The sequence below is a fragment of the Capricornis sumatraensis genome, chromosome 3 (assembly GCF_032405125.1).
Source record: "Capricornis sumatraensis isolate serow.1 chromosome 3, serow.2, whole genome shotgun sequence".
NCBI lineage: Eukaryota > Metazoa > Chordata > Mammalia > Artiodactyla > Bovidae > Capricornis > Capricornis sumatraensis.
In genome coordinates, this window is record NC_091071.1 from 95,442,238 (window position 1) to 95,514,326 (window position 72,089).

Consider the following 72,089-nt stretch of genomic DNA (forward strand, 5'->3'; position numbering starts at 1 on the left):
AGACAGAAGGATTTCTAACTATAAATCAAGCTTCCATTTAAAATGAACATCACAAGAAGAGTTTTGTAAAAAATAGTGGATATATGTGTATGTATAGCTGATTCCTTTTGCTGTACACTTGAAACTAACACAACAGTATAAATCAACTCTACTCCAATAAAAGTTTTAAAAAGACTTTCTTTGCCCTAACTTTACATAATCAGAGGCAGTTTCTGTTTCTGGTCATCTGACTAGCTATAAAAGAAATAAGTAAATGGGCCAAATTTCTTAGAATGGGAAAAAATGTATTCAAATAATCTAAAGGGACTGTTTATGAAGAGTTTTTGAGAATATTCGGAGAAGGCAATGGCACCCCACTCCAGTACTCTTGCCTGGAAAATCCCATGGACGGAGGAGCCTGGTCGGCTGCAGTCTATGGGGTTGCACAGAGTCGGATAGGACTGAGCGACGTCACTTTCACTTTTCACTTTCATGCATTGGAGAAGGAAATGGCTACCCACTCCAGTGTTCTTGCCTGGAGAATCCCAGGGATGGGGTAGCCTGGTGGGCTGCGGTCTCCAGGGTCGCACAGAGTTGGACATGACTGAAGTGACTTAGCAGCAGCAGCAGCAGCAGCTTGAGAATATTGACAAATGTTTAAGACCAAAACAAGTTGAACCTATTGAAAATTGAGTCAGTAGATTATTTTCAGTGGTATTCTACAAATGTTTAACAATCAGTTCTTGGGGTATGGAGAAGCAGATTTGCAGTGTTTTCCATTTCTATGATATAAGGACATCCACTCACAGCTGATTTCAATCTGCCAAAGTGATGTCACTAATGGAGAATCAGGAAGAGATGCCCACAAAAGTCTGTCATGAGCTGGTCCACACCAGCTCTAGCACGGTACTAGTTATTTTGCTGATTTAACTCCTCAATCCCAGCTTTATGACTGAGAAAGTGGAAAGAGCGCTATGAAATGCTTTGTTGTTCAGTCATTATGTCTGACTCGTTGCAACCCCGTGGACTGCAGCACGCCAAACTTCCCTGTCCTTAACTATCTCCTGGCATATGCTCAAACTCCAGCTTCCCAGGTAGTTCAGAGGTTAAAGCATCTGCCCACAATGCAGGAGAGCTGGGTTCGATCCCTGGGTTGGGAAGATCCCATGGAGAAGGAAATGGCAACCCACTCCAGTATTCTTGCCTGAAAAGCCCACGGACAGAGGAGCTTGGTGGGCTATACTCCACGGGGTAGCAAAGAGTCGGACACAACTGAGCGACTTCACTTTCATGCTCAAACTCATATCCATTGAGTCAGTGCTGCCATCCAACCATCTCATCCTTTGTCAACCCCCTTCTCCTCTTCCGCTCAGTCTTTTCTAGAGTCAGGGTCTTTTCCAATGAGTTGGCTCATCTCATCAGGTGGCCAAAGTATTGGAGCTTCAGCTTCAGCATCAGCCCTTCCAATGAATATTCCAGCTTAATTTCTTTTAGGATTGACTAATTTGATCTCCTTGCTGTCTAAGGGAGTTTCAGGAGTCTTCTCCAGAATCACAGTTTGAGAGCATCAATTCTTTGGCGATCAGACTTCTTTATGGTTCAGCTCTCATGACCATACATGACTCCTGGAAAAACCATAGCTTTAACTATATGGGCCTTTGTTGGCAAAGTGATGTCTCTACTTTTGAATATGCTTTCAAGGCTTATCATAGCTTTTCTTCCAAGGAGCAAGTGTCTGCCTGGGAAGCCATTAACTAAAAATGTCATGAAGTGCTATCTTGCTTTCTCTTTAACCTATACTACCTAACGAAACAACAGCAAGAACATTTCATTTTTGCACAAACATTTCAAAATTTTTACATTTATTTAAATTGATTTTCTTTATGTTATAGGTTGGGGACCTTGGTTTCTCTTACTGAATCATGATCGAAAGCATTTGGCTAAACTTTAAGTGTAAGCATAACTTATACAATTGAATGTTTGCTGTAAATGAAGTATGTGTGTGTTATTATATATTATTATGTATATATTATTCCCCAGAAATCCACATAACTACCATCTTCCTCTCACTGACCTCTCTGTTCATATATTACTTTCTGGAATAGGCTTACCCTAACTACCTCATTTAAAATTGCCACTAAATCCTCTTATACTTCTACTATTTTTCTTTTTTGTCTTCTAATATTATTGACAATTTTACTTATTTTGCTAACTGAATATTATCTGTCTCTGAAAGTATGTTTTTTCTGTTTTGTTCACTTATACCTCTCCCGTTCTCAGAACAGTGCCTGGTATAAAGTAGATGCTCAATGAAAATTTGTAGAATGAATGAGATGATCCCAAAGTCTGATCAGAATTAAACTCTATAATGCATGGAAAGGACTTTCTGGCAGTGTTGGTTACTTAATTGAGTGACAAGAAACTATGATGTCTCACTCAGCAATAGGTTTATAAAATAGCCTAGATTCTCATTCTTCTGAAATTATTTAGATATGGTTCCATTTAAAGATGGAACATTACTCAGTCTAGTGATTTCTTGGGTTCTTTAGAGAACTCTCAAAGACTTCACAAAGAGGAGATATAAAGGGGCCAAATGGATGGAGTTTATGTCTCCACTCTGACTCTATTCAAGGACTGTGATTTTATCAGCTCAGGTTGAGATTGGGCAAGTGTGTGTTTGGGGCAGGGAAGCTGTGTCATAACATTTTATTTGAATAAAAAATACCTACTGCTAAAGTTTGGAACATCCCTGATGGCGCAGACGGTAAATAATCTGCCTGCAAAGCAGGAGACCTGGGTTCAATCCCTGGGTAAGGAAGATCCCTGGAGAAGGAAAAGGCTACCTATTCCATTCTTGCCCGGAGAATTCCGTGGACAGGGGCTACAGTCCCTGGGGCACACAAAGAGTCGGACATGCCTGAGCGACTAACACTTTCATTTTCACTTTAGGTTGCTTAAAGCTTAAAATTATATATTTTCTTCTATATTTCTAACTATTTAATAAACAGGAAAAAATACATCTTTCCCTTAAAGTAAATAACAAAACACCTTGTATAAAATATCATCTAACAGGCAGAGGCTATAATCTTTTAACTTTTCCCTGTTTTTCTAAAATGTTAAATGTGTCTATACTACACTTGTCTGTAGCATTTACAAAATAATTTTGAAGATCATAGGCAAGATTTAAGAAGGTAGATTTGAAAAGAAAGGCAGTTAAAAAAATGGAACAATCTATTAACAAACACATGTTAAAGAAAATTATTTTGAAATATGAATCAAGTAGAGTCAGATGCCTTCCCCTTGTAAGCCATTTGAATTCAATTTGTGACAGAACGTGCAGATTCTTCTGGATCAATAGGGTGCATTCAGCACAGCTGACATACTACACCTGATCCAGAGCCGACCTGACTGGGGACCTATTAGGCATACCTGAGGGACTTTCCCTAGCTTTTATCTCAAGGTACAACTCCTAGGATTACAGGTACTTGAGGCTAATTAGTCTGTTCTATTACCTGCCAGGGAAGGCCTCTGTTTCTACAACATCCTGTTTACCTTATAATCTCAAAGAGATAATCAGGATGCCATGGTGCACTAAAGGTAAAATGATAGCCTTGCATGCTCTCCTGACTGCCATGTGCCAGCTTGTGGGCACAGGCAAGGTCAGCACACACACACACACACACACACCAGAGCTAAAGAGATAATAGGCAGACTGACCTGTTACAGTTTTACCATCTTTGCTTTATTGCTTTTCCCCAGAAGTCTGCCCCCTTCCAATGTAATTATGTAATTAGAGCTAATGACTATAAACAGAGATTATCCCCTCCCCCAGCTCTGCCGTCAAGCCTTTGGGATACTGAGCCTTTGGTAGGGCAACCTGTACCTGGCAAACACAGGGAGGCAGACCTGAGACACTGAAAGACTGTCACAGTCCTGATTCATCTGTTCTTCCTCCTGGACTTGATGCACAAAGAGAGCACAAATAGAAGCAGAGTGCAGGCTTTCCTGTTGCATTTGTTCATTTTAGAATAGTAATCAGTGTTTTTTACCTTTAAATTTGCATTTTGTTTCACTTTATGGCATATTCATCAGTTCAGTTCAGTTCAGTCCAGTCCCTCAGTCGTGTCTGACTCTTTGAGACCCCATGGACTGCCACACGCCAGGCCTCCCTGTCCATCACCAACTCCCAGAGTTTACCCAAACTCATGTCCATTGAGTTGGTGATGCCATGCAACTACCTCATCCTCTGCTATTCCCTTCTCCTCGTGCCTTCAATCATTCCCAGCATCAGGGTCTTTGCAAATGAGTCACCTCTTCACATCAGGTGGCCAAAGTATTGGAGTTTCAGCTTCAACATCAGTCCTTCCAATAAACATTCAGGACTGATCTCCTTTAGGATGGACTTGTTGGATCTCCTTGCAATCCAAGGGACTCTCAAGTGTCTTCTCCAACACCACAGTTCAAAAGCATCAATTCTTCAGTGCTCAGCTTTCTTTATAGTCCAACTCTCACATTTATACATGACCACTGGAAAATCATAGCCTTGACTAGATGGATGGTTGTTGGCAAAGTAATGTCTCTACTTTTTAACATGCTGTCTAAGTTGGTTATAACTTTTTTTCCAAGGAGTAAACGTCTTTTTATTTCATGGCTGCAGTCACCATCTACAATGATTTTGGAGCATCTATTTGCCATAAAGTGATAGGACCCAACGCCATGATCTTCATTTTCTGAATGTTGAGCTTTAGGCCAACTTTTTCACTCTCCTCTTTTGCTTTCATTATAGGCTCTTTAGTTCTTCTTCAATTCACTGCCATAAAGATGGTATCATTTGCATATTTGAGGTTATTGATATTTCTCCCGGCAATCTTGATTCCAGCTTATGCTTCATCCAGCTCAGCATTTCTCATGATGTACTCTGCATATAAGTTAAATAAGCAGGGTGACAATATACAGCCTTGACACACTCCTTTTCCTATTCGAAACCAGTCTGTTGTTCCATGTCCAGGTCTAATTATTGCTTCCTGACCTGTATACAGGTTTCTCAAGAGGCAGGTCAGGTGGTCTGGTATTCCTATCTTTTTCAGAATTTTCCACAGTTTGTTGTGAGCCACACAGTCAATGGCTTTGGTATAGTCAATAAAGCAGAAATAGATGTTTTTCTGGAACTCTCTTGCTTTTTCCATGATCCAGCAGATGTTGGCAATTTGATCTCTGATTCCTCTGCCTTTTCTAAAACCAGCTGGAACACCTGGAAGTTCAAGGTTCACAGATTGTTGAAGCCTGGATTGAAGAATTTTGCACACCAGGACCCAGGAGAAAGGAATAGTGACCCTACAGGAGACTTGCCTGTGGATGTCTGGGAGCCTCTAGTGAAGGCGTGGGTCAGTGGTGGCCTGCTGCACGGTTGGGGCCATGGACTGTAGCAGTATATGCCTGGGATCTTTTGAGGGAGGTCACCGTTATCTTCATTACCTCCACCATAGTTTGGCCGCAGGTAAATAGCAGGGAGTGAACACAGCTACACTCATCAACAGAAAATTGGATTAAAGTTTTACTGGCTATGTGGATCACAAAAAACAGTGGAAAATTCTGAAAGAGATGGGAATACCAGACCACCTGACCTGCCTCTTGAGAAACCTGTATGCAGGTCAGGAAGCAATAGTTAGAACTGGACATGGAACAACAGACTGGTTCCAAATAGGAAAAGGAGTACGTCAAGGCTGTATATTGTCACCCTGCTTATTTAACTTATATGCAGAGTGCATCATGAGAAATGCTGGGCTGGAGGAAGTACAGGCTGGAATCAAGATTGCCAGAGGAAATATCAATAACCTCAGATATGCAGATGACACCACCCTTATGGCAGAAAGTGAAGAGGAACTAAAGAGCCTCTTGATGAAAGTGAAAGAGGAGAGTGAAAAAGTTGGCTTAAACCTCAACATTCAGAAAGCTAAGATCATGGTATCTTGTCCCATCACTTCATGGCAAATAGATGGGAAACAGTGGCTGACTTTATTTTGGGGGACGCTAAAATCACTGCAGATGGTGATTGCAGCAATGAAAGATGCTTGCTACTTGGAAGGAAGTTTATGACCAACCTAGACAGCATATTAAAAAGCAGAGACATTATTTTGTCAACAAAGGCCCATCTAGTCAAGGCTCTGGTTTTTCCAGTGGTCGTGTATGGATGTGAGAGATGGACTATAAAAAAAGCTGAGTGCAGAAGATTTGATGCCTTTAAACTGTGGTGTTGGAGAAGACTCTTGAGAGTCCCTTGGACTGCAAGGAGATCATATCAGTCCATCCAAAAGGAAATCAGTCCTGGGTGTTCATTGGAAGGACTGATGCTGAAGCTGAAACTCCAATATTTTGGCCACCTGATGCGAAGAGCTGACTCATTTGAAAAAACCTTGATGTTGGGAAAGATTGAAGGCAGGAGGAAAAGGGGACGACAGAGGATGAGATGGTTGGATGACATCACCGACCCAATGGACATGAGTTTGGATAAGCTCTGGGAGTCAATGATGGACAGAGAGACCTGGTGTACTGAGGTTCATGGGGTCACAAAGTCAGACATGACTGAGTGAATGAACCGAACTGAGCATGGCCTCTCCCATCAGAACAAGACCCAGTTTCCCCCTCAGTCAGTCTATCCCATCAGGAAGCTTTCATAAGCCTCTTATCCTTCTCCATCAAAGGACAGACAGACTGAAAAACATCATCACAGAAAACTAACAAATCTTTCACATGGACCACAGCCTGTCTAATTTAATGAAACTATGAGCCATGCCATGTAAGGCAACCCAAGACGGATGGGTCATGGTGGAGAGTTCTGACAAAATGTGGTCCACTGGAGAAGGGATTAGCAAAACACTTTAGTATTCCTGCCTTGAGAACCCCATGAACAGTATGAAAAGGCAAAAAGATAGGACACTGAAAGATGATCTCCCCAGGTCAGTAGGTGCCAAATATGCTTCTGGAGATCAGTGGAGAAATAACCTCAAAAAGAATGAAGAGATGGAGCCAAACCAAAAATAACACCCAGTTGTGGATGTGACTGGTGCTAGAAGCAAGGTCCAATGCTCTAAAGAGCAATATTGCATAGGAACCTGGAATGTTAGGTCCATGAATCAAGGCAAATGAGAAGTGATCAAACAGGAGATGGCAAGATTGAATGTAGACATTTTAGGAATCAGCGAACTAAGATGGACTGGAATGGGTGAATTTAACTCAGATGACTATTATATCTACTACTGTGGGCAAGAATCCCTTAGAAGAAATGGAGTAGCCATCATAGTCAACAAGAGTCCAAAATGCAGTACTTGGATGCAATCTCAAAAACAACAGAATGATCTCTATTCCTTTCCAAGACAAAGCATTCAATATCACAGTAATCCAAATCTATGCCCCAACCAGTAATGCTGAAGAAGCTGAAGTTGAACAGTTCTATGAAGCCCATAAGACCTTCTAGAATTAACACCCCAAAAAAGATGTCCTTTTCATTATAGGGGATTGGAAAGCAAAAATAGGAAGTCAAGAAACATCTGGAGTAACAGGCAAATTTGGCCTTGGATACAGAATGAAGCAGGGCAAAGGCTAATAGAGTTCTGCCAAGAGAATGCACTGGTCATAGCAAACACCCTCTTCCAACAACACAAGAGAAGACTCTACACATGGACATCACCAGATGGTCACACGGAAATCAGTTTGATTATATTCTTTACAGCCAAAATGGAGAAGTTCTATACAGTTAGCAAAATGTGACTGACTGTGGCTCAGATCATGAACTCCTTCTTGCCAAATTCAGACTCAAATTGAAGAAAGTGGGGAAAACCACTAGACCATTCAGGCTTATTCATAGTATCATAGAATATTAAGACGATGAATCAAAGCAGATTCTTTGACAATAGTTACCTCTTCTTCTATAACTATCCTTCATTGTTTGGAAATCTCCTGGCTTATTATATTTGTTCATTACAGAGGAATTAAATTTGAACCAGTGGTAGGATACCTAAGATGTATATTCTATCATGATGCACTTCAGTTCAGTTCAGTCGCTCAGTTGTGTCTGACTCTTTGCAACCCCATGAATCGCAGCACTCCAGGCCTCCCTGTCCATCACCGTCTCCCGGAGTTCACTCAAACTCACGTCCATCGAGTCGGTGATGCCATCCAGCCATCTCATCCTCTGTCGTCCCTCTTTCCTCCTGCCCCCAATCCCTCCCAGCATCAGAGTCTTTTCCAATGAGTCAACTCTTTGCATGAGGTGGCCAAAGTACTGGAGTTTCAGCTTCAGCATCATTCCTTCCAAAGAAATCCCAGGGCTGATCTCCTTCAGAATGGACTGGTTGTATCTCCTTCAGAATGGACTGGTTGTATCTCCTTGCAGTCCAAGGGACTCTCAAGAGTCTTCTCCAACACCACAGTTCAAAAGCATCAATTCTTTGGTGCTCAGCTTTCTTCACAGTCCAGCTCTCACATCCATACATGACCACTGGAAAAACCATAACCTTGACTAGATGGACCTTTGTTGGAAAGGTAATGTCTCTGCTTTTCAATATGATATTTAGGTTGGTCATAACTTTCCTTCCAAGGACTAAGTGTCTTTTAATTTCATGGCTGCAGTCACCATCTGCAGTGATTTTGGAGCCCCCAAAAATAAAGTCTGACACTGTTTCTGCTGTTTCCACATCTGTTTCCCATGAAGTGATGGGACCAGATGCCATGATCTTCGTTTTCTGAATGTTGAGCTTCAAGCCAACTTTTTCACTCTCCTCTTTCACTATCATCAAGAGGCTTTTTAGTTCCTCTTCACTTTCTGCCATAAGGGTGGTATCATCTGCATATCTGAGGTTTTGGTATTTCTCCCGGCAATCTTGATTCCAGCTTGTGTTTCTTCCAGTCCAGCGTTTCTCATGATGTACTCTGCATAGAAGTTAAATAAGCAAGGTGACAATATACAGCCTTGATGTACTCCTTTTCCTGTTTGGAACCAGTCTGTTGTTCCATGTCCAGTTCTAACTGTTGCTTCCTGATCCGTATGAAGAGTATGATGCACTTATGCGAGGTCAAGTGCGATTTTACCCTGAAAGTTATATTCTCAGCTCATACGGGAGACAAGAAATAGCAGAGAATGTGAGTGCACACTGTACTGTAGGGGCAGAAATGCACTTTCAATGATAACAAGAACAGTTAGCAATATTACTATGTGCTCTGGCTTACTAAACTTTTGTCACTAGAAATCATCAAAGATGTTTCTCTCTGGAGAAATTTCAAGGTTCTCTTTATCATGCTGATTTTGCCCACTGTTTTCTGCCTTTTTTGATTTTGTTCTGTCTCCAGCTTCAAACCCACAGCAAGTCCTTTGAAGGGATCCATTCTGGGCTTCAGGAGTAGCCATGTAAGTGGTCATGTCAGGCCATTTACTTTTGAGAAGCTGCTGCTGCTGCTGTTACTGCTGCTGCTGCTGCTGCTAAGTTGCTTCAGTCGTGTCTGACTCTGTGCAACTCCATAGACTTCAGCCCACCAGGTTCCCCTGTCCCTGGGATTCTCCAGGCAAGAATACTGGAGTGGGTTGTCATTTCCTTCTCCAATGCATGAAAGTGAAAATTGGAAGTGAAGTCACTCATTTGTGTCCAACTCTCAGCAACCCCATGGACTTCAGCCTACCATGCTCCTTCATCCATGGGAGTTTCTAAGCAAGTGTACTGGAGTGGGTTGCCATTTTCGGGAGCTACACCCTCAAAATCCTGCAAGGACCAGGCAGGTGACTTGGGTAGGTAAAGAGGGCTTATAATGGGCTAATTGTGTAACCCTCTACAGACTGTTTCTTTTTCCACTTTTTAAAAAATTATTTGAGATACTTGTTGATTTACATGCAGATACATGAAATAATTCTGAGATCATATATACATTATTCATTTTCTCCCAATGGTAATATCTTAAAACACTATAGTATAATATCATAGGAAACTGACATAAAAACAATCTGTTATTCTTATTCACATTTCCCCAGATTACCTGTATGTGTGTGTGTGTATGTGTGTGTGTGTGTGTGTGTTGGTGCATTTATTTCTATGAAGTTTTATCACTTGTGTTTGTGTATCACTGCTATAGCCAAATCAAGAACCAAAACTATCAAATCACCATAGAACCCTTAATTGCCTTTTTATACCCACCTCCACTTCAGTCTTGCACCCACCTTCCCATTCTCATCCCTAATTCCAAGCACCCATTAATCTGCTTCCTATCTCTGTAATTTTGTGATTTCAATACTGTTATACAAATGGAATTGTATAGTATACAAACTTGTGGTTATCTGCATTGACATTTTTTCACTTTGTATATATCCTTTGAAATTCATACAAATTGCATGTATCAAAAGTTCATTCTCTTTCATTGTTGAGAAGTATTCTACAGCATGGACATATGACAGTTTGACCCCTCATCCTTTGAAGGATATCTGAATGACTTCAGTTTAGGCTACTACAAATTAGGCTGCTATAAACATTTGTGTACAGGCTTTTGTATGAACCTGTTTTCACTTCTTGCTCACTTATGGCGGAGACATAGACACAGAGATTCCCCTACTATAAGAAAAATGACTACACACATACCACAAAAATTGGCAAGTGGCACTCTACTTCAGTATGTTGGAACAATAGGTAGTTGTAGGTACTGTTGGGTACTATGCTCAGCTGAAAAGATTGTCCCAGGGACTTCCCTGGTGGCCTGTAGCTAACACTCTGTGATCCCAGTGCAGGGGGCCTGGGTTCGATCCCTGTTTGGGGAACTAGATCCCACATGCCACAACAAAGATCAAAGATCCTGTGAACCATGACTAAGACTCAGTGCAACCAAATAAATAAATAATTTTTTAAAAAACAAAAAACATAAATCTTGTCCTGGGGAGAAGTCACTTCCTAGATCCAGTAAACAATGTCAAGTGGTAATGTGAGTCCCATAATGTCAAATCTGTATATTTTGAAGAAAATCTTGAAATATAGTAATGTATATATAACATTTTGGTTTACATATTTTATATATGGGGCTTCATGTTTGGAAATAGTGTGACAACCAAATGAAATATGACTGCAGACTGGATTTTTTAACCATAGGCCACTTTTATTTTATTTTTTTAAATCACAAAAGCACAGAACTCTCATTTAACCTCTTGGAGCTCATGACCTCACTGAATTTACAAATGTATTACTACTTTTTCCATCATGTCTGTTTTATTTTTGAATCCATGTTACTTGATGGAATGTACTTAACTGATTACTGAAACCATTCATTCAATAACTAGAATGGGCCTTCCATGGGTCATTTGATTTGCAGTATGGATACACAGTGAACTGGAGGTAAAGTCTCAGGTCCTCTACTCTCGTGGGCTTCTCTAGTGGCTTAGATGGTAAAGAATCTGCTTGTACTGTGGGAGACCTCGGTTCAATCCCTGAGTCAGAAAGATCCCCTGGAAAAGGGAATGGCTATCTACTTCAGTATTCTTTCCTGGAGAATTCATGGACAGAGGAGCCTGGTGGACTGCAGTCCATGGGGTCACAAAGAGTCTGCTTTCATAGAGTGTGAGATGTTTACAGACTGGTAACAGAGTGAGTCTGGCCCTGGTGGTATGATTTTTCTGATAATAAACTATTAGCAATTATTAACTTCTTACATTTATATATAGGATGATATCTGATTATAAATATATATATATATATATATATATATACACACACACACACACACACACACACACACATAGACTTCTGGATTTGTTGCGAAACCAGAAACTCAGATATGTATGAGCTCTCTTGCCAGCATGGGCAGGTCAGTTTAAGATGAAGAACAGCCACCTCACTAGGCAGGACAGGCATCCTTCTTTCTCCTAGAGTCCCCATAGCCAGCCTTTCTCATTTGTGTGAACTTTCTGGCCTCTATAAACATGTGAGTTTGCTACCTCAGGATTAGTGAGAGAGAAAATATTAAGCAAACTGTAAATGTGGTAAATCCTGACTTCTCCTAATAGTTACTTGTTCCTTCCAGGGAAATTACCACTGAACTTGAGTTGTTGTGGCCATCATGGACAGTTGCATAAAAACTAAGGCAGTTGAGCATGTTTTATATGATTGGGTCACTGTATATACCTCCTCTGATATTTAATTCGTCATTCCTCAGTAAAACATCAGTCTTAAGGTCCACAATCAGGAAGGTCAGAATATATGGAAAACCAACAGGAATGTGTAATTTTTACCTGTCTTACAATGTCAATGAAAAGCCCCAGACTGTGCTAGATTGGAACTTAGAGAAGGTTTCTTGAATAAAGATTGTAAGTCTAACATCTATATTGCAGATATGAACATGATCAAGAGACTTTGACAGTTCTCTCTTTAAATTTATCAGAAATACACCCATTTCTATAGGTTAATATCTGGAGTAAGGGGACAAAGTAGCTGTGATTATAGAAAAGAATTACATGACTCCTTCCAAAGAGAGAAAATATTAAGACATTGTTGACTCTGTAAAGTGATGCTTTTGAAAGAGATGTCATAGCCAATATTAGCAAACACTTTTATTTTTGAATTGGTGCACTGCCTTCGCAGACAATCACGAAAGAACAACAAATAATTAAATCCCAGGGCATCATCAATGAACTTATTCCAGATTCTGCGGTGAATTTCTCAAGTTTCATACCATTCTGAAGTTTATAAACCTCGAGAGAATATATTAAGGGTCTTGATTTTTCTTTAATATAAGATACCTAGGAACAAAAAAGAGGAGTTTTGTTTTTTTCCCCAAGAAAAAAGCTACTTGAAATACACTGCGTGGTTCATACATGAACTAACCTTAGAAGGAATATTTGTTCTTTTTTGTTCATAACCTGGTCTTAAGACAAGGGTGAGGAAGAAGAAATAATTGCCTAAGGCATTTACAAGCCCTACAAAGATTTTATTAAAAAGAAAAATACCCACAAATTTACTACCAATCCATCTAGACCTTTTGCCATGTTGTGTCAGCTCTCATGGGGGAACTGTAACTTGAGAGATTTAGCAGCATAAAGGCATAAAAGCAAACTTTACAATGCAAAGGGTAAACAATTCAAAGATATAAATTTTCCATATACCTACCTGAGAGAACAAATCAGAAGCTTCCGAGAAATTGAATTTGCATTTACCAAGGACAAAGAGTGCTCAATCCAGCTGGCCCATTAAATATTTACTAAAATCACAACTTGTGCTGCTATTATAATTATTATTTTATGCATTCTATTTATGACATCAGCAAAGCTTCCAAACAAAGGGAATGATTTGCCAATCCTGCTCTAAGTCATTTTTGGTGATCTTAGAGTTGACAAAGTTCAAGATTGTTAAGCTCATTGGATGGTAGGTCTTTTCACGCCCTCATTTAAAATTCTGCACTAAGTACATAACACCCATCAAATGCCTTAGAGATCCTAGGCATTTATTGTTTCTGTTTTTTTTTTTTTTTTTCCCCCAAATTTATAGCTCTTAAACTATTTAACCATTGATTTCTTCAGTCAGGCTAATCTGCTGTTTCAAGCATGTCATGTAAAACCACCTCATGCCATGTTGTTGCTATTACTGTGCTAAGTCACTTCAGTCATGTCTGACTCTTTGTGACCCCATGGACTTAAGCCCCCCAGGCTCCTCTGTCCATGGGATTCTCCAGGCAAGAATACTGGAGTGGGTTACCATCTCCTTCTCCATTCTATTACTGTGGTAGGTAGACTTTTAAGATGGTTAGGAGAGTTCTGCCCACTTGTCTATCTACCTTAGGCAATCTTATTCCAGTGCATGTGAGTAAGACTTGTGAATATGATCAGATTTCACTTCTCATACTAATCAGGTTAATTAATTTGCTAAATTTTAATTAATTTTAAAAGGGAGAATAACTTGGATGGGCCTGGTTTAGTTGTGTGAGCCTTTAAAGAGAGACTAGGCTCTTCCTGAAGAGGTCAATTTGAAGCAGTAAACATTCTCCTAATGGCCTTGGAAAGGGAAGCTGCCGTGTTGTGAGAAGGTTTCTGGAGGGGCCACATGGCAGAGACTTGAGACTGGTCTCCAGGAGATGAGCATGGTCCTTGGACAACAGCTGGCAAGACAGTGGGAATCTTAATCTTATCGCTGTAGGACAATGAATTCTGTCAACACCCACAGGAATTTGAAAGAGACCTTGAGGTACAAATATCAAAGCCTCCTGGATAATACCTTATTTGTAGTTGTAGAAGACAACCCTAGTCAAGCTTTGCTAGCCACTTGACCTACAGAACTCCTACAGGAGAAAATAAATAAGTAGATGCTGTTTTAAGTGATTAATTTTGTGGTGATTTGTTATAGAGAGAAGAAAACTAAAACAATCACTACACCCGATGCCCTTGACTGTTCTTTATTTTAATTAATTCCTATCCATCTTTTCAGTCCCATCTCCATCATGAAGCTTTACATGTAACCAATCTCTTTGCACAGTAATTTCTCATGTTTTACCAGCCTTAGTAAATATGTCTGTGCCAGGGACAGAGCATTTGATATAAACAGGTTTTCAATACTGTTATTATTATCCTCAGTTAAGAAGGAAGTGACTTAGGTACAGGGACCTTCTCCTACATGTCTTTATATCCCCTTGTCTGGACTGTAACACAGTCACTAGCTACTCAGTTCAATTCAGTTCAGTTCAGTCACTCAGTCATGTCTGACTCTTTGTGACCCCATGAATCGCAGCACACCAGGCCTCCCTGTTCATCACCAACTTCCGGAGTTCACTCAGACTCACATCCATCGAGTCTGTGACGCCATCCAGCCATCTCATCCTCTGTCGTCCCCTTCTACTCCTGCCCTCAATCCCTCCCAGCATCAGAGTCTTTTCCAATGAGTCAACTCTTCGCATGAGGTGGCCAAAGTACTGGAGTTTCAGCTTCAGCATCATTCCCTCCAAAGAAATCCCAAGGCTGATCTCCTTCAGAATGGACTGGTTGGATCTCCTTGCAGTCCAAGGGACTCTCAAGAGTCTTCTCCAACTCCACAGTTCAAAAGCATCACTTCTTCAGTGGTCAGCTTTCTTCACAGTCCAACTCTCACATCCATACATGACTACTGGCAAAGCCATAGCCTTGACTAGATGGACCTTTGTTGGCAAAGCAATGTCTCAGTTTTTCAATATGCTATTAGAGATACTTAATAAATATTTTGGTAAATTAATAATATTGTCACTTCTATTACATACCATTGCTTCTATAGCACTGTTCAAATTATTCCTATGGATTCTAAATTAAATAAGGAACAAATGAAGACTCTATAGACACAGAATCAACTGGTAGGATTGACTGGACTTCAAAATAGTGCATCAGAAAACCCAATCTATATCAATTCAGCAGGAAAAAAACACAGCAAAACTTCTGAACCCCAAACCCACACTATCTCCTGCAAAATTTCCTACATGCTATATTTTCAAACTGAAAAGATTTGTAGAGTGCAGCTTTCATGTGCGCAGATTTAGAAGACAGCACGGAATGGTGCTAGGGCAGAATACACATGTGCCACTGCTAGGCAGGCACACGCCACACCAACACTGCCCAGGTGGCCACGGCTCCTCTAAAGCTATAATGGTAAGCGAAGTAACCTGCTTAAAACACTACAATCTCCTAACCACAGCCACCTGGCTTATAATTATAGACTTTATTATAAATAGACGTAAGCTTTGAGTGATTAGTTATTGTGTACAAATATTCAACCATAGACCACCTGATTTTCACTCACTTCTGTACCTTCTCCTTCATTTGATACATCTAGCTATTAATAGAAAAACACCTGTTTCCTGATAGTCTTCGCAGCTATAGAGGCATTCATTTATATAGAAACAGCTAGAGAAAGGTCCTTGTGAAGGACAACTAACTCCAGTTCTTACCATCACAAAGCTTTCTCCTAAAGCTGCTGATGGAAGCAGTTAAGTCTACCTTGCAATACTCCTGCGCAAACTACAACAAAGTGAAGCTAGAAATAGTCTTTAACTACTGTGGGAGGATTAAGAAAATCCTGTCGCAATAAGGCAAGGATTTCCATTTGATCTTAGAAACAAACAAAAATGTTTCTAAATCCACAGGTGAATGACATAAACTGAAAACCAGGAGCTAGGTGGCAAGCATTCACTGCCTCCCTTTCATTTCTCTTTCCAGCACCTGCACACGCCTATCGCCTTCCCTTCCTGATACACAGATGCAGAGGGCGTTTGACTCCAGTGATAAACTGGGAGCAGATAATGATGAATGATGACAGGAAATGAAAGTGACAGTGACAGTTTGTGGTTGTTTGATTACTTCAATGCAATGAATGGTGGCCACAGAGTTTCCTGTCAACAAGTGTCTGTATATAAAAATAAGAAAGCAATCAAAGCAGTAACTGACATTTCAGGGCATTTCAGAGAAGCTCGGCATTTCATGCTCAACAAAAACCATCTGTTTAATATTCTTGATAGAAACTACTATTCACCCTGAAAAGAATTATCAGGATAAAGGTGAGATGAGTGGATTTTAACCTCCACAGGAAGGTGGGCCAGATGCTGGAAAACTAGCCTATATGACCTCAATGGTCACATTCAATGCAACAGTTCTAGAAATGATACAGGATGTGGGGTTAGACATTGACCCTAATGCAAATCCCATTAGTAATTTAATTATGTGACCTTAAATCAGTTCATTTACTTCTCTATGTCTTAATTCCTCCTTATGTAAAAATGCTACTTTCCCTTTTTGCCCTTAAACCAGAAGGCTGAGAGATGTATGAGGTACAGCAAAATTATCTGCAATGTTAGAGTCGTTGGAATCAACATGTCATCATATACAAGTATGTGTCTGGAAAAAAGAGAACACTGAATACAATATCGTGCAGATTTTCTTGGCTGAATGAACATATTTACATTTCACTACATTTTCTTCTCAGCTTCCCCCTGAGAATTCCCTCTCTTCAAACCGTTCTTGACATAGGTTCTTTTGAATCTGGATTTAGCATTGCCTCTTGACTTGTAGCATTCCGAGTTTCTGATTTCCACTTTCAGCTACTTCAGCTAATGCCCAGCTCCCTCTTCTCTGGCAGGCAGTCCTCCAATGCCTTCATCCCAGTAAGTTCCTCCCCACACAGAAAAACATGAACCTAGACTGCATGGTTTAGCTTTTTTCCTTGAAAAGCTTCTCTTCCCTTTTTTTCCCTTAAAAAAGAAAATGCTTTAGAGAAATATGACTGTAATTAGCAACTGACAAAAATATCTGAGCTTGAGCTGAAGTGGGAAATCACAGAGGTTAGTTACTTATTTTCTCATGCATTTACCATTTGTTCTCTTTTCTCAGGGAAGTTGAAAGACCTGAGGTTCAAACGTAATAAGGCCCCATACTGTTTCCAAGAGTATTTACGACATGCAAAGTATAAGGCAGTGCATTGCTTATATTTAAATTTGTTTTCACTCATCTGAGCTATTACACAGTATGCCATCCCTAAACCTTTTATAATAAGGAGCACAGGTTTCTCAGCCACGAAAGGGAATGAAATGTTCAGCAATTTGAGCTCCCTGGTACTGCGGGGGTGACAAAACATATATATGTATCCAATCCATTCTACTGATCTGGCGCCAGCATTAGAAGGGACTGCCTGGGGCAGAGACCTTCTGCTATATTCACGTTCCTGGGAATTAGCAGGTGAACCAAATGGCCCATAGTGATGACAGCAACATCTTTCAAAAGACTCAACCTTACTAAATGGATTCCCCAAATACATTTTCTCTTTCTGGAAACAGCAGTGGTTTTAAAGCTTAATTGATAGTACAAATGTTTGTTGTCATGTTAAAAAATATATATATTCCCAAGAACTCAAGGATCAAGTTATAAACAAATCATTTTCACTTATTTTAGAATGAATGCACAATTCGCTTTTTACTAGGTATCTTCACTAATCTTTTGAATTTCTAGCTCATGGCAAATTAATCTAGAAGAGTAATAGCATGCTGGCGTAACCATGGCCTGGCACTTAACATTTATAAGATTAGACCTTAAAGATACAAAATAAGCAGAAAATCATTTACTATCTGGATTATTTCACTCCTTGAATTTGAAGTAAAGCAATCTCTGGGTTCTAGTCTTAATCTTGTAAATAAATTGCTGTGGCACCTGGAGAAATCATTTAATTTTTTGGACTTAGTTTTCCTTATTCATATAATCAAGAGGTTATAAGATAGTACTTAAAGTCTTTTCACAAACTTATGATTACATTATTTAAAAATAATTCTAGTGTACACATTGAAAAATATATGTCTAGAGTTTAAAAGAAAGTGTTTACTTGTAAATTATGCTCGTAATACTCCTTGTATTTCTTGTATACTTATAATACTATAACTACCATTATCAGATAGGAATATTTTGTTTACCATTATTAAAAATAGAAATAATATTTTACATTCAAATATTTTTGATTGCTTAAAAGTATTTTGCATATATTATTGTACAGAATAGCTTTCTATGGTCAATAGGTTAGGAATAATTATTTTTTTTTAATGGTCATTTGTGTCCAAGGACATACAAGATGTTAGCAGCAAAACCTAGAACCAAAGTTTTTAAATTTTGAGACCTAATTTTCTATGTAATTTGTAGAGAAATGTATCTTTCAGATAATAGCTCTAGCTAAGGAAATTTAAGGAGCCATCTTGAGTCGTCCACTTACTTCCTGCCATTGTCAAGAGCTGGCCATGAGGCCTCTTGGTGCCTTCTTTTGCATTCTTCATGAATTGTGAGTGGGTTTTTCCAAGTTTCAGGGGGAACAGATGTGTATGTAGCCATTGGAAATTTCCTGGGGGAGGGTAAAACTTCTCTTAACACAGATATGCCTCTTACTTTCTATCCATTTAGAAACTGAAAAGCAAGTGCTGAATTATTAAATTTTAGTATAAATTTTAGCATAGAGTTCCAAACAATGACAAAAGACAACACTAAGACATATTTTCTGTGTTTTCATTGCTCAACTACCACTCTGTTCTTCCTTGCTGCCAAACATAGTACCGTGTTGTGCTCTCCAGAATCAAGCAGCTGGATAAAGAACTACATTAGGATGAAAATATTTTCCTTTTTGTCAGTATTGTAGTCCATAAGAAAGTGCTGGTGCTGTTCTATGATCCCTTAGGGTAGATAGACACTCCTGGATATGACATGAGGCCATTCAGAAGATGTGTGTTATACTAGGATACATACTACCTTTCCTTCAGTGAGCATCACTAGAATCTTGGAGATGGCCTGAATTTATTATTACCAAGGTATCAGAAAGCCTTGGAGAAGGGAATGGGAACCCATCCCAGTATTCTTGCCTAGGAAATCCCGTGAACAGAGGAAACTGGCAGGATAGAGTCCATGGGGTTCAAAGAGTTGGACATGACTGAATAAGTAAGACACACACACACACCAGAAAGACTAACATTAAAGTGAAAACACTGAGGCACAGTGGTGCCTTAGTGGATCAGTAGTATCAGGATCAGCATCCAAGGAAATTTGTTCAACATATAAATTCACTGGTCCCACCCCAGACCTATTGAATTATAAACTCTGTGGATTAGTTCCAGTAGTCTGTTTTTTAACAAGCCCTCCGAGATATTCTGAATTATATTAAAGTTTAGGAAACAATGTGTAGGAGAAGGCATGAACAGGGAGTAAAATGACTTAGAAGGACTTGGGAACCATGGAAAACAAACAAACAAAAAAAAAGTTTGCTTTGCTTGCCTGAACTCCTGAGATTCTGAGAATGGGGAGTGGGGGTGGAGGTAGAGGGTTTATGGAAATAACCTTTGAAAATCACCTTTAGTGTTAATCCATACCTTTGCCTCAAGTAGGTCAGTAACCAGTTCCAGTTTAGACTCTGAATTATCCTTCCAGAATCCAGTCATACAAGACATGTGGGCAGCTGGTTGGTAGTAGTTGACAGTAGCGTCCATTAAAGGGTGCTCACCTAGTCCTCACACGTGAAGGAAAACTCCAAACTGTGCAAATGAACAAACCAGCTCATCATCTAGACTTTGAAAGTATATTTCCTACAAATTAATACAAATAAAAAAGAAATCCTGTAAGGTAAGATTTTCAAGAAATAATTTACTAATATCTTTGTAGGAAATTCATTTTCCAAATTGGTGTCAAAAATAAAAAGAACCATAAAGGAAAAACTTTGCAAGAATATTCACTGTGGTTTGAAATTAGAGCAAAATATCAGCGAGCTTCATGAGGGTTTGAAAGAAAATAAAAGTTCAAATCAGAATCAAAACCAAGTGCAAAGGAGTTCCAGGAGGACTTAAGCTTCTGTGACAAAGACTTCTCTATTATAGGGAGACTTTGACTTAAGTTATCTCAGACCTTAGTTGTTATTTAATTTAATTGTATTGAGGTTACTTTTTCTCTAGAGAATCCCAAGCATAAAGACATTGAAATAGTGACAGTATAGTGTTTGATCAGGAAATTAAAAAAGAAATATATATGCATATATAATATAATATAATATTATATACAGATATCTATAAGAATCACTCTTCTACATAAGAGTCATAGCTGTCTGTAACACAGCTGTTATATCATTGAGGGCACCCTAAATGGAAAGCCCAACCAAAAGAGCAGAACTAGAAGAGAACATGAGTGTGAAAAATCACTTTCAAAAACCATGTTTAATGCTCATCATCAAGGTTTAGCTTCCAATTCATATAATGATTATAAAGTAATTTTACCTTTAAACTGAAACATAACCCAGTCTATTGACTAGTTTTCCATCCAAGAACACATCACATAAACCTTTTCCTAGAGAACACTTTCTCAGTCTCTTAAAAATCCATCCATCAAGCTAACTGAGGTCATGAATAGCAGATGATCAATCTGAGAATACTTGAAATCAACACTGGGAGTTTGCTCAGGAAGCTTTGTTAAGGAGTGAGGGTCTCCCAGCATCTCCAACAGCCGAAAGTAGAGACAGTCATCAAACCAAAGGGTAGTTTGATATTCATGCGGACTAAAAAGGATTTCCTCTCTCCTCCTTCTGTACATATCAATTGTCGGGAGTGGGGAAACAACAATAACATCAGCAGCAGCAGAGAGAATGGGGGAAATGTATTTGCTCTTATGTAAAGCACTTAATCTTCAAAAGGCCTGTTTTTCCAAAGACCTAAGATACTCATGTGAGAAGCTCCCACTTCTAAGTGCTCTGAATGAATACTTTTACCATGTTGCTTTTTAAAGTGCATTCCAGGGACAATCATTATCACCTGGGCGCTTGCTTGAATGGCAGACTATCAGGCCCAAACTCAAAACTAATGAGTCAAAAATCCGCATTTTTAAACAAGATACTCAATGATTTTTGCATATTAAAGCTTGAGACATATTAGGCTGTAGGACTATAAGCCCACTGCTTTTTCTCTAATTATTATTTTCTCATGTTTGTCTGATTATTATACTTACCTGGGAACATGTAAAAACTCTCAAGCCCCACTGAAAGACTGAATCAGAATCTCTATATTTTTGTAAAGTGTCCCAATTTCTTTTGACCCAAATATGGTTGGAAAGGCTTTGCTGGTAGCTCAGCATTAAAGAATCTGCCCGCCAAAGCAGGAGATGAGGGCTCAATCCCTCGGTTAGGAAGATCCCCTAGAGAAAGAAATGGCAACCTACTTCAATATTCTTGCCTGAGAAATCCTATGGATACAAGAGCCTGGTGGGGTACAGTCCATGGGGTTCAAAAGAGTCGGACACAACTTAGTGACTAAAGAACAACAACATTTGGGAAATAGTTATTTTAGGCAGTTGTGAAAGGGCTGATTCCACGTTTCTATCCTATAAAAACCCAGTTGACATACAATATAGATACTTTGTCTTTATTTATGTAAATTTTAGGTATATTTAGTGGTAACAAAATAAATAAATGCCAAATGGAGGGAATAAGAAGAAATAAGGAGGTGGCAGCATTGGTAAGATGAACAATGAGAAGCGTAACTCTGGCCATGTGCATGTGTTTGGGTCCATCCTTAACGACTTGCCTTCATAAAGACACCTGTTCAAATCAGTGAACCAAATCCCTCTCCAGATGGCTGGGTACCTCCAAAGGTGTTACAGATATAAAAGATTAAGACAGATTTCTTAATTTCAATCAACTGTACTGCCCTAATAAACACGCAACCTAAGATTTTTGTTTGTTTGTGTTTTAGTCTGAGTGTCTGTATCAGGTTGGGCTCTCTAAGAAACAGATTTTGAATCTGAATTTATGTGCAGGATGTTCACTGGGGATACACTCTGGTTCACCTAGGAATAGGCACAGGGAAGGTGAATCTAATACAGTCACAACAAAAGTCAAGCCAGAAAGGAGACTCGGCTGAGAGCTGCCAGCCACGTACACTTTGCAGTTGGAGGAATAAATGCCTCAGTCCTGAAGGGGAATCCAGGCTGTACATCACAGCATGTGATACAATGAAAGTCACTACAATGGTAACTAAATTTTCCATTTTCAAATCTTCAAGAGGCTATCATAAATGCCTTATGGCTGTCTTTATCTCAGAATCTTACTTAAAGTATAGTCAGTGCAATTCTGTTTGTATTCTCTACTTTCTCCTGCTGCTTGACAACTTTTAAATAAATTCTTCCACATATTGATTGTTTGAGGAATTGCAAAGTACAGAACTTCTTTTTGAAAAACTCTGCTTTGTTAACAGGTGAAGGTTTTGTTTTATAGAGTCTAAAAAATCCACTCAAAGGTGTCAGAAATTAACTAGGCTATTAACCAAAGTTCACATCATTTTCCTTAACTTAATTTTTTGTAAGATTATGATTCATGTCATAATTTTCTGAAGGTGCTCACTTTCCTGATTGGATTATTAATTTGTGTTTATTATAGAGGCTATGGTATAATGTTTTATCTTAATTAGTATTTTTATGCTTATGATTTTAAATATGTATATAGCCAGTTTTTATGCTATTTTCCTTTCTAACATAACCAAGGTTAAGTGTTTTCTTTTAACAAAGGAAATTTATATTCAAATTAAAAGTAATTACAGATGCTTTATCAAAAATAAAGCAATTGGTAGTTGTGTAAATGGACATCTCCACAGTAATAAAATGCAGTCTGGTAACCTCTGAGTTTATGATTCTGATGATGTTTCTTCTATGGGAAAAAAAATAATAAGTTTTATGTATAAAATATATTTGCTAATGAGGAAACATCCATCTTTAATTCCTAATGGTATCTTTCTTCCTTTGTTTTTCAGGAGATAAAGTTGATTGGCCTTCCATCCATAGTATATCCAGAAAGTAGATCCAAATTATATAAGCAGATTGTAAAATGATGGGTATATATTTTTTTTCTTTTTAACTCACTGTTTTCACAATGAATTGAGCAGTTTTCAAACTGTGCACATCACTAATATATATTAACTACCCTCTTTTTTCCTAGATATTGTAAGTGCCAGAACGATAGAAAAATAAAAATAAAACAGAGTCCTGGTCCACCAGGGGTTCAGATTCTAGTGAACAATTTGTGTTGAGGTTCAGTGACTAGGAAAATCAAAAGAATTGAACAAATGTTCCATTTTCCATTTATTTGGGTTGTCAAGAAGCAGCTACTGCAGCAACTATAACCTTAGAGAAATTTGTTTCAAAGAACAGATGAACAGTTCATTTAGATATCAAAATATTCACCCAAAATATAAATGTTTAAATCCACATTTAATTGAATAACAAAAAAGACAATGTATTTAATGATTATTTTAAAACTAAGAATATTGTTTTACTTCTGGCCTTAAGTTATATTAGAAGTGTTAGAAATCTGAGAGACAAACTAAGGAGAGGGGCCCTGATGGCACACTCTCATCAATGTTGAGCAGTGCCTGGTTCCTGGCAGATGTGAGTAAAGGAGAGACACTCAGAATTTTTTAGTCCATTGAGCTTGCAAGGAGTCAGTTGAGTCTGGATGGATTGTCTAGATTTCTAGGGGACATTTGTTGACATCCAATGTTGATGTTCAATGGCATGTGTGTGTATGTGTGTGTGTGTGTATTTGTAAATGTGTGCTCTATTCGGGGACTGACTGCAAGGCCCAGAAAGTGGTGGTGGCTTTTGCTCTGGAAGGAATTGGCAATCTCCTGTCCAGCTGAGCACAGTTATCACTAACCATGAGTAGTTCCTTACTCTGGACAGAGGTAATCAGAAAATGGGTGGTGCCGGGATGTAGGCTTCAAGAACAAAGACATAAACCACATGATTCTAATATCCACTTCAGCTCCAAAGAACTGTGAATGAGTTCATCTCCTATTGAAAACTGAGCTAGGAGAATTTTCAACCCTCATTTGTAACTCGCATAGAATACTTGTTTATTTTACACTCCAGGTAAACCCTCTGACCTCCCCAGGGTTCTAAAGTGGCCCAAGCAAGAAACTCACATCCCTTTTACCCCTTCTCCCTTCGCCACCTGCCCTGTCATCACTCCCACCAATAGATGCCTCAGGTTATTCCTGTTATAAGATGGTTGATGACTTCTAGGAAGGGAGTTCTTCCCTAACCTGCAATTCACAAGGAAGTAAGAGTACTCTTTAAGTTATGAGAAGACATTTGAGTGGTACACAGGTCCTGTATATTTTAGGGGACTGATTTCTAGATATTCAAATGCCAAGTAAGATTTCTTCCAGAAAATAGATTTGGCTGAGACTGACCCTACCTTCAAAATAGTCCTTTTAGCCACTTTACAGAAGAAATACACAACTCTCTGCCATCTGAAATCTAGAGTTGATATATTGACCTGAGGTATAAAAATCTTCCTGTGCTAGGTCAAAGGGAAAATCACAATGGGTTTGAGGCAGATTCTTTTACAGATTAATCAAAGCTTGCCATCTTTCACAGTCTTATTCATATTTCTTTTAAAAATGAAAATGGTTAGGATTAAAAACAACACATTTGGCCTGTATTGGAATGCCCCAAATTAGAAGTAATGTAAGTTATTGACACTGATTATTTTAAATATCAGTGGAGTGTTTTCTAAAAGAATTAAAAAATTCTAAATAGCACTAAATAAAGCCAAATATATAAAAGTTTTATGTGATTTCTTTCAGATGTACTATATTTAGTAAAGTAGTTAAACCTATCTTATCAAGGTATAGAATTTTTATTCCATAGTCAAATCTCATCACATTTTATTTTCTCAAGTCTACAATGTTTTATCTTCCTATTATTAAAAACTAATCTTATTTAAAGCTATAAGTAAGGCTTTTACATGTCAGCTTCAGTTCAGTTCAGTTCAGTCGCTTAGTCATGTCTGACTCTTTGTGACCCCATGAATTGAAGCACGCCAGGCCTCCCTGTCCATCACCAACTCCCGGAGTTCACCCAAACTCATGTCTATCGAGTCGGTGATGCCATCCACCCATCTCATCCTGTGTCATCCCTTTCTCCTCCTTCTGCAAATCCCTTCCAGCATCAGAGTCTTTTCCAATGAGTCAACTCTTCTCATGAGGTGGCCAAAGTACTGGAGTTTCAGCTTTAGCATCATTCCTTCCAAAGAACACCCAGGACTGATCTCTTCAGAATGGGCTGGTTGGATCTCCTTGCAGTCCAAGGGACTCTCAAGAGTCTTCTCCAACACCACAGTTCAAAAGCATCAGTTCTTCGGTGCTCAGCTTTCTTCACAGTCCAACTCTCACATCCATACATGACCACAGGAAAAACCATAGCCTTGACTAGACGGACCTTTGTTGGCAAAGTAATGTCTCTGTTCTTGAATATGCTTTCTAGGTTGGTCATAACTTTCCTTCCAAGGAGTAAGTGTCTTTTAATTTCATGGCTACAATCACCATAGCAGTGGTTTTGAAGCCCCCCAGAATAGTCTGACACTGTTTCTACTGTTTCCCTATCTATTTCCCATGAAGTGATGGGATCAGATGCCATGATCTTCGTTTTCTGAATGCTGAGTTTTAAGCCAACTTTTTCACTCTCCTCTTTTACTTTCATCAAGAGGCTTTTTAGTTCCTCTTCACTTTCTGCCATAAGGGTGGTGTCATCTGCATATCTGAGGTTATTGATATTTCTCCCGGCAATCTTGATTCCAGCTTGTGCTTCTTCCAGCCCAGCGTTTCTCATGATGTATGCTGCATATAAGTTTAATAAGCAGGATGACAATATACAGCCTTGACGTACTCCTTTTCCTATTTGGAACCAGTCTGTTGTTCCATCTCCAGTTCTAACTGTTGCTTCCTGACCTGCATATAGGTTTCTCAAGAGGCAGTCAGGTGGTCTGGTATTCCCATCTCTTGAAAAATTTTCCACAGTTTATTGTGATCCACACAGTCAAAGGCTTTGGCATGTCAGCTTATGAATATGCAAAGAGGAGTATAACAATTTAAAATGTATTTTATACCCTACCTCCTAAATACAAAAGTTTGAAAATAACAGTTTTATTTGTCACAACATTATTTCTTGGAGGTTTGGACCCAGGAGCTCCTGGGAAATTCTCATTGGTCTTTTTTGTTTTGTTTTCCATCTAAATATCTGTGTTCTGTTGAATCCAGGAAAGGCAGATGGTAGCCTTGTTACTTTCTGGGTTTGGCCTTGGTGTGTTTCTCTCAGCAGTGGTAATTAGTTTTCTACTATTCCTTGCTGTAGTGGTATCTATAGGGCATGACTTTACTGGGTCTTTTCCTAAGCCCTTTAAGTTTACTCTGGGGAAGGAACTCTGTATGGAGTATCATCCTCCAGCCCTTTTTTGTTCCTACTGGCAATGAAAAGAGGATGAGTGCAGGCCAGCAGACCACACTGGCTCAATCTGACCATTCTCAATCTCCCTTAAATGCCATGCACTAAAGGAGAGGGGCAATTAACCTTCAGAACTGTGCCCTCAATTCTGCTCATATGTCTATACTCCAAGATACAGAGTTTGTGGTACCATATACTTAGGCTCTGGGAGAAGACTGACTCACTAAGTCTTTGTCACAAATACAAAACATTCATTTGTACTAGCTCGCCTCTCAAGGTCAACCAGGAAGAATTTCTGAATACTAATTTTTGTACAGTAAGACTCACCAAATTTGGGTATGAACTAATGCAGAATTAATTATAAGTAGACATAGCCAGATTGAATCTTAACTGTTTAGAAGTTTGTGTAAAAGCAAACATGAGATTGCATTAGAACCTGTTTAAGAACATTTCTTGTGTGGATTTTCATGAGCATACAATAATAATAAGAAATGGTTTGTTCCTATATGTTTTTTTAAAGGCCCTGGAGAACCTGCCTTTGTAAGCATTTAGATTTTATTGTATGCACTGAATGTAATTGTCAATGGCCTTGTGGCCCTAGTTCCTAACAGAACTAAAATAAAATGAACGGACAAAATATTTTTAAGTATTCTAAAATTAAAATTTTTATAACTTCCTTCTACTTACATGTAAGATAAAGTTGAAATATTAATGAGTGAAGACACTTGCAACCAGCAATATTTAATAACTTGCTAATTGCTTTTATGAGAGGTAAAAACCTATAATGATTCAAAACACGGGCTTGAAAAATAGGACTTCTTAAGTGCAAATCCTGGTCTTTCCACTTATCAGATAAAATATATATAAAATAGTGATAAATGTTAGAAAAAACCATATTGATATATACTGCAAAATACACCTACTTTTGTTCATATACTCAGGAAGTCTGTCTCTCCTTTGAGCACACAAGAATCTCTATCATGGCTCCTTTTGTGGTGTTTCACAACCACATTAACCTGGAAACATTCTTATCCATTCCTCAGGACCCCAATTTAAGAATGGAGCTTTCTCCTAGTGATGTCACCATTCTTTCGTATATTTACCTTGGTTTTCACGATTTCATCAGAAGCACAAGTATACATCTGAGTCTCAAAAATTGAAAATGTTTTCATTATTTTCCCAGGAGACTTCGCAGCTTCCCCTTTAAACCATCCAATGTCAATAGACTGGGGAAGAGAAAGAGTTGAAATGCAGGGGGGAGTAGAAGAAATATTTTCTGGGTTCACAACTGTAATCCTACACTATACACAGAAAAGAAACTGAACAAATATTCTGAAGAAAAATAGATATTTGTTTTGTATTCTTGAGATGTGCATACATGATAAGTCACTTTAGTTGTGTCTAACTTTGCAACCCTATGGACTGTAGCCCACCAGTCTACTCTGTCCATGGGATTCTCCAGGCAAGAATTCTGGAGTGCGTTGCCACACCCTCCTCCAGGGGATCTTCCAGACCCAGGGATCGAAGTTGTATATCTTACATCTCCTGCATCGGAAGGCGGGTTCTTTACCACTAGCACCACCTAGGAAACCGTATTATTGAGATGAAGCATTTTATATTTCCCAAGCTTTCTAGAGTGGCTATATATTTTATAGTAATTAATTTTTTTACTAACAAGTAGTTAAATAATTTGTATTTCTACTCCATCTTCTAACTTATGGCTGCCTTCAGGGTCCCTCTACCTTTTCCTCCTCTTGATTATTTCTGACCGTCAGTTCAGTTCAGTCACTCAGTTGTGTCTGACTCTTTGTGACCCAATGGACTGCAGTAGACCAAGCTTCTCTGTCCATCACCAGCTCCCAGAGCTTGCTTAAACTCATGTCCATGGAGTTGGTGATGCCATCCAACCGCCTCATCCTCTGTCTTCCCCTTCCCCTCCTGCCTTTAGTCTTTCCCAGCATCAGGGTCTTTTCCAATTAGCCAGTTCTTTGCATCTGGTGGCCAAAGTAATGGAGCTTCAGCTTCAGCATCTGTCCTTTCAATGAATATTCATGACAGATTTCCTTTACAATTGAATTACAAGGTTTGATCTCCTTGCTGTCTAAGGGACTCTTAAAAGTCTTCTCCAACACCACAGTTCAAAAGCATTAACAGTTCTTCAGCATTCAGCTTTCTTTGTGGTCCAACTCTCACATCCATACATAACTATGTATTTCTGACAAGATTTGAGCAGATCAAAACTGTATCTTAGATGACCAAACATATGTATATAATCAATCTGATTAGGCTATCAAAAGGCTCTAAGCTTAGAGCCTGGTAAAGCTTAGTTTTGGCAAAAATATTTTTTTTAACAAAAAAACTGGTAAACAATTTTTTTTTTAAGATCACACAACTGTTATTTTTTAAAAAAGGTTTATGTTTAATCAGTTATGAATTGAGTAATATGATAAGAAAGAGTTAATAAGAGTAAAACCCCAAAGATAATATTAAAAAGGCTTTCCACAGTTATCAGACAAATGGAGAACAAGAGAAAAGGGGGACAAGCATGGAGAAAAATGTTCCCTTTCCCAAGCGCTCTTTTTGAAAATTACTTGGAGACTTAGAGACTCTGTTGACTTTAATTAAGTGCTCATTAGATTGACAAACTTTTTAAAAAAGTGATCCTGCCTGCCATGTGGGTTTTCATATGCTCTCCTGGCTTTCCCTCTAAATTACTTTAGAACCATTTCAGAATAACTTGTTTATGCAAGGGAAATTACTCATAACCCTTTAAAGAATTCAGATAGATTTTTATGTCCTGTGGTTACTGCTTTATTATTTTTACACAGTTTTATAATTTTCACTGAAATCTCTTAACTCCTCCATGCAAAGTCAAAGTCTTCCTAAATAGGACTTAATTCCTTTGGTACCAGTGGGGAAATAACTTATAAGCTTTGAAATCTCCAGAGTCAGATGTCAACACAGAAATAATTGAATAGGTAAAGTCCTGGAGGCCTGGGCAATACCCAAATAAACAACTGAATGATCTTTCCAAACATTCAACAGGAATAAAATAAAAAAGAGTTAATTTTTTTATGTTACAGTAAGTCCCCTACATACGAGTGAATTCCATTCTGAAAGTGAGTTCATAAGACCAATTTGTTCCAACAAAATTGGCCTAGGTACCCAACTAGCACAATTGACTATATAGTACTGTACTGTAATGGGTTTATAATACTTTTCACATAAATAATACACAAAAAACACAAAAAATAAAGTAACATTTTTAATCTCACAGTACAGTACCTTGAAAAGTATAGTAGTAGAGCACAACAGCTGGCACACAGGGGCTGGAATTGGGTGAACAGGTAAGAAGTAAAGGTAATATACTCTACAGTACTGCAAATTAAAGTAAACAAAAGCACAACCACTCATAGAGGATGTACACACATGACAATGTATGTCAGACGTGAACATGATTGGACATGAGAACACAGATTCTCATCTTTGGAAGTTTGTAACTTGAAGGTTTGTATATAGAGGACTTACTATATGTTACTGTGTTCATATTTGTGCCATCTGTGATCGAACATTTTATTTTTTAAATAGTTGCAGTAGATTTGTCTTAGCCTTAGTTTACAAAGGTACCAGAAAGCTTAACATTAAAGAAACTGTTGATGGATTAATCCACACTAGGACATACTTCCTGGTCTATCACAAAATTGACTATTTGAAGGTAATATTAACTATCAGAGTTATTGTTGTTTCCTGGATCTTCTTGTTTTAGGCTTCTCTTTATCCCTTATACTATTAAAAATGGTATAATAAAGAATAAAATAGAGTGCTACTTAGAAGAATAAGATTTAGAGACCAGAAGGTATACTGATAATTACTGTTTTTTATACACAGTGCTCTTAGATCTTTTGACTAATATCAACATTGACATGTTATTGATAGACTGTTTTAACAGACAAAAAGTCATGGCTGACTTCATATCACTAGTCACATAATGGATTTGCCTAGATATACAGTTACGATTGTTTTCATTATTGATACTTTATTCTCAAAATTCAGAATTATGAGATTCTGAGTTAAAATATAAAGCACCAAGTTAAAATAAAAAATAATTAGAGCAGTAAATACTCTAATAATTCTTAAAATACACCTAAAATATTATGCTTCCATTTCTGCTACTTATATTAATCTGATAAAAATTTATCTAGCACATACAAAGCTGTCTTTAGCATTTCAGCAAAATGATACTAATAAAACTAGAATTGATTCCATTTCATGCTGTGTAGGATGACTAAAACATAAAACACTGATAACACCAAAGGTGGGGAAGAGTGTGGAACAGATAAAGCTTTCATTTGTTATTGACAGGAGTGTGAAATGGTGCAACCACTTAGAAAAAGTATATGTAGTTTCTCATATATATCTATATCTATATATCTATATCTATATCTATATCTATATATATATATATATATATATATATATATATATATGAACCAGTAGTTTCATCTCTAGGTATTTGCTAAGAGAAATGAAATCCAAAGTTCTCAAATAAATTTGTACAAGAGTAGTTTATAGAACCTTTATTCATAACAGGTCCAAACTGAAAACAACCACAATTTCAATTAAGAGGTGAACAGATACATGAATTGGGGTGATTTCATGCAGTTCAATACTATTTGGCAATAAAAAAATAATGCGTGTGTTATACAAACAGTAACATAAATGCATTTCAAGGATGTTACACTAAGTGAAAAGAGTCAAAGATAATATTACATTCTATATGACTCCATTTATAAGAAGTTCAAGAACAAACACAACTAAGTTATGGTGCTAAAATCAGAATCATTGTTGCTTAGCAAACTGAGAGTTGACTAAACTGGGCAAGAGGACATATCCTGTGGAGTTGGAAATGTTCTTTCTTATTTGGGGTGGTGGCTAGTGGGTATACACATTTTTCCACTATCCCACTTAACTGAATATACTTATGATATGTAAAATTATTAAAATACATATTTTATCCAATGTTTAAATATTTAAAAATTAAGTTTTCATATATCTAATCTAGGGAAAACCACTAGACCATTCAGGTATGACCTAAATCAAATCCTTTACAATTACACAGTGGACATGACAGATAGATTCAAGGGATTAGATCTAATAGACAAAAGTGCCTGAAAAACTATGGATGGAAGTTTGTAACATTGAACAGAGGGTGGTGATCAAAACCACCCCCAAGAAGAAGAAATGCAAAAAGGCAAAATGGTTATCTGAGGAGGTTTTACAAATAGCTGAGAAAAGAAGAGAAGCAAAAGGCAAAGGAGAAAAGGAAAGACATATCCATCTGAATGCAGAGTTCCAAAGAATAGGAAGGAGAGATAAGAAAGCCTTCCTCAGTGATCAATGCAAAGAAATAGAGGAAAACAATTTATAGAATGGGAAAGACTAGAGATCTCTTCAAGAAAATTAGAGATACCAAGGGAACATTTCATGCAAAGAAGAGCACAATAAAGGACAGAAACAGTATGGATCTAACAAAAGAAAAAAGATATTAAGAAGAGATGGCAAGAATACACAGAAGAACTGTACAAAAAAAGATCTTAATGACACAGATAATCATGATGGTGTGATCACTCACCTAGAGCCAGACATCCTGGAATGTGAAGTCCAAGTGGGCCTTAGGAAGCATCAGTTCAAACAAAGCTAGTGGAGGTGATGGAATTCCAGTTGAGCTATTTCAATGAGCAAAACTAGTGGAGGTGATTGAATTCCAGTTGAGCTTTTCAAATCCAAAAAGTTGATGCTGTGAAAATGCTGCACTCAATATACCGGCAAATTTGGAAAACTCAGCAGTTGCCACAGGACTGGAAAAGGTCAGTTTTCATTCCAATCCCAAAGAAAGGAAATGCTAAAGACTGTTCAAACTACTGCACAATTGCACTCATTTCAGATGCTAGCAAAGTAATGCTCAAAATTCCCCAAGTGAGGCTTCAGCAGTATGTTAACCGAGAACTTCCAGATGTTCAACTTGGATTTAGAAAAAGCAGAGGAACCAGAGATCAAATTTCCAACATCCATTGGATCATAGAAAAAGCAAGAGAATTCCAGAAAAACATCTACTTCTGCTTCATTGACTATACTAAAGCCTTTGGGTGGATCACAACAAACTGGAAAATTCTTCAAGAAATGGGAACACCAGACCATCTTACCTGCCTCCTGAGAAATCTGTATGCAGGCCAAGAAGCAACAGTTAAAACTGGACATGGAACAATGGACTGGTTCCAAATTGGGAAAGGAGTATGTCAAGGCTGTATACTGTCACCTTGCTTATTTAATTTACACACAGAATACATCATGTGAAATGCTGCACTAGATGAAGCACAAGCTGGAATCGAGACTGACCCAAGAAATATCAACAACTTCAGATACGCAGATGAAACCACTCTAATGGCAGAAAATGAAGAGTGACTAAAGAGCCTCTTCATAAAAATGAAAGAGGAGAGTGAAAAAGCTTAAAGCTCAACATTCAAAAAACAAAGTTCATGGCATCCGGTCCCATCACTTCATGGAAAATAGATGGAGAAACAATGGAAACAGTGACAGATTTTATTTTCTTGGGCTCCAAAATCACTGCAGATGGTGACCAAAGTCATGAAATCAAAAGACAATTGCTTCTTGGAAGAAAACCTATGACCAACCTAGACAGCACATTAAAAAGCAGAGAAATTACTTTGCCAACAGAGATCTGTCTAGTCAAAGCTATGGTTTTTCCAGTAATCATGTATGGATGTGAGAGTTGGACCATAAAGAAAACCAAGCGCTGAAAAATTGATGCTTTTGAACTGCGCTGTTGAAGAAGACTCTTGAGAGTTGCTTCGACTGCAAGGAGATCAAACCAGTCAATTGAAAGGAAATCAGTCATGAATATTCATTGGAAGGACTGATGCTGAAGCTGAAGCTCCAGTACTTTGGCCACTTGATGCAAAGAACTAACTCATCGGAAGAGATCTTGATGTGGGAAAGATTGAAGGCAGGAGGAGAAGGAGACAAAAGAGGATGAGATTGTTGCATGGCATCACCAACATGATGGTCATGAGTTTGAGCAAGCTTCAGGAGTTGGTGATGGATAGGAAAGCCTGGCATGCTGCAGTCCATGGGGTCACAAAGAGTCGGACATGACTGAGGGGCTGAAATGAACTGAACTGAACTGCTATCCATTTTAGCTTGTCATTTATTACAAATGAAAAAATCTCTCCCATTCACTGTTGAGATATGCTATTTAAAAGCAATCTCAAAAATGTACTCTTATTGTTTACTAATAAATTAAAATATGTATAATAAGCAGTTTTAAAGGAGAAATATGTATGAATTCTAAACATCAGTACATGGAAGCTTTTTAAAAATGATGCTACAATACAGAGTTAAATGTTATTCTACACTTCACTCAGTTCAGTTCAGTTCAGTTGCTCAGTCGTGTCCGACTCTTTGCGACCCCATGAATCTCAGCACACCAGGCCTCCCTGTCCATCACCAACTTCGGGAGTTCACTCAGACTCACGTCCATCGAGTCAGTGATGCCATCCAGCCATCTCATCCTCGGTCGTCCCCTTCTCCTCCTGCCCCCAATCCCTCCCAGCATCAGAGTCTTTTCCAATGAGTCAACTCTTCCCATGAGGTGGCCAAAGTACTGGAGTTTCAGCTTCAGCATCAATCCTTCCAAAGAAATCTCAGGGTTGATCTCTTTCAGAATGGACTGGTTGGATCTCCTTGCAGTCCAAGGGACTCTCAAGAGTCTTCTCCAACACCACAGTTCAAAAGCATCAATTCTTTGATGCTCAGCCTTCTTCACAGTCCAACTCTCACATCCATACATGACTACTGGAAAAACCATAGCCTTGACTAGACGGACCTTAGTCGGCAAACTACTTAGTCCTAAAACCAAAATGACACAGTATATCATGAGTTTTAGCAATCATGCATCTTGTTATATGATTAATTTAAAGTTCAGTTAATTATCTATGACATTAATTTGTGAATTGATTTAAAATGTCTTTATATAGCACAGTATAAGCATAAATTGGTCTTTAAATTATATGTAAAACTCATCTTAAGTCAAGCTGACTTAAAGTAAAAATATATAAATGCAAAATTAGTTACTATATCCTATCCCATGTTGAACCCATGATTTTAACAATTTTGATACGTATTCCTATGACACTAAACAATTTGGTGTGTAGTTTAATAGATACAATCAGTTTCTTTTTTGAATTTGTTTGTTTTCTTTGGTGGGTCCCCAAGATCTTGGATTTTCATTTCCTGATGAACCTTAGCGATTTAGTGAACAATAATTGTAATATTCTACAACTACATCAGAAGAAACTCAGCATTAGTTGTCTAACTTTTAAGACTCAGAATTCCTCATTTAAAATATTGAAATTTATTATGCATCAGTTTCTTTGTATAACTTGTGAGTTTCATGTGTTTTGTTTTATTATGTAAATATCATTATAAATAAACTTATTTATAAATCAAAAAAATAAAATAAAATAAAATATTGAAATTTGACTGTCCTTAACTCATGTCTCTGAGGCAGAGCTTCCAGCCAGAGGAAATTCATGGTGATGAAGCCTTCATGTGTCACCCCCAATAATATTTTCACCTTGACAGAGACTACCATCTCCTTGACCCCAGGCATGAAAAATTTTGCAAAGTTTTTGGTGGTACTTTCTTTGGTAGAAAATTTTAAAACATAAGACATATAATATAGCTGTCTTCTACCCTATTTTGCAAGGAGATCCAACCAGTTCATCCTAAAGGGAAACAGTCTCGAATATTCATTGGAAGGACTGATGTTGAAGCTGAAACTCCAATACTTTGGCTACCTCATGTGAAGAGCTGACTCATTTGAAAAGGCCCTGATGCTGGGAAAGATTGAAGACAACAGGAGAAGGGGACAGAGGATGAGATGGTTGGATGGCATCACCAACTCAATGGCCATGAGTTTGAGTAAACTCCAGTGTTGGTGATGGACAGGGAGGCCTGGAGTGCTGCAGTCCATGGGGTCGCACAGAGTTGAACATGACTGAGTGACTGAACTGAACTGAACCTACTTTGCAGCATAGAAATACCGCCTATTTCTTTAAATAAACATCAGCCATCAGATTTTCCTATGATTCTCCCAGTCTCCCTGGTAGTCGTCACCACAAAGATAATCTTTTCAAAGCCCGGCAGTCACCTACCCAGGTTCCTGCTTGCTTTGTTTATTGTTGCCAATTCAAGTGAGGCCATCTCAGCTTCCCAATTGACTTAGATCCTTTGTGTGTAAGTCCTGAAGCTCAAACTGAATCTGCATATGTGCGCATTTAGATATTCTTATGTACAACTGTAAGAATATAGTTCTTACAGAAACTGAAGCTGAAAAAACAACATCCAAATAAATATAAAATATCCAAATAAAATATCAAACTGTGAAACCATCAATAATGTGCTTTTCTACAATGAACTCACATTAGTTGAAGGCAGGGCATTCATATTTAATTCATAGTCTGTTTTTGCTCAAAATTTGCTACCAGATAATTGATCTGGCTTTTTGTTTACCTGAATTAGAATATAGACATTATTGAGTTATCAAGTTTTGCCGTTCAGTGCCTCTTGTCAGCTATCGAGATGGCCAAAATACCAAGTCAGCCCCCATGTGGCCCACTGTGTTCCACACATAGCCACAGGCTGAAGGAAATGCCAACTTTGTGTGTGTGTGCATGCGTATGTGTCCTTGCCTTAGGTACAAACAATTAAAACAAAGTTTGGATGAGATTTCCATACTGACAGCTACCACTGTAGGCAATGAGAGAGAAGGTGGGCAATAGCTTCCACTAACATGCCTTGTAGACAAAAATAAAAGGACCTGTTTTCCATAATTCACTCAAACTCCAAACAGCAACTTAATTTTCTTTCAGTTTTCAGTTTGAGATGCACGGCAGGGATCTCCGCCCCAAGCAAAAGGCAATCTGAGGTGAGAAGAAGAGCATGCTGCCAGCACAGGTATAGGCCTGCACAGCGGAGCTGTGGCGCACAGAGAGAGGCTTTTCATTTTAACAACTGTGAGAGAGTGAGGACGGGAACATAATGAAGATGGCATAATTGAAGTGGGAGAGGGAAACATTAACCATGCATCCAAAGGGAGACTGGGGGCTGCTTTAATTTGGACTTCCTTGTTTGCTCAAGCCTTAAAACTAGCTTAGAGGTTAGGAAACTCCATGAGGTTAACACCTAAACCCTAACAAACTCCCAGTTCTGGAAAGTTGGTCTGCTGTGTTTTGTTTTACTTTAATTATATGGAGCCAAGTTATTTTGACTCTTCTGTTTTCTCATTTTCATATGCATGTTGACTCTGGGATACAGACACCTCTGACAAGGATTTCAGTTATATATGGGTCTGATGATGCCCAAACATATCTCTTTTCTGATGCATCTGTCTCTTTGCCACCAAAGAATTTCATATCCTGCACAGGAAGATATAAGCATGAAAAATTTGAAAATATAAAACAGAACACAAGGAAACTGAGGACATGAGAGAGGATGAAAGGAAAAAGAAAATGCACCAAGATCCAAAGAAAGCAAGACAAGTAGATGATAGGCATGTGGTTCCAAGGGAGATTAAATTCAAAGAGATTTAAAAATATTATTAATAGATTTACAAATGATCATGAAGTGAAAATCACAGAAATTTATATTTGAATGTTGACATCAAACAATTTCTCATTCAGACAGAAATCATATGATCACGAATACTCCTATAATTGAAACTTTACTTACAAAATTACTTTTTCTTTGAGATCATTTATTTATTTTTTAAATTTTTTAAAAAATATAAATATTTATTTTAATTGGAGGTTAATTACTTTACAATATTGTATTGGTTTTGCCATACATCAACATGAATCTGCCACAGGTATACTCGTGTTCCCCATCCTGAACCCTCCTCCCTCCTCCCTCTCCATACGATCCCTCTGGGTCATCTCAGTGCACCAGCCCCAAGCATCCAGTATCATGCATCGAACCTGGACTGGCGATTCATTTCTTATATGATATTATACATGTTTCAATGCCATTCTCCCAAATCATCCCACCTCTCCCTCTCCCACAGAATCCAAAAGACTGTTCTGTACATCTGTGTCTCTTTTGCTGTCTCGCATACAGGGTTATCGTTACCATCTTTCTAAATTCCATATATATATATATATATATATATATATATATATATACAAAATTACATTTTTAAAGTTTTTGTTAAATTCTCAGTGGAAAGAAATGCACATAAATTATGAATTTTCCTATGAAAAATTATAGCTAATTATTCAGATTTTTAACCAATAGTTTTTATGAACTGGCAAAACCTCCAACAATTCATTTAAAAAAAAAAATCGAATGCACTGTAGACTTCATTTATGTTAGAGAACTCCTGAGGCATTTTTAATAGGAATAAACAAAATAATGCTAAAGGAAAATCATATTTGTTTTCTAACCTATAGAGGCTCAGGAGGAACCCATTGAGGATAAGAAAGTCACTGTTTATCTTAGTTAGATTCTGACGTCTTTGACTCTACTGATCAATATCACCCCTGAATAGGTTACTGTGGGATTGAGGCTTCACTTGATTCAATAACCTCAAATTTCTTAACCCTTGCATTAAAAAAAAAAGGTGAACAAAATAATTTAAAAAGACTTTATTTTTTTAAATGCCTTGAGAGAGTCTTCAACCATCACTTTAAAGGTATGTGGACACTTGAAATGCATCTTATTCTGGTTTAGCCTATGGCTAGATAGAATTTAAAATCATTTATTTAGTACTAAAGATCAATGCAAAAAAAAAAAATATGGCACACATGGAGGTAGCAATAAACAAGTACTATTTTATGCTGCAAATTAGAAGTTAATATTTTAAATTAAAAACAGCATAAGCATAATAACTGAAATCCTGCCCACCTACAAATTTACTGATCTCCCTATCTGTATTCATTCCTTTACTTATTAACTCATTCAATCATCTTTTGAGTGTATATTACATCAGCCTCTGAACTAAGTACCAGAACTACGTGTCTTTCGTTTTAGATAGAGGCCTAATATTCTTAATATTTTATGGTTCTCTTCACTTTCACTTTCATAACTTTTTTTGATAGGCTCAATGAGATATAATACCTGAGAAGTGAGAATGAGATTATTTTCCTTAGTATTTAAAGTAATAAGCATGCAATATTTACTTTAAATTGCATAAATTAATTAATCTGTTAATTATTGTACTAAGCATTTTTACTGCATTCTAGTCCTGGGAATTTGGTAACTCAGTTATGTAGAGCAGCAGGAATATTGTCAGTGTATTATTTTCCAAATTATTATGGATTAAAACTGATACAACTGCTGTAATTTGTGGAATACTTATACTATGTGTCAAAAATGTAATGTATTTCATGTATATTTGTACGCTATTTCATATTAGCCCCTTTAGGCCAGGAGAGAAATCATGCTTAAATCCTGAGCATTCATAGTTGTTTTTGTTGTTTCATTAAAGTCTATTTATTGTGAAGTCTGTAGGTTGTATCATTCATTGACTCAAGAGAACACCTGTCTGTAAAGTAAGGTGGATCTCAATCATCCAAATTGATAGAAATGACACTACATCACAGCTGGACTTTGTACTTATCATAAAAACCTGCACTGAGTTTTAATATGCAGAATTGGTTCACACATAAGGAAGCCCTGATCAGACCTCACCCTTATCCACACACCAATCCATCAGTACAAACTGTCTCAATAGATGTCTAACAGGTGATACTTCCTGTTCAAATTATCAGTAATGTTTAAGTAATTGGGATGTTCATGTATTTCTCTTGTAAGTATCACATTCTGCAGTGTGTTGTATCTGACACCAAAGATTGGTAATAATTAAGATGATTCATTTTCTGAAGATAAATCACATGGTGGAAATGATTTACATATTGTACTTTAAAAGAGAAAAGTGTGAAATTATCTTAAATACATAAATCAAAGGTCGTATTTCTGGGTCCAATATGAACCATTGCCAATGTTTCTGTTCCCAAGTCTCATAGTACTTTCCCAAGAGATCTTCAGTTTTCTTCTCAAAGAAGTTATCATTTGTTTGTTTTGTTAATGTTACACTGAGAACATAATGCTTCCAAGTCATCTTTGATTTTTTTGTTCTCCTTTTCTATCTTTTTGCTATGTAGCCAAGTTTTTATTCTTGTTAGAGATACTGTAGCCCTCATGTCCAAAACCTGCCCACCTCCAATCCCATACTCAGCCCATTCTATTAGCATCATTTTACCTTGACCAGAAATATTGCATCAGCCTCCTATCAGCCATTCCTAATATTTCTTCCCTTATATTCCATTCATTGTACACACTGCTATTTGAACACTAATCCTGAAGCTATTTCTGTGCATTTAACTTCCCTGGAAGTTTAAAAGCCTTAGATAGGCAGTGAAGACCCTCTATGCTTTATTCCTCTCTACTTTTCAATCTAAAATTTTACACAAAGTATTAATTTTCTCATGTCTTCATTCAAAAAATATTGAGCAAGTCTTATGTCAGGAATATTTTAAGGCATGGGTGGCAATAGCATTAAACACAACAAGTAAAAGCCCCCACCTTCACAGGCATCTCATTCTGGTGGAGACAGTTGGTACTGTGGTGCTTTGTTAAGATGTCCTGGTCATAGGAAACACACTCACCCCAACTTCAGTCACTGAGTTGCTTAGCCCACTGACTTTTTCTATCTGTTCTCCAACTGGTGATTCTGTTCTACTGCATGGAAATCTCTTGGATGAGATCCCACATCATTTTAAAAGGTATTTCCAAAGAGCACTTCCTTTCTGTATGTAGTCTCCATCCCTGTTCCCAGGGAACCTTGTCTAAGATATGAAGTGAGGCAGATGATAACCAAGCAAATAACATACCTAATGTGGTAGATGATGTTACTAGTTGCCAAATAGTCCAATGCCCATCCCTGTGATGCATGAGGTTTATATTTCATTCCTGGGTTTAATAACAGGTTCATTTGGATTTCTTGCTTTGAACACTACGAAATGTATATGAATCAGAGATATGTCACTTTGAGGGAAAAGCTTTAAGAGTCAATTTGTGGTTTCCCAATTTTTCTGCCAAAACAACCAGGAGTGTTGCATATATATGGTGCTCATTATCCTGAGTCCTAGGGAGACGATTACACAGAGCTGAACCACAGTGTATCTATATGGACTTGTAAGAGACTGAGACAAGACTCCAGTTGCCACAGCAGGGTTAGTCTAGCATATTTGAAACAGTTGGTGAGAGGTGTATTATGTCAAGTAAAAACTAGGAAGAGGAATAAGGGAAAATGGAGCTGGGGTGGGGGCCAGAGCTTTAAACAGGGGTGTCAGGGATGGGGACTTCCCCTAGTGCTAGTGATAAAGAACCCAGTTGTCAATGCAGGAGACATAAGAGATGCAAGTTCAATCCCTGGATTAGGAAGACCCCTGGAGGAGGGCATGGCAACCCATTCCAGTATACTTGCCTTGGAGAATCCCATTGACAGAGAAACCTGGCAGGCTACAGTGCAGTCCAAACGGTTGCAAGGAGTCAGACTCAACTGCAGTGATTTAGCAGGCACACATGTCAGGGATGATCTAACCAGCAACATGAGATTTGGGCAGAGTCCTAAATTAGGTAAAAGGGCAAGCCATGGGGAAGCCTTGTTAAAGAATGTCCTGAACAGGGAGACTGCAATGTAAAGGTCCAGAGGCCACAGGCCTGGTTGACATGAAGAGTGCTGCATTGCTATAATTCCAAGAAAAGTAGAGATTTGACAATGATGAGCTGGAGCGAGAACAGACTCAAGATCGCACAGACTTACCAGATATTAAAAAGTCATTTTTCTCTGAGAAGGTAAGATGTTGAAGCTGGAAGCCAGTAGAGAGACTGGGAAATAGTTGGATTCTGGGTATTTTGAAGTTGGAATGGATGTATTTGTTGACAGATTAGATGTGGGTTGTATGCAAAAGGATCAAGTTGACTCTTTTATTTTTGACCTGAACTGGAAGGAAAGACTGGCCATTTCCTGAGAGACCAAAACTGTTGAAGAGAATTTTACAAGCCCAGTGACCTTGTCGCATTTCTTGGACTTGTTTTGCCTTTATCTCTGACTTACTTTCGGAACTTCATACTTCTGTGTTTTTTCTTACTATTCACCAATATCCATTATGTCTAAATTCTGCCTGCTTTTCCAAGTTCAGTTCAGCTACTGCATATGCCATGAAGTTTACTATGAACATCTTTTTCTATCACCATAACTGAAGTATCTTTAACCATTTTAATAACTACCCCCCCTTTTGTTGTTGTTGTTCAGTCACTAAGTTGTGTCCAACTCTTTGCATCCCCATGGACTGCAGCACACCAAGCTCCTCTGTCCAACACTATTTCCCAGAGTTTGATCAAATTCATGTCCATTGAGTCAGTGATGCTATCTAACCATCTCATCCTCTGCCATACCCTTCTCCTCCTGCCTTCAATTTTTCCCAGCATCAGGGTCTTTTCCAATGAGTCGGCTCTTTGCATCAGGTGGCCAAAGTATTGAAGCTCCATCAGGAGCTTCAACTTAAGCAACAAGTCCTTCCAATGAATATTCAGGGTTGATTTCCTTTAGGATTGACTGATTTGATCTCCTTGCAGTCTGAGGGGGCTCTCAAAAGTCTACTCCAGAACCACAGTTTAAAAGCATCAATTCTTTGGTGCTCAGCCTCCTTTAATGGTCCAACTCTCACATCCATACATGACTACTGGAAAAACCATAACTTAGACTATAAGGACCTCTGTCTGCAAAGTGTCTCTGCTTTTTAATAATACACTGTCTAGGTTTGTCAGAGCTTTCCTTCCAAGGAGCAAGTGCCTTTTACTTTCAGGGCTGCAGTCACCATCTGCAATGATTTGGAAGCCCAAGAAAATAAAATCTGTCACTGTTTTAACTTTTCTCTCATCTATTTGCCACAAAGTAATGGAACCAGATGCCATGATCTTAGGTTTTTGAGTGTTGAGTTTCAAGCCAGCTTCTTCACTCTCCTCTTTCACCTTGATCAAGAAGTCTTTAGTTCCTCTTCACTTTCTGGTTTTAGTGGTTTCATCCGCACATCTGAGGTTGTTGATATTTCTCCCAGGAATCTTGATTCCAGCTTGTGATTTATCCAGCCTGGCCTTTTAGCACAATATTGGAGTTTAGTCAGAAAACAGCAAAATTCTGTAATCCAATTATCTTTCAATTAAAATAAATAAATAATTTTTTCTAGTTATTTCTCTTCATTTCTCACTACTGACTTATGTGAAAACTCCAAACACAGACACTTTTCTTTTACAATATTATTATGCATCCTGTAACCTTTAAAAAATTTGACTGTACATTCATGAGATATGAGAATAGGAAAGATATAAAGTTTTAAAATTACAATGAAAATAGTTCAGTCATGCAGACCCCCTGAAATGCTCTTGAGGACACCCAGAAATTCTTGGATAACACTTTGAGAACCACTGTTACAGATACTTTATGAGGAAAATAGCACCTTAAAAAGTAAGTAAATATTTGAGTGGTTGTTAAATGATATAACATCTAACTTATGCTATAGTGTTAAATGCTACAGCATGTTTTGAAGAAAGGTCTTGAAGCTTATCTATGGTTGCATACCTAAGGTCACAAACCGTCTTAAAAGACCTGGATTTTACTTGGAATGAATATGATTAGAGTATTTAGCTCTACAAATTTAAAACATCAAAGTTTTTGTTATTTAGAAAAACAAATGAAAAAATGAATTGCCTCTCTTTAGTTACACATCATGTAACTTTCAGAGTATAATTATGCATTTTCCTACTTTTTGCACTGAACTAATAATTGCTCTTTTTTATAATATCAGAAGTGGGGTGTTATTGGTGAGACTGTTTCTGAATGAATAATTTTTAACCTTTTTCATATGAAATTTTAAATATTACACATATATATGTGTGCACTTTAAATGCACACATATATTATATTTTACATTGAATTGATGGGATACAAAATGCCAAGATAATAGTGTTCAATTTGCTGTTTTAAGCAGGATTAAGTTAGAGAAAATATAGACTTTTATCTAATTTATATACTGTGACATGTAAAGTCAATCCAGTTCTTAAGTCCCCAAATTCATTTTAGTGGTATAATTACCATATAAACTGACTTGGGAAATGTAAGAAAACCAAATGATGTGTTCTTGGTTATATCCTTCATTAATTAGTTTTTTCTTTTTATTTATGTTGTAGACATGAATACTGAATAATTACCAAGTGGATTATTATATTGAATGAAAAGTTTTGTCTTGTGTCACATTGCCCAAAAGTAATATATAAAAATAAGTAAAAATAAAGTTGTCTTCTAAACTGGTAATTAAAGCTGATTTTTTAAAGAACTATTCCAGTGAGAGTATTATCTCATCTCTGTATTAAACTTACCCTGTCACATTCACAGTGTAGCCCCTGTAACACACACACCTTCTCATAGTAGGTACCTCCCCCTGTGAAATGTCTGAATTTCAAAGTAAATAGACAGTTGTAGTTTCTTTCCAATTTCTAATTCATGATTTAGATAATAAGATTTACTCATATAGGGAGGAATCTTAGTCGGTTTGGTAGTGTAGCAAAATACATAGACTGGCTAGCTTAAACAATAAACATTTGTTTCTCACAGTTCTGAAGGCTACAAAGTTCAAAGTCAAGGTGCTAGCAGATTTGATGCTGATGAAAGTGCATTTCCTGATTCACAGATGGCTATCTTTTCTCTGTGTCCTCACATGGCAGAAGGGGAAAGGGAGCTCTCTGGGATCTCCTTTTTAAAGGCATTCACCTTGTTTATGAGGGCTCAACTCTCAAAAACCTAGTAACTTCCTAAAGGGCCCACCACCAAATACCAACATGCTGGGAATTAGGTTTCATTACGTGAATTTTGATGGGACATAAACATTCAGCCTAAGGTAAGAGGAGTGAGTCAAGAAGCCAAATTTTTATTCTATTGAAAGATTAATATCTACCCTCCACACAGAAGATACTTGTCCTATCTGTCTCACTCTAGTCTTGAAGAGAATATGCCTATGTTTAAATTGCATATCTTCATACCTACCAACATAATACCTTGTGTACATGAGGTTTGAATGTACCTCTTGATATCTTCAAAAATAAATGGAATAAAAATAATGATAATAAGATCATGAAAGTACTTGAAATCCAAATTTTCTAACTTTAAATATAAACAATTCTAGCCCCTGTTTTACTATTAGGTGTTTACATTTTAACATGAAATCTTAAATATCAATTGCCTACTTATCATACACATGAGTTTGCTAATTATAAATTTCATACTAAACAAAAATCATCACGTGTATTTCATTCATTTTTAAAGTTACAAGATATTTATGTAACGTTATTTTAAAATCATTATTGCATTTCCACCCATCTTTATCAGACATTTGCCTTTGAACTGAAGAAATGAATTATGCCTTTGACCTTTTAGATGTGAATGAAGAGATATTATTAGTCATACATCTTCTATCTCTAGATTAGTCACTACACGGTCTTTGTTTTGGATTTTTGTATGGCTCTATTTATAGTTGACATACTGTAAACTGCATATTTTAAGTGTATAATTTGATGACTTTTGACATATACATTCATTAAACTTCTCAGGTGGTACAGTGATAAAAAATCTGCACAGTAGAATCTGGAGACATGTGTTTGATTCCTGGGTCAGGAAGATCCCCTAGGGGAGGGAATGACAATCCGCTCCAGTACTCTTGCTTGGAAAATCCCATGGACAGAGGAGCCTGGCAGGCTAGAGTCCATGGGGTCGCAAAGAGTCAGACACAACTGAATGGCTGAGTACACACGAATATATGGATTCATTAAGCTATCACTACAATAGAGATAATGAATCGATTACTCTAGAAGTTTCTTTATGACCCTTTTCAATCCAAACTTCCCTCTCTCACTTTCCATCCCCAGGTAACCAACAATCTGCTATACATCACTGAAGACTACCTTGCCTCTGCTAGGATTTTTTATAAATAGAATTAAACAATTTGCCCTGTCATTGGTGCGGTTTAATGATTTCATTCTGTTGATAGTAGTTGGTTCCTTTTTGATTGCTGTATGGTATTCCTTTATATTAAAGTACTGACATTTGTTTTTGTTTTGTTTTGTTTTTCAATTACTTGTTGATGGACATTTGGATTATTTCTAGTTTCTAGCTATTACAAATAAACTCATATACATTTATACAGAATGGACTATTTTTCAGTTTAGACAATTATTCATGTAGGTTGTAACTGGAAGAGTAAGCCAAAAGTGCCAGCTCTTGCCCCATACAGCACAAAGAGTGATATGGAGAAAAAAGGGGCTAGATGACTGTGATTAAAATATGGAAAACTGCATTGCTCAAAAGCCAATTCTAGACTACAGCTAAGAGCTTTTATAGTCTACAATTCTGTTCTCATGAGGTGGTGCCTCTCAGGGGAGATTGTCTTGAACCTCTCAGTAGCCTCCCGTCCTTTCCTATTCTGGGAGAATGCTGAGGCATTATGCCAAGACTCAGATAAGCTGTGGTTCCAGCATTTCCCTGTAGGGTTGCCATGGTGCTAGGATGAAGCTGTTTCTCTGTGCTAAGATGAAGCTGTTTGTCTGTTTATTTACCATTCATGTTCTCTTCTTTCATGAGGTGTCTGCTAAAATATTTTGCCCACTTTTAAAATTGGGTGGTTTGACATATTGAGTTATAAAGCCTTTTTATAATCTATACATATAAATCCTATCTAGATATTATGTTTTGCAAATAATTTCTCCCAGTCAGTGGTTTATCTTTACATTCTTAATTGTGTCTTTTGGAAAATTAAAGTTTAAAGTTTTGATGAAGTCTAGTTTATCTTTATCAAAATTTTCTTTGTCTATTTATGGTCACAAAGATTTTCCCCTCTGTTTTCTTGTAGAATCTAGAAGTTTTATAGTTTTAGGTCATATATAGGTTTATGATACATTTTCAATTATTTGCTAATAAGAATGGAGGTTCTTTTCTCTTTTTTTTCTCCACACATATCCTCCAGTATTCTGGACTGGATAATTCCAAGAACAGAGGAGCCTGGCAGGCTACAGTCCATGGGGTGGCAAAGAGTGGGACACAACTGAATGACTTTCACTATCACTTTCACATCCAGCCAGTTATGCCAGCTCTGTTAGGTTACCAACCCTTTTGAGTTGGTCCCCAATAAAGTTCCTTCTGCTCAGGATTGTAAGGAGACCAAATCTGGTTCAGAAGAAAATAAAAGCTTTTTTTTTTTTGGAATTTATTTTTAATTGTAGGATAACTGCTTTACCATGTTGTGTTGGCTTTTACCTTACAACAATGTGAATCAGCCATAAGTATACCCTATACCCCCTCCCTTTTAAGCCTCTCTCCCACCATCTTTCCCATCCCACCCCTCTAGGTCATCACAGAGCTCTGGGTTCAGCTCCTTGTGTTGTACAACTGCTTCCTACTAGCTTTATCCTTTCGGAGAAGGCAATGGCACCCCACTCCAGTACCCTTGCCTGGAAAATCCATAGATGCAGGAGCCTGGTAGGCTGCAGTCCATGGGGTCGCTGAGGGTTGGACACGACTGAGTGACTTCACTTTCACTTTTCGCTTTCATGCATTGGAGAAGGAAATGGCAACCCACTCCGGTATTCTTGCCTGGAGAATTCCAGGGACGGGGGAGCCTGGTGAGCTGCCATCTATGGGGTCGCACAGAGTCGGACATGACTGAAGTGACTTAGCAGCAGCAGCAGCAGCAGCTTTATCCTTTAAACAAAGAATGGAGAGGCATGGGTTCCTGCTCTAGAGCTCAGACTTTTCCTGTCAGGCTCTGGGCAGGGCACCAAGAGGGGAGGGGCTCAGAGTTCTCATGGAGCTGGCACAGCTGTGCTGCTCAGGCTCCAGACCACAGTGCCTGGAGCAGTGTCTCTGCACACAGCCCTTTGCTGCCAGTTTGACTTGAATGTTGTGAGCAGCTCCTGCAGAGCATCCCTGAGCTGAGGTGCTGTTGCAGTCATTTCCTTCCAGGAACTCTGGTCTAAATTATCGAGTGTGAAGCTTCTGCACGCAGCCTCCTATGAACAAGTAAAACTAGCCTAAGGACAAAAGAAGAGGTGGGACCTTAGCAGATTCCATCTTATACCCCCTTTCCCACCCTCACCCCAGTGGGCTTTGCCAGTGAAGACACCACTTGTTGAAAAGATTCTCCTTTCCTGTTGAATTACCCTGAAAACTTTGTTGAAAATCAATTGTCCATGTATTTGTGGAACTAAATGTGCATTCTATTCCATGGATTTTTATGTTTATCTTTGTGGATACTACACTCTCTCCATCACTGGAGCTTTATGTTAAATCTTGAAATCAGGCAGAATAAGTTTTTCAAGTTTCTTGTTCACATAAAAAAATAAATTTTGGTCATCCTAGATTCTCTGCTGTTAGTGTTTTGCTTCCTTCAGAAATCTTTTTGGTAGATTTCCTTCTTCTTCTAAGTTCTAGAGGTATTAATTTTTCCCTATGGTTTGTGTGGAATTACTCTGTGTAATTATTTTCTCCCAGTGAATTTTCATGGGCTTAAGTGGGTAAAAATATGCCTGCAATGCAGGAGACACGGATTCGATCCTTGGATCCAGAGGATTCCCTAGAAAAGGAAGTGACAACCTACTTTCCTGGCCTGAAGAATTCACCAGACAGAGCCTGGCAGACTACAGTCCATGGGGTCACAAGAGTTGGACAGCACTGAGCGACTAAGCAACAAACAGCAAGTGCACTTGTAGAGGGTAGCTGTTGCTCCAAAATCGCTGCAGATGGTGACTGCAGCCGTGAAACTGAAAGACGCTTGCTCCTTGGAAGAAAAGTTATGACCAAACTAGACAACATATTAAAAAGCAGAGATATTACTTTGACAACAGGTCCATCTAGTCAAAGCCATGGTTTTCCCAGTAGTCATGTATGGATGTGAGAGTTGGACTATAAAGAAGGCTGAGTACCGAAGAATTGGTGCTTTTGAACTGTGGTATTGCAGAAGACTCTTGAGAGTTCCTTGGACTACAAGGAGATCCAACCAGTCCCTCCTAAAGGAAATCAGTCTTGAATATTCACTGGAAGGACTGATGCTGAAGCTGAAGCTCCAATAGTTTGGCAACCTGAGGCAAAGAACTAACTCATTAGAAAAGACCTTGATGCTGGGAAAGATTGAAGCCAGGAGGAGAAGGAGATGACAGAGGATGAGCTGGTTGGATGGCATCACCGACTCAATGGACACGAGTTTGAGTAAACTCCGGGAGTTGGCAATGGACAGGGATACTTGTCATGCTGCAGTCCATGGGGTCGCAGAGAGTCAGACACGACTAAGCAACTGAACTAAACTGAACTGTTGCTCTCTGACTATTTCCTGGAAGCTTACCTGTTTCGCCCACAATTTTTCTCTCTTTTCCCAAATTTTCCTCCTTTTGTGGGTTTTGCCAGATGCATACATGCGTGTTAACTTGCTTCAGTCTGACTCTTTGTAACCCTATGGACTGTAGCCTGCCAGGCTCCTCTGCCCATGGGATTCTTCAAGCAAGAATACTGAAGTGGGTTCTTATGCCCTCCTCATGCCCCCCTCCAGGGGATCTTCTTAACCTAGAGATCGAACCCTGTATTGGCAGGTGGGTTCTTTACCACTAGTGACACCTGGGAAACTCATTGTCCTCGAATAAACAAGCGTTGCAATGAATGATCTACTTAGGTTTCTCGGATATCATAACAATGGTTTCTAAGATATCCTGATTTCATCTTCATGGAGTCTAGTATGTTACATTTTATTGTTGCATGTGTAATGCTTATCAGTGTGTTTATAACTGATACACTTTAATGAAATGTTTATGAAATTATTTGACATAGGAAAAATATGCCTCTGCAAATTAGAGATTATGTTTAGTACACATGATACCCAATACTATCGTGCTAAATTTGCTTGGTGCCCTAAACAGTTCTATCCCCATGTAAGGATAATACAGACATGGCCAGCTGAGGCTGCCTTCCTCTGCCAATTATCTTCTGCTCTTGCACGTGAATCCTTTTATTCTAACTTGCCTGACTTAAGAACAGCATGATTTTCATTTTTTCTATTCAGCTCTTTCTTTTCATTTGTACAATTTAGACTGGGAGGTTAGAGTCCCTTAGTTTCCTGAGTCTACTTCAAATGTATGCTACTTAAAATGAACTGATGTCCCCTCCGGTATGTGCTTCTACTTATTCCCCTTGTTCCATAGGCAACTATTCCCACAATTAGTCCATGTCCCTATCTCCAAGTGCTATATTCAAAGAGAATTTGCCATTATCTAACTTATTCTAGATTGTTTATTAGAAAAAATAAAACTTTGTTTTGATAAAACTATTATATGTATTGCATATAGCACAAAATTTTGTGCAACTTTTTTCTCTCATAACATAGAATACTTAATAAAGTTGTGAACAAACCATAAGGTTGTGGCTTAAGTGTTAAAGAGAAACAGTTTCTTGAAAAACAGAAATCTTATGATTGGTTAGATCAGGAAAAAAGTCAACAGATTTATTGGAAAATATCTCTAATCCTATATTTCAAAATGTAGCCAGATTGGAATCTGAGCATCTTTGGAATCTGCAATGACTCATGCAGGACACTTGAGTATGATTCAGTCTTGATGTGGTGCCAAAACAAGTGGTCACATCAATCAAAAAAAAAAAAAAAAAGTTGAGCAATTCTCCCATGCCATGTAGACAATGGTCCAGTTGGTTGTATTTTTCAATCTTTTACTAGATACATTGGCAGCATATTCACATGATGGCAATTTGGCTGTGTTTCTGATAAAGTGATGGTGTGTGTGTGTGTGTGTGTGATATGTAAGACCTAAGGCGCAATTCTTTGATGAAGCCTTACCGCAGAAGCTCTGAGGACTTTCAGGTATTCAAACTTCATGCCCCATGGAACTCTAAGGTTTTTGTATATTCCTCTAGAAAGCTATGGTTCAACAAATCATGAGATCACATAGCACAGAGAGGCCCTTGAGAGAGACTTTGTTCAGCAGATGATTGTATATATTTATTTCTCGGAGTCACTTGTGTTTATATCCATATATTTATGTTGGTGTTGTCATCTCATTATATCAGAAAGTTTTTTAAGGATTTGCCCTGTTTCTTTGTTTTGTTTTTTGAACTCCCCACAGTCCAATAGAGTATTGCTAAAATAGTGTCAGACTACTTAGAGCAGTCTGTGAAACATTCTATTGTGTCAGATAACTAGGAAGAATTTACAAGGGTAGCAAAATCCCTGGTCCTCTCCTCTCCAGTAAATATATATTCAAAGTACAGGTCACTTCCCAAGCCACTAGACATGTTTTTAAATGTCTCAAGATGTTCTCATTTTGCTTTCAGTACGTTTCACAATTATTATTAGCCAGTTCATCTAGTTACAGAAAAACATGCTTGTTTGAGTAGTAATAGAGGTGTGATTGGGAGCTCATGGTTTGATTACTTTAGGACAACAATTAAAGCTAAATCTTAAGTAGCAGAAGGGCTGGTGCCAAATGTTTTGCTGAGTACTCTACCCTAACACCTGACACGTGGAAAGTATTCAGGTAATATAAATTAAGTAATTATAAAAGTGAAAGGGAAAGTGAGAGCAATTTACCATTTCTTCTACTAGAATTAATTACTCCTTTTATCAAAATATAGGAATATTGGCCTACTTAAAAAAAATAAAAGCCTTTGATTTTTCACTTTTAGATACGTTTTATAATTGATTTTCAAGGTTTTTTTAAAATTCAGATTGTATTTCAAAAATAATCTTATATAATTATCATTACTCCTTAGAAAAGGTTTTGTTTATTACAGAGTAAGATACTGAATTATTAACTAATCTCCCCTTCACTGAAGGTTGTTTACTTTTCATAAATTGAAAAAATCTATAATAATGGGGCTTCTCTAATTTCATAATGATATGAACAATATTATATATGCATTTTAAAAGATTTAAGATATTTAGAGTTTGCTAAAATGTCAAAAATCCACCAAAAAAGAAAGAAAATAATGCTAGTCAAAGCTGTTTTAGATGCCAGCCAAATTAAATACTTAATTTAAAACTAACACATTCTTTTTTAATATAGTATGTTCCTTCTCATTAAATGCAAATAACATTTAAATCAGCATGTTCGTAAAAGAAATATGCCTGATAAAGATAAAAAGTACTGTATCTCTTAATATTTTCCAGTAGCAGTTTTTTTTTTTTTTCTTCTGGTCAATGTATTCTTAAGGAAAAATGCTAACTTTAAAAGGATCTTTTATGATTGTCTAGAAATCACCAGCTTGTTGAACTCACCTTTACTGGACAGATGGCAGGTGACAAACTGATCTCAGCCAATATAATCTGTCAAAACAATCTGCTGTGAGCAGGTGTCAGATAATTATCTAAATGAGCAGATATGTAAAGTAATAAACAAGCTAGAAACAGTGATTGAACAGTGTATTTAACCACCTAAACTTCCAACCTAGCCTTAAGTTTTACATATGATAAAAATAAAAAATAGCTAGTGCTTAGGGGAAAGTATAACTATGGACAACAGTTCATATTTTCTTTACTTAATCTTTACTTTGTAAAAATAAGTTTGAAGATTTCCACTCACGTAGAGAACTCAGGATACATCATTGTGATATGTCAATAAAATATTTTATTTTGCCAAGTATTTTTAATGCTGTATTGTAAGTCAAATCAACAAAAAGATGTTTGTTATATCCAAAGTTATTGTAAACCATAAAACATATGAACATGTAAAACATTAAACACATATAACTATATAACCAAATAATCAAAAATATACAACCAGATACACAAAAATCTTTAATTTCTTAACAAGCAAAGATTTCTACAAATTATGAGTGATATTCACTTATTTTGATTGATAGACATATAGCAAATTGAAACTACTTGGTTTACTTTAGTTAAAAGTTAACACTTGTTCAATAGGTATTTGGGAAATTACTATTTGCCTACATAGATAAGCCATTAACATTACTAGTCTTAAGTAAGAATTTTTTTTTTTTTTTCTGATCTGATCTGTCATCTTGATTTTGGTGAAGTTTATCTCAATAACTTGTCTTTCCATCAACACATTTGATGAGTAGCAGGGGCAGAGTGGTAAGGGGGGCTCTTCATGGAGAGAAGCCACTGTTTAAAAGTTTTCTCTACCTAGGATATATATATTTGTCTCTGAAGAGATACTCACTGCGACATCATGCTTGTATGAATACAAGCAACATTAGACAGCCAATCCAAGGTGGGAAAGATATGTTACAAAAGAGCCTGTTGTTGTTGTTCAGTTGCTCAGTCATGTCTGACTCTGCAACCCCATGGACTGCAGCATGCCAGGCTTCCCTGTCCTTCACTACCTCCCGGAGTTTGCTCATATTCATGTCCATTGAGTCAATGATGCCATCCAACCATCTCACCCGCTGTTGCTCCCTTTTCCTCCTGGTTTCAATCTTACCCAGAATCAGGGTCTTCTCCAATGAATTGACTCTTCGCATCAGGTGGCCAAAGTATTGGAGCATCAGCTTCAGTATCAGTCCTTCCAATGAATAGTCAGGCTTTATTTCCTTAAAGATTTGACTGATTTGATCTCCTTACTGCCCAAGGGACTTTCAAGAGCTTATGACGGCATTCTAATACCTCTCACAGAGCTGGTCCTTCAGGAGAAGTGGCCACAATTATGTAGAAGCAAAAATCTCGGGAGGAAGTGTTTCATGGAGCTTTGACCCTATCTTCCTGTTTTCAATGACTGAGTTCTGAATGAACACTACCAAGAGGCTGCTGCTTCTGCTGCTAAGTCGCTTTAGTCATGTCCGACTCTGTGTAACCCCATAGACGGCAGCCCACCAGGCTCCGCCGTCCCTGGGATTCTCCAGGCAAGAACACTGGAGTGGGTTGCCATTTCCTTCTCCAATGCATTAAAGTGAAAAGTGAAAGTGAAGTCGCTCAGTCGTGCCCGACTCTTAGCGACCCCGTGGACTGCAGCCTACCAGGCCCCTCCATCCATGGGATTTTCCGGGCAAGGGTACTGGAGTGCTACCAAGAGGCAGTGGTACTCAAATATTTGGCCTCAGGATCCATTTACAGTCTTAAGATTATCAATGCCCCCTAAAGAGCTTTTGATTAGATGAATGATATCTCTCAACATTTATCATAGTCATTATAAAACTGGAGACAGTTTAATCAATTTAAGCTAATATGTTATACTGTTTAGACTAAATTGCATGTTTTAAAGTGAATTGAGGTGAATGGCATCCTTTTATTTTGCAAATATCTTTAATATCTGACAAAAGACAAATTCTCACCTCTGCTTCTGCACTCAGTTTGTTACAATGTGCTATTTCAGTTGAAGTGTATGGAGGAAACTAGGTCTTTCAGAGATAGGTAGTTGGATGGAAAACAGGAGTAATTTAAAAGTTTGTAAAGATAATTTTCATATATTTCAATATACCTAAACTGAAGAAGTGGTACTTTCTTAAAAACAAATTGAAATATTGAATCTAAAACTATATCAATAAATTTATTGTACTCTTACATTAATACCAATTGTTCTATCATGCATTTTGAATGAACATTGTTACCCATGATTTTATAATATCCTGCATTGATCATTTATACAATATTGATTCATTGAGTCCTGTAGATCTCCCAAATGTACAGTGGAAAATTCTGCTGTAATTTTGTGAGAGAATGAAAGTTAGAAAGTGAAGTAATGTCTCAGTTATTACAAAAAGTAGTTTTGGATTCACAGATACCCCTGAAAGGATTTCATTTTACCCAGGTTTTCCAGACCAGGCTTTTAGAATCATTGCCATGAAGGAAATTACAGTATGACTTAGAGACCCACCCTTTATATTGGAGATCAGATTGGTGGCAATCACAAGTACATGGATAATAACAACCATTAAAAGAGGTGAGTGTGCAAAAACCCCAATGAGAAGGTAACTAAGCCTCAGTTGCCCTGTAGGAATGTGGATCATTCAACAAATGTCTGGTCTGTTTTTTAAAGTTAAACCAGAAAACTGAAATTTCATAAGAAATACCCCAATTTTTAAATGTTGTCTGCTGTGTGGGTTAACAGCCAATGAACCAGGCAGATCTTAATAAGTTAGTCAGGGACATATAGCGGAGAGCACTGCTTTTGCTCATATGTGGCTGAAGCCAGAAGCCATCTATCGGAGCCATGACTGAGCAGGAGAAGACAGCTAAGAGACACAAACTTTCATAAACTTGCTACCTCGAATCTGGGTTTCTTAGAGAATGTTATGTGCAGGAATCATGAGGTAATAGAATCAACCTCCCTGTGTCTGAAAAACCAGCACTAGACCAATTTTCAAAGATATGTATTTGGTAGTCAAAATAAGCATAGCAGATGTGGTTCTAAAATCAGTATTATTCTCTCCCTATACTTAAGTGACAAGTATTCTGGAGGAAACCAACTCTGTAAATTGGTCCCCACTACATTCATTGATCTTGATCTTAACTGATCTCTCAGCAATTTCAAGACTCTTTAGTTGTTCTTAATCTTGATCAACTTCTATTTCCCTGAGCACATATTCCAACCTTCCTACCTTTCCTCAACCCTTTAGTCAACAGTCTTCCCATAACTCTCAGAGTGACACTTTTGATATATTTGAAGCCATCAGATGTGAACTACCTGAAATTTATGCATCCCCCATTAATAAACATTCATATTTCTGCATTGTAGGAGGCCATTCCTGAAATGGACCCTAATAATACCTGACTCATGTTTTTATGATACTCTCTCCCCTAAGGTGTGGGATGAACTTAATGATTTACCTCTAAGGAATAGAATATGGTAACATGGTGAAAGATTACTTCTTAGATTAGAGAAAGCTGAGAATTCTCTCTCTCTCTCTTTCTTTATATGGCTTGTTCACTCTGAGATGAAGAAAATTGCTGTGTTGTAACCTGTCATAAAGAGAGGCCCTTGGGGCAAGGAATAAAGGGGAACTTCTGGCCAGCCAGCATGAAATTGAAGTCCTCAGTTCAAGAACTCACAAAGAACTAAATTCTTCCTACAATCATGTGGCTGAACTTGAAAGCTCCCACTTCTCCAGTGGAGACTGGAGTCCAGCCCCAGACCACATCTTGACTGTAGTCAGGAGAAGGACCTGAAGCAGAGGACCCAGCTGAGGCACACCTGGATTTCAATATATAAAAACTGAGAGATAATGAATATTGTTATTTCAAGGTATTAAGTTTGGGGACAGCTTGTTAAGGAGCAAATGATAACTAATTAGGGCTTCCCTGGTGGCTCAGATGGAAAAGACTCTGCCTGCAAAGCAGGTGACCTGGGTTCGATCTCTGGGTCAAGAAGATCCCCTAGAGAAGGAAATGGCAACCCACTCCATTATTCTTGCCTGGGAAATCCTATGGACAGAGGAGCTAGGCAGGCTATATTGATGGGGTCGCAAAGAGTAACACACAACTGAGCAACTAACACAAATCATTTTCTCTAGGCTGAAAGGATCAAGTGCTCCAATAACCATTCTACCTAATCTCTTGGTCTCATGCCTTCTAGACGTTGGTCTATCCGTTTTCTTTTTTTCTTTCTTTACCCCATATTTCTCCATCCTCTCTCTTACTAAAATGAATTGTGCTCTGTTTTCGTGTTCTCACTGACAAATGCCTCACTTTTCTACATGTTCATCTCTGCTAAACTTCATAAAAAATTATTCTACTTCTGCTGGGCCTAGTTTTTCTCTCAAGTATTCCATTAACCATTATAAAGTGACTTGCATTCCCATCTGAATCTACACTGGCAAATCCCATCGTAGACATCCTTATTATCATATGTAATGAATGATTTTCAGTATCCAGATTTTAACTTTTTTTCCCTTTAAAACCTATTGAGTGAATAAATATTCTGTTTTGAAACTACTTACCATTCAGTTCTCATAAAGCATTTAAATACTGATTCTCTTTCTACTATACTGAAAGTCCTTCCTGAGTCTATTTCACACGTATGTACATGCTAAGTCACTGCAGTCATGTCCAACTCTTTGCAACCCTATGGTCTGTAGCCTATGGTCAGTCTCCTCTGTCCCTGATGGCTTAGACAGTAAAGTATATTTCACAGTTTTCCTTTTAGTTCAATGGTTATAAATTGAAAGGAATCTGTCCTCCAGGAGACATCTGCTAAGGTCTGGAGATATTTTGGTCACAACCAGAGACAGGGAACGCTACTAAAGTTAGTGGTAGAGGCCAGGGATACTTCCAAACACTCTGCATTACACAGGATGGCCTTTCACAATAAACACATTATTTAGTGCAAGAGGTCAGTAGTGCTGAGGTTGAGAAGCTCTGCTCTGATTTCTAAAACTCCTTTTTGGTTGCCTAGCATTTTCTTTCACCCATTTCTTTTACCTGGGAAAGCTCATCTGCTCTTGTGGTTTCAATTACTATTTATATTCTGAAGTTTTTTCAGTTTACTGTTCCAATACTGAATTCTGATATTTTGAACTGTGAACAAGAAATATTTAATTGGATATTACAGAAGTTGAACTAAATTAACATGTCCAAAATGGTGGGAAACTGTCCAAAACTGTGCAAGTGCTGCACTCAACATGCCAGCAAATTTGGAAAACTCAGCAGTGGTCACAGGACTGGAAAAGGTCAGCTTTCATTCCAATCCCAAAGAAAAGTGAAAGTGAAGTCGCTCAGTCATGTCCGACTCTTGGACACCCCATGGACGGTAGCCTACCAGACTCCACTGTCTATGGGATTTCCAGGCAAGAATACTGGAGTGGGCTGCCATTTCTTTCTCCAGGGGATCTTCCTAACCCAGGGATTGAACCCAGGTCTCCTATATTGCACACAGATGCTCTACCATCTGAGCCACTAGGGAAGCCAATCCCAAAGAAAGGCAATGCCAAAGAATGCTCAAACGACTGCACAATTGCACTCATCTCACACGCTAGTAAAGTAATGCTCAATTCTCCAAGCCAGGCTTCAGCAATACATGAACCGTGAACTTCCAGATGTTCAAGCTGGTTTTAGAAAAGGCAGAGGAACCAGAGACCAAATTGCCAACATCTAATGGATCATGGAAAAAGCAAGAGAGTTCCAGAAAATGTCTATTTCTGTTTTATTGACTATGTCAAAGCCTTTGACTGTGTCAGACAGTTCAGTCACTCAATTGTGTCCGACTCTTTGTGACCACATGGACTGCAACACACCAGGCCTCCCTGTCCATCACCAACTCCCAGAGTTTACCCAAACTCACGTCTATTGAGTTGGTGATGCCTTCCAACCATCTCATCCTCTGTCGTCCCCTTCTCCTCCTGCCCTCAGTCTTTCCTAGCATCAGCGTCTTTTCAAATGAGTCAGACCTTTGCATCAGGTGGCCAAAGTATTGGAGTATCAGCTTCAACGTTAGTCCTTCCAATGAATACCCAGGACTGATCTCCTTTAGGATGGACTGGTTGGATTTCCTTGCAGTCCAAAGGACTCTCAAGAGTCTTTTTCAATACCGCAGCATCAATTCTTCAATGCTCAGCTTTCTTTACAGTCCAACTCTCACATTCATACATGACAACTCTCATATCCACACATGATTGTGTGGATCACCATAAACTGTGAAAAATTCTGAAAGAGATGGGAATACCAGACCACCTGACTTGCCTCTTGAGAAATCTGTATGCGGGTCAGGAAGCAACAGTTAGAACTGGACATGGAACAACAGACTGGTTCCAAATAGGAAAAGGAGGATGTCTAGGCTGTATATTGTCACCTTGCTTATTTAACTTCTATGCAGAGTACATCATGAGAAATGCTGGGCTGGAAGAAGCACAAGCTGGAATCAAGATTGCCGGGAGGAATATCAACAACATCATTCTTATGGCAGAAAGTGAAGAAGAACTAAAGGGCTTCTTGATGAAACTGAAAGAGGAGAGTGAAAAGGTTGGCTCAAACCTCAACATTCAGAAAACTGAGATCATGGCATCCAGTCCCATCACTTCATGACAAATAGATGGGGAAACAGTGGAAAGAGTGGCTGTCTTTATTTGGGGGGCTCCAAAATCACTGCAGATGGTGATTGCAGCCATGAAATTAAAAGACACTTACTCCTTGGAAGGAAAGTTATGACCAACCTCAACAGCATATTAAAAAGCAAAGACATTACTTTGCCAACAAATGTCCATCTAGTCAAGGCTATGGTTTTTGCAGTGGTCATGTATGGATGTGAGAGTTGGACTATAAAGAAAGCTAAGCTCTGAAGAATTGATGCTTTTGAACTGTGGTGTTGGAGAGGACTCTTGAGAGTCCCTTGGACTGCAAGGAGATCCATCCAGTCCATCCTAAGGGAAATCAGTCTTGAATGTTCATCAGAAGTACTGATGCTAAAGTTGAAACTACACAATAATTTTGCCACCTGATGAGAAGAGCTGAGTCGTTGGAAAATACCCTGATGTTGGGAAAGATTGAAGGCGTGAGGAGAAGGGAATGACAGAGGGTGAGATGGTTGGATGGCATCACCAACTCAATGGACATGAGTTTGGGTAATATCTGGGGGTTGGTGATGGACAAGGAGGCCTGGCATGCTGCATTCCATGGGGTTGCAAAGAGTTGGACACGACTGAGCGACTGTACTGAACTGACACTGTATTTTTAAATAAAGTAGAAAAATCTCAAAGTGAAAATATGTCCTTAACAGTAGGAGAGAATTTTTATTACCTAAGTGTCTATAGTTTGTCACAGTGATTAAGATATTCTTACTAAAATGTATTAATAAAGTGCTAGATATATCACATATGCTTTATAATGGCTTATGATCAACATATATACAGTGGAAGAAGAATCTGATCTCTGCCTTTCGCCTTTGAGTCCCTTTTGCATTATTTAGGGGTCAGAAGAGAGGCTACCAGGACACAGGATGCTCTGGGCCTTCTCTTCATCTGAGTTTTGTCAGAACAAAAATTGTTGTGGCATGAAAAGCACGTCCTTTCTAGATTCACAGTCCTTTTATTTTTTATTAAAAATTACTATATTCCTTTTGATGGTCATAAAAATAATGCATTTGTTGCAGAAAATTTGAACATATAGAGCATATGAAGAATAAAACACCTTTAATCCCAACCAACCAGAGAAAAATAACTATTAAAATGTCTTTTATAATGTTTTCCCACTTCATTGTGGATCTCTATATATTTGCATCTATATGCTATTATTTTTCTGTCCACACATGCATAATTATATTATTTTATGTTACATTATAATTGCATAATTATATTATAAATTATACATATGTATATATATACATTTAAATTAATTGATAATTTTACACTTTACACCATGAGAATTCCCTATACATGATACTAAATGCATCTTTAACTTATCACTTAATATGTTTATAGCATTTCATAGTCTATATTTTCTCTCTCATTTCTGATTGTTTAATTTGGCTATTTTCTACTTTTTAAACTATAATGTATGCTGTGATTAATATCTATATGAAAACATCTCTATGCATCTCTCTAAAATAAGTATAATTACTGGGTATAATTAAGAGGATACTTGAAGAATCATTTTGTTGCTAGAGATATGACATTTTGCAAATATATCACAGCTTATTATTTACCTTTTAATTATTTTAATATACACAGCTTTAATATATGCAGCTTTACAGGTATGTTGTCAAATATATCCATTTTTCCCTTTAGAGTTCTGTTTCTGTTCCATATTTACAGTAATCCCCCCATTCGGAGTTTATACTTGTTTCATAGTTTTATAATTTGACTTGTTTTATAGGATTACATTTTCCACAAAATATCTTGATACACCTGGCAACGACTTTGATATTGGTGGGAGACAGTAATGAAAATTTTTTTGCATCAAACACCTAATCAATTTCCCCAACACCAATGTTATATGTGATTCCTTTCCTCATTAATTTAAGCATTCACCTTTATTGTTTGCTAAATTCTTATTATATGAGAACCTCTTTCTTCTCATCACATTCTCTTCTATTGATCTATAGGACTACAGAATTATCTTTTCAAGCATTCACTTGTACCCACCTTGCTACAGAGCGATCTGATGACCAGCCCTATCCCCATCATGGAAGCTTGTTACAAACGCAGATTCACAAACCTTCGTGGATATCTGTGTCAGTCACATGCACTTTAGAGTCTGAGGGAAGCTACTGCATGACTGACTTTTAGCCATTGAGATTCATTTTGCTGGCTGAATGAGAGGAGAGAGTGCTGAAGTCAGGATGATCTGCTTAGCTAAATTGAATCATTAGTTCACTGCAGTTTGAAAAAGCCACTTTTAAAAAATGCCTTGAGCATCCCTGATGTCATGCCAGCAAATTCTCTTGTACTGTAAGATGACTTTTTACAATAAAACTTTAACTTCTACAAGGCTTCTGTCCTGTTTTCTTCACTTAACTCAAATAGGAAAGAATAAAAGAAAATGACAATTCAAAAAACCAAAAGTTTTCCAACCCACATTCTTAAGTTTATAACATCTCAGCTTTGATAAAATAAAATGGAAATTTCAATCCAGTTTATGAACTCATAGTGGCTTAGGACCCTGCAGAATTTAATAGTTTCTCAGTGAACCATTTTGTCTGCTACTATTGAAAAGTAAGCATTAAAGCAATATAAAACTAACTAAACCTTAACAAAAGAGAAAGGAAGACTCCCTTCTTGTCTTACCAATACTGCTATTATCACATAGTGTGTTTCACATGATAAGCCATTCATTAAAGCATCACCTACTGTTTTTTTCCTTCTCAGAACCAGCTAGAACATGATCTGTCTCTGCATGAAGACGCTGGACCTCTGACCTTTTCTGTAGCTATTCTAAGCAAGTATAATAAACAGAGTTCACTAGGTTTCTGTAAATCTCTGATTATGTTTACTATGGAATCCAAGTGTTCATCTTAGGCAGAAAAATTATGGTTGATTTTCAAATATTATGTACAAACTCTAGCTACTAAGCATTCCATAATAAGCACTTTGGCAATTTAAAGCAAACTAGGGTTCCCACAGCCAAGGATGTTATGCTCTGCAGTCAAAGAAAGATGGTATGTTGTTAATGGAGAATATTCACCAAGAATTTAAGATAAACCCAGAGATCTCTCTTCAATGTAATTTGGGGGAAAAATCTGACTGCACTTCATTACTGAGACTTAAACTCTCTTTTTTCTGGTTTTCAAATCATACCTTCTTGAAGAAAGCAATGAATCACAACCAGAGGTGATTGTTTAGGGACATGACTGTTGTGAGAAATAGTTACCTTCCACTGAATCATCACTGACAGAAAACTTCAACATGCCCAACTACTGCCAGAGATTAATGCAAGGTTTGATTAAAATGAGGAATGAACTTTTATTTTCACCCAAGCACAAAATCAAATCAGAATTGCACTGATCACATAAGTCAAAGAAGCAAGATGTTAGCTACTAACTCATGATAAACAAATTATTCACATTATTTGTTTAATTATGAACCAATATAACTATTACAGAAAAGTTTAGAGATATAGATAAGCATAGGGAAGATATAAAAATCATTATTCCTACCACACAGAGGTAAACATGATTAACTATGGTCTATATAAACATTTGAGAATATGTACACACATATATGCAGATAAATATATGTGACATGAATATATATAAGTAAAAGACTATATACAGTTATAGTATGTATGTATACACACTGTATATATACATGTATACAGTATACATATACATGTATACATACATGTATGTGTTATCTGTCCATATGAGGTTTAAATATGTCTTGTATGTACATGTATGTTTATATGTATACAAGTGCATTTATGTGTATGTATGTGTATGTATTTTCAGTATTACCATGTATATTTAATTTTTGTAAGTTGTTTTTTAAAGTGATATGCCACAAATACACACACACACACATTTCCCTATCAAAAGATCAATCACTCCAAGTGATATCCCATCTGTGATTTTACTATCATTGGTTTCACTATTGTAGAACATTTAGGTTGTTCCTAAATTTTTTATTATCAGAGACAACATTGTAATGAAAATCGTTTATATAACTGTCTGATTACTTCCTTAAAAGTAATGGAGTTATAGGGTCAATGAATATGTTGTTTTTCTGCCTTATGAAATATATTACTACATTATCCTCCTGAAAGTTTGAATTAATTTACCTTGCTCCTGGCAATGTATTAGAATAGTTTTTATCCCAAACCAAAGTGGATGTTATCATTAAAAATTGTTAATTTGATAAACCCAAACCAATATATTCTTAACTAAAAAAGTTGAACTATTTTCATATGCTTACTTCTACTCATTATTATATTTATCTTGTCATTACTTTGTTATAAGTCATCTTCATACTTTAAAGAAATTACTCGATATACATTACGCATGTAATAAATATTTCTTCATTTTGTCATTTGCCTTTCACTTTGTGGTAGAATTTGTGTTTAGTGTTGAGTTTTGCAAGTCTGAAAAAAACTAAATTTTATATGGTCAAAATTTTACATCAGTCTATTAATTTGTACATCCCTTTTTTATTCTGGCTCTATTAATAGTTCATCACTATGATAGCTATTATTATACTGTGTTGTTTGGTCACTCAGTCATGTCTGACTCTTTGCAACCGCTTGGATTGTAGCCCATCAGGTTTTTCTGTCCATGGGGTTTCCTAGGCAAGAATATTGGAGTGGGTTCCAACAGTTTGTATAAGGTTCTCCCACTTATTTTCTTTCATTTTCAGAATTTCATAGCTTTTGTTACCCAACTATTTTCAAATAATATTTAGAACATTTCCCCAAATGGACACTAAAGTGTTTCTAATTTGAACTGAAGCACATAAAATTAGAATGATTTGATAATATGGTCTTCCTATGCCAAATCATAGACTTCTCTTCCATTTACTTAATTTTCAATCTCTTCATACAAAAAAAATATACAGTTTTCATAATATGGGCCATGTACCCTTGATTAACTTTTAACCCTAGGTATATTATATAATTACCTAATATTAATTAATATTAATATTAATTGGTTTCTTTTACTTGATATACAGGCACACTTTTTTGGAAATAACTTTTATAATATGTCAATTATAAAACTCATTTTAGGTATTATTGTTTCATGCTTGATTTACCTAGTTTTCTAGTGGCACTATAATTTTCAAGAGATTTATAATTACACAAAATTTTTAAGATCCCATGCCGCCTGACGAAAAATTATTTGACCTGATTCGTTGCTGGTACCTTCAGTCATGTCAGTGCTTTCTCTTCCTCTAGGTTTGAACTCACCCAACTCATGTTTTGCCCCTTCCTTCACTGTAATGTTGAGAGAGTCCCATAGGGCATCAAGTAGAGGGGCAGCCCCTATTCTGAGGTATCTGTTCTCTTATGACACCTTAAGAAACACCCACTCCCCATTCACAGGTGCTCTGGTTACTGCTTAAAGGTCACCTGTTCCCTTTGTCCTTAATCATATGGTGCATCCTGCAAGTATGTATATATATTCCATCATGATAAATTTGGGATGCCTTTGGGCTCTCTGTCTCTCTCTCTTTATCTCTCTTATTCTATCTTTTTCATTGCACTTAACCTCACCCTACCGTACCCTCAATTTCTGTATCTGCACAGGAACATGGAAAAGGTTGTACTGTTCTCTGTGGTTGTCTATCATCAGACACTTTTATCCCTAGTATCCCACCCTGCCATCCACACTGATGCCCTGATAAGTTTGTCTCGTGGGGATAATCTGTAAGGCCAGTGCCATCATGTGCAATTGGGCAAGTTTTATTTCATAATCAATGTCTATAAATTTGTATTTAGAGAATATTCTTTTAATTGCATTAAATGATTTGTTATCATAAAAATGACTATAAACTAGTTATTCAAATACAATGCAATTTAAAGAAAGTTTCTTATTCTGGAGAGCTGGCTTTTAAAGGAGAAGGCAATGGCACCCCATTGCCTGGAAAATCCCACGGACAGAGAAGCCTGGTGGGCTCCAGTCCGTGGAGTCACTAAGAGTTGGATACAACTGAGTGGCTTCACTTTCACTTTTCACTTTCACGTATTGAAGAAGGGAATGGCAACCCACTCCAGTGTTCTTGCCTGGAGAATCCCAGGGATAGGGGAGCCTGGTGGGCTGCCATCTATGGGGTCGGACACAACTAAAGCAACTTAGCAGCATCAGCAGCTTTTAAAGGACTTGTTCCGAAAGAGTGGCAGTAATTTTTTATTCAAATACTCAACAATGTGCTTGCTGGTATTTTATTGAGACTCTGAAACAATAAACATGTATTTTACTTTTGGCAGTAAAGACAAAATCTTCTAGGTAAGAAGGACATTAACATCCATCAACTTTTTTTGCAAAAGTGAGTTATTTTTTCATTTGTAAATCACCATGCGAGGTGCTAATCAATTACTATGGGTATTAATAATCATGAGAATGCTGTAAATAAACCATAATAGTAAAAATAGCTGACCCCCACCCATTCTTGAGCACTTGAATGGATATACATTGCTGCATGCTTTCTATAGTTAATATTTATCTCAAACCTGTGGATTTCCTTGTATTATTGATAGAGAATGAACTCTGACATAGAAAAGTTCAGGAATTTGCCAAAGGCACACACTTTGAGAGAAACAGAATATGGATTTATCATCATCATAAGTCATTGTGCCTGCCCTGAGATATTTTATCTAATTAAGCACAGGCTCTGGAATTGATATGGTTATGTTCAAATTCAAACTCTGCCACTTCCTAACTATATGATTTCAAAGTAGTTACTTAACTCCTCTCTGCCTCAGTTTTACCTTCTTTAAAATTCATGTAATAGTTTCAAATACCCAGTTTGACTGACGATTAAGTTAGTTAATACATATGAAGTACTTACTGGTGTGTAGTTAGCACTCAGTAAATATTAACTATTAGAAATAAAATTATATAACTGAAAGTAGAGCAACATAATTACACAAATTACTATTATTAGTATATAACTATAGTTATTGACATTGCTGCTAATGCAACAATTTTGTCATTAATTTCAATCACTTTCCCCATATGATGAAATATTTATGAATACATTTTCTTGTGATTCATTTTGATCTGTAAAGTAGATGTTAATCATGGTATACACAGAAGTCACAACAAGGTCCAGCTGTATGCTAAGATCATGAAGAATTTTTAAATAGTTTTACAGTTTACAATGCACTTCACATCATTGCAGCCATTTACTGATATATTCCCACAAGAAAATGTTGCAGTAAATGCTTCATGAATGTGTTCATTTAAAGTGAAAACGTGCTTGAGACTTTGGGGCTTGAGAATTGCCTTTTATTTATTGGTTCAATAAAAAATATCATATTATCTACTTCATCTACTTTTTCTGCAAGGTGCAATATTATTATGAATACATTTTGCATGCATTTATGGATTTTTATCTTTATCAAATTCAGCTTAAATACCAATTTAATCCAAGAAATCAGGTTCAAATGGGGGAAAAATGACATGTGATCTTTTTATATTTCTAAAAATATGCTTTATTTTATTTAGAAATGGTATTGTGGCAATTTTTAAATCTATGCTACTTCTTTGAGACACTTCTGTCTAGATTTTGATATAGGTACTTTTAAAATTTTATTTTAATAAGATGCTTTCTTTGTTTACATTTTACCATTTCTAATAGTTTCCCATTTCTTGTGTCTAAACAATCCTTTTTCTTACTATGGAGTGCTGATCCAGTTTCAATTTTGTTTTAGTTGATGCAGATAATCTTACATTAAATAATCTGGATTAAACTTCTCATTTCTGCTTAAGGAATAACTCTAAATATGATTAAAATAATAAGTCACTCTTTCAGCGAGGTGCTAATTGCAATTGACACATAAAATTTTGTTCTTATCTCTGTAACTGCACTGAGACTTCACTAAATGTTAGGAGTTTTAACATAACAACATGAGATTCAGTTTTGTCAAGGCTGGTCAGTCAGTTCATTCAGTTCAGTCGCTCAGTTGTGTCCAACTCTTTGCAACCCCATGAATTGCAGCACGCCAGGCCTCCCTGTCCATCACCAACTCCCGGAGTTCGCTCATGTCCATCGAGTCAGTGATGCCATCCAGCCATCTCATCCTCCTCTGTCATCCCCTTCTCCTCCTGCCCCCAATCCCTCCCAGCATCAGGGTCTTTCCAATGAGTCAACTCTTTGCATGAGGTGGCCAAAGTATTGGAGTTTCAGCTTTAGCATCATTCCTTCCAATGAACACCCAGGACGGATCTCCTTTAGGATTGACTGGTTGGATCTCCTTGCAGTCCAAGGGACTCTCAAGAGTCTTCTCCAACACCACAGTTCAAAAGCATCAATTCTTTGGCACTCAGCTTTCTTCACAGTCCAACTTTCACATCCGTACATGACTACTGGAAAAACCATAGCCTTGACTAGATGGACCTTTGTTGGCAAAGTGATGTCTCTGCTTTTGAATATGCTGTCTAGGTTGGTCATAACTTCCCTTCCAAGGAGTAAGCATCTTTTAATTTCATGGCTGTAATCACCATCTGCAGTGATTTGGACCTCACTAAGCGTAGAGTTTCAGATTCAGATGCTAACAGTTGCTAGCCTGAAAACTTAAATTTGAATGAAGTCAGTTTATTATAAGACCAACAGAGGGTGAGGAAGATCTCAGGGATCAGGAGAATGAATACTTCATTGAAAAGAAATGGGTGCTATGTGCTTGTTTGTGTCCTACCCTTTGTGTCCCCTGGTCTGTAGCCTACCAGGCTCCTCTGTCCATGGACTTCTTCAGGCAAGAATACTAAAGTGCATAGCTGTTCCCTTCTCCAGAGGATCTTCCCAACCCAAGGATTGAACCCAGATGGATTATTTATGGTCTGAGTCACAAGGATACTGCAACTGGTTGCCATTTCCTTCTTCAGGGGATCTTCCCAACCTAGAGATCAAACCCGAGTCTTCTGTGTCTCCTGCATTGGCAGCTGTTCTTTATCACTGAGCCACTTGGGAAGTCATTGAAAGGACAGATGCTATGAAACTCATTTATTTGCTACTAGGTAGCAATGTTTGTTCACTGTTATCAGCTCTTTAGATTTTCTTTTCTTGGAAATTTAGATTTTTTTTTAATGTAAAATCTCTCAATTTTTAAATGTTTATAGTCCACCTTTTTTTCAGATACTGTAATTAACAAATGTGCCATTGCTGTGCTCGTATTTGGCACACAGGCACTTATTTAGTAAGTAAATTTCGTTTGAAGGTAATCTCATTTATAGAGTAGAATTATGGCTTAGTCCCCTTACATCAAATATCAAATTCTCTGAAAATTTCATACAAGGAAATAAATGTATTTTTAAAACTGTATGTCTATGAATTCAAACAAATATTTTCTTTTATGACTCCCTATAAATACAATTTTTAATGAGAACCAACCCCCTTAAAGAATTTTCTTGCTATGAGTATCTCTTCTTATCCATAACAAACATGTTACTTAGTTCAGAAAATATAGCATCAATCCTTTTTTTTTTTTTTTTGCCCCAGGATTTACCTCTTACTTTTTCCAGACGTATACCTGTATCAAAGACAAAAGACTTTAGGTTGAAAATGAAACACACCAGACACATAATCAAGAACTTCACTCAGATATATGTCAGCTATAGTGAGAAGTCCTCAAACAACTAGACTACAAATTCAAAACTTGAGTTGGTTACAACTTTTTCAACTAGCACACGAAAGTTTACCTTGAAATTACCAAACCTAACAAGAGTCTAATGATAAAGTCACAGGGCAGCCTGGGTACCTTTTAGATTACTATAATTTCTTTTAGACCTTACAACCCTAGAGTCCTGAATGAATTTGCTTAGGTAATTTGGTTCATTTGTCTCCCACTCTTTTGCTATCAGTTCTCAAGCTTTTGAAGACATCCTTTTACCCTCTCTGTACCTCCCCTTCCTGACTTTCTTTCTCTTCTGAGTTTTGCTTAGGTTATTCTATCTCTGTGTAGTGATCTAATTTCTTTCAAAGCCTAAACTCTCTCTTGAGAAAAGCTTTCAGTATGTTGTTAGCTCACTGTTTTGTATACCATAAAAAAATGACTGATACTGTGGGAACATTCCAATCATGATTGCTGTTACCAGATTTTCCATAGCTATTCCATATCTTAAGCTTGAGTTATTCATTTTCCCTCAGCGTACATTTTTTTGGACTGAAGTAACAATATTTTACATAAATATTTACTTTGCTAATTAACTTAGCAATCATCTATAAAGGAAATAAAGTCAGTTCATGCCTAACTTTCCATTTCTCACAATGCAACTAATATTTCACTTTTCTCTCTTATTTTAGACAGTTAATAATGTCTTAAATTTAGGACTTTCAAAGATAGTCATCTCCATGACCGTATATTCTCCAATTATTGTAGGCAGTACAAGAAATATCACCACACTTCTGAAAGGAAACTGAGGAACTGTACTAGAAGAAATGGTGAAAGCTGCCAGATGAACAACCAGCCAGCCGTGTACATTCTCATGGTGAGCAACCTGGGAAAATTTACAAATCTCACTGAATGGGGTGACAATAGCAACTTTTGATGGAAATAGCTTCAAGGATATTGGGATTCCTTTTTGTTAGTAGGCCACAGAGATGACTTTTCAGGTCTGTTTCAATTTCCTTTAGAATCAAAGTGAAAGTGAAAGTGAAGTCACTCAGTCGTGTCCGACTCTTTGCGACCCTGTAAGACTGTACCCCACCAGGCTCCTCCATCCATCTGATTCTCCAGGCAAGAATACTGGAGTGGGTTGCCATTTCCTTCTCCAGGGGATCTTCCCGACCCAGGGATCGAACCCAGGTCTCCTTCATTGCAGGCAGACGCTTTAACCTCTGAGCCACCAGGGATCTGGTGGAATCAAATGCTCCCCCTATTCCCTCTTGGTCTTCCCTGGTGGATCTGATGGTAAAGACACTGCCTGCAATGCAGGAGACCTGGGTTTGACACCTGGGTTGGAAGATCCCCTGGAGAAGGAAATGGCAACCGACTCCAGTTCTCTTGCCTGTAGAATTCCAGAGACAGAGAGAGGAGCCCGGCAGGCTACAGTCCATGGGTCACAAAGAGTCATACACGACTGAGTGACTAACACTTTCACTTTTCCTGTTCCCTCTTAGATACTATGGCACACTCTTCTCAAAATAGAACTGCCATACTTTGACTTTATATTTCTAATTTCTTTTTTGGATTAATATCTTTATCTGCCATATTCAATTAAAACTCCCTCATTTTCTATTAGATATGTAAAGACATTTGGCACCACCATATGCTCTCATTTCAGTTTGTTTGAATGTTTCTGTACCCATTCATGAAAACTCCTATAGATAATTATAAGCCAGGAAGGAGTTGAGTCACAGGAAGAAAATATGAATAATACACATTCCATAGCTTTAAAAGTTACCAATTCTATGAATTCAGACACGTCCGTAGTTAATTACAATATACAAAGTTACCCAATAGTTAGTTGCAATACAAAGTCAAGATCCTAAATCATATTAACCAGGTGTAATGGAAATAAAGGAAGTGGAATTATCTGTGCTTTGAAAAAAATGGCTAAAGTTTTACAAAGCAGTGAATTCCCTTTGGGTTTTCTAGGATGAATAGGGGCTAGAAGCCTGAGAGAAAGACCTATCTAGCAAAGAGAATAACATGACAAAAGAATACATTTGAAAGAACATGCCTTACCTGGGTATTTTGACAAAGGACCAGGGACTGTGGAAGTGCAGTACAAGCTAAGGCTGGAATCTAACGTCATGCTAAGGCATTGGTACTTTCTCCTAAAGATGATGGGTAGCTTTTGTAGGCCATTCTGAAGGAGATCAGCCCTGGAATTTCTTTGGAAGGAATGATGCTAAAGCTGAAACTCCAGTACTTTGGCCACTTCATGCTAAGAGTTGACTCATTGGAAAAGACTCTGATGCTGGGAGGGATTGGGGGCAGGAGGAGAAGGGGACGACAGAGGATGAGATGACTGGATGGCATCACGGACTCGACGGACGTGAATGTGAATGAACTCCAGGAGTTGGTAATGGACAGGGAGGCCTGGCATACTGCAATTCACGGGGTCACAAAGAATTGGACACGACTGAGCGACTGAACTGAACTGAACTGAAGAAAAAGAGAGGAATGAGCAGCTTTGTTCTATGGAGTACAGGTAACTTGTGGCAGCATAAATGACAGAAGAAAGCCTCCAAGGATGCTCCTAAGGAAGATGTTTTAAGAGGTCATACCAGTCCTTACAGCTTGAATTCCAAGTTCAATCAGCATAATAATTTCCTTGCTTATAATCCCAACTCTTTTGTCTCTCTTGCTGCTTTAATGTACTCTCTGACAAATCATAAAAAGCAGGTCAATACAACTCTCTCCCTGATCTGTTTCTGCCCCTGGGTGGAGGAAAACATGCAACCTGGAACTTGTTCTTGCCTTTAATTCTAAACAAGATCCTTGATGTTGTCAGACAAACGTGCTATGCATATCTCATCGCACACTCCTAGTTTATTGCTTCCTTGTCTCTATCCCATAAGCCAACACTTCTTACAAATCCTATATCCAATGGATTACCAGAATTCCCATTTCACTGAGAAAGCTAAAGCAATGCAAAGAGAATTTTTGCAAATTCCAAATATCATACCTACTCACCTACCAGCAACTGAAATCATGTGCGTCTACTACTAATAATATATGTATGTGATATACATTCATAGGTAGAAAGACAGAGTAATATGAATGTGAATGGACCCAGAATGTGAAGTCAAGTGGGCCTTAGGAAGCATCACAACAAACAAAGCCAGTGGAAGTGATGTAATTCTAGTTGAGCTATTTCAAATCCTGAAAGATGATGCTCTGAAAGTGCTGCAGTCAATATGTCAGCAAATTTGGAAAATTCAGCAGTGGCCACAGGACTGGAAAAGGTCAGTTTTCATTCCAATCTTAAAGAAAGGCAATGCCACAGAATGCTCAAACTACTACACAAATACACTCATCTCACACACTAGTATAGTAATGCTCAAAATTCTCCAAGCCAGGCTTCAGCAATACATGAACCATGAACTTCCAGATGTTCAAACTGGTTTTAGAGAAGACAGAGGAACCAGAGATCAAATTGCCAACATCCACTGGATCATTACAAAAGCAAGAGAGTTTCAGAAAAA